General features: G+C 38.8%; 1 protein-coding gene and 1 non-coding gene across 10 annotated transcripts; both read left to right on the forward strand.

Annotated features, from left to right (window-relative positions):
- Nucleotides 1-222: 222 nt before the first annotated feature.
- On the forward strand, nt 223-45,912 carry ZNF624 (zinc finger protein 624). 9 transcript variants are annotated; one of them, XM_027624953.2, is made up of 6 exons: nt 223-298; nt 9,393-9,481; nt 12,181-12,246; nt 27,661-27,787; nt 28,512-28,607; nt 39,154-45,912. In XM_027624953.2, the coding sequence occupies exons 2-6, from the start codon at nt 9,395-9,397 to the stop codon at nt 41,367-41,369; spliced, it is 2,592 nt and encodes an 863-aa protein (XP_027480754.1). In that variant the 5' UTR covers nt 223-298; nt 9,393-9,394; the 3' UTR covers nt 41,370-45,912. The 9 variants fall into 9 exon arrangements, with proteins under 9 accessions (XP_027480754.1, XP_027480755.1, XP_027480752.1 ...); XM_027624954.2 differs by lacking the exon at nt 223-298 and adding an exon at nt 381-735; XM_027624951.2 differs by lacking the exon at nt 223-298 and adding an exon at nt 2,988-3,034.
- A 21,545-nt stretch (nt 45,913-67,457) lies between these two features.
- TRNAW-CCA lies at nt 67,458-67,529 on the forward strand. The gene has a single exon. It is a non-coding gene; the product is annotated as a tRNA-Trp (tRNA).
- Nucleotides 67,530-72,089: the final 4,560 nt, after the last annotated feature.

A 72,089-nucleotide genomic window follows, 5' to 3' on the forward strand; every position in this document is an offset into this window, starting at 1 on the left:
CAGCAAATTCCCTCTTAAATGCAGACAAAAGAGGAGAAGAAAAAGAAGAAGAAGAAGAAGAAGAAGAAGAAGAAGAAGAAGAAGAAGAAGAAGAAGAAGAAGAAGAAGAAGAAGAAGAAGAAGAAGAAGAAGAAGAAGAAGCTCCGCGCTGAGGATTCTGGGCACTGTAGTTCGGGAGCCCCGGTGCGCAGGCGCACTGGCTTGCCTGGAGGCCAGCCCCGCCAAGCCGGCGCCATTGCTGGAAGCGTTCCCGCCCTGCTCTGCGAGTGCCCTCAGTTGTCCTCAGTTCGGCAGCCAGGTACTCGTTGCCCCCGGCGCCAGGCCGCGGTTCCCCGCCGCCCCTCCCTCGGCGCTTGGCTCCTGGCGGCGTCCGGGGCGTGGCCGGTCCCTCCAGAGCCCGGGTCCCTGAGCGGACACGCCCACCCGAGAGGGGACTGCGGCTGGGCCTCCTCCCTGGCTGTTGGCTCGGTCTCCCCCTGGCCTGGCTGGGGGGCCGTCGGTGCCGTGGGCGGCGGGCGCGGCGCTGGGGTCGGGGAGCGCCGGGCGCGGGGCCCCGGCTAGTAGGGCTCGACTGGGGCGGGCCGCCTCCTCCCGGTCCCGCGCCTTTGACGGAGGGAGGAGGGGGACCCCCGATGCGCTCTTAGGGAAAGGCGGCGAGACTGGAGGAAGGAGAGTCTCCCTCCCGGCTTCTGAACCGGCGCGGATGGAACGGTTTCACACCTGGTGACCTGACAGGTGGATGAACTCCTTTCGGTACCCGCGGCAGTTTTTCCAGATAATCACTTTTAAATCACTTGTCTCTCCCTGACGTGATAATGGCATCATTGCTTTGGTTGGGAGATGCTGGACTGGTCCATGGCGCTGAAGTTCTCAAGAAGAACATGGTCCCCTTCATTATTTTAAAATAACAAAGCTGACCTAGGATCCACAGCAAGAGAAATTCCTCAAGTCCTTGGTGCTTCCGCAGTGCTTGGGAAGACAGGGCTTGGGTGAAGTCACAATATCCAGAAAAAAATATCTAGGAAATTACGACTTTGGAGAAGTATTGGCCTAGATAATCTTCTGTGTAATGTCAGAGGTGAAGGTGTAATGTCAAAGGAGAAACTGATCAAGTGATTTTGCCTGTGGACGTATTGCCACAATAGCCAAACCTAAGATAGAACCTGGGGGTGTGGACAGCCACTGTGGAATTTTATCCCTACACCAAACTCCTGTGTATGTAGAGCTCCTCATTGTCTACTTGGAAAGTGTAGAAAAGTAGAAGGAAGTGTAAAACATCACAGGTCCGGCGCTCCGAGGTCACAGGGGAGTTTTGGCTTATTCACTTGCTGTCTTTGTCTTTATGCATTATTTTTACATAACTGAGATCAAGCTGATTATCTTGAATTTTAAGTAGCGTTGGTTATTCTGATTATAAAATTGTAAAAGATGTTTATGGCACAGCTTGGTATTAAACATATTTGGCTAGCATTATCTATACGGCAAAATTGCCAGGGAGGAGTTTATTAATCTTTAGAAATTTAAGAAGAAATGATAACTCAGGTCATTCCCTTTTTTTTTTTTTTAAGAGGTGGGGAGATGGGATGAGAGGGAGAGAGAGAATTTTAAGCAGGCTCTACGCCCAGTGCAGAGCCGGAGGCGGGACTTGGTCTCACGACCCTGAGATCATGACCTGAGCCAAAATTAAGAGTCAGACACTTAACCAACTAAGCCACCCAGGCACCCCAGAACAGTTTCAATTTTTGTCTTAAGTTGTGTTTGAACTTGCCACAAGTGTTGTTTCTAAACTGTGAAATGAAGAGTGATTCAAGAAGTACCAGGCTTGAAGCAGAAACTCAGGCTCTAGAATGATCTTGGTAAAACGTATTTCAATTGGATTTTCCCATGTGAAAAGAAGAGTCTTTAATTTGGGGTTTAGGAGTTAGCTTTAGAACAATATTTCTCAAGGTGTGAACTTGAGGTACTTGTTGACAATGTAGATTTCTGTGTTTCCCACTTAGAGATCCTGATTTAGATCTTGGAAGGAGCCAAAGAATTTCCTTTCTGAAAAGCATGCCTAGGGGGGTGCCTGCATGGCTCAGTCGGTTAAGTGGCTGACCTTTGATTTCCACTCAAGTCATGATCTCAGGGTCATGAGATGGAGCCCGCCTTGGGCTCTGCATTGGGCATGGAGCCTGCTTAAGATTCTCTCCTTCAAGGCGCCTGGGGGGCTCAGTCGGTTAAGCGTCAGCCATGATCTCAGGGTCCTGGGATCGAGCCCAGCCCCACATCAGGCTCTCTGCTCAGTGGGGAGCCTGCTTCTCCCTCTCCCTCTGCTGTTCCCCCTGCTTGTGCTCTCTCTCTATCAAATAAATAAATAAATAAATAAAATCTTTAAAAAAAATTCTCTCCCTCTCCCTCTGCCTCTCCCCCCTCCATCCCCACTACTGCCACTCATATGCCCTCTTTCCCTCTCTAAAAAAATAATAAAATAAAATAAATGAAAATCATGCCTAGTGAGCTTTTTGCATCTCTATTTAAGAGGTGGGAGTTTTTATTTTTCTTTTTTTTTTTAAGATTTTATTTGTTAGAGTACAAGAAGGGGGAGCAGCAGGCACAGGGAGAAGCAGGCTCCCCGCTGAGAAAGGAGCCCAATGTAGGACTTGATCCCAGGACCCTGAGATCATGACCTGAGTGGAAGGCAGACACTTAACCGACTGAGCCACCCAGGCATCCCGGATGTGGGAGTTTTCTAATTATACTTAGGAATTTTCTGGGGTAAGAGTCATTTTCATTAGATTTGCAGAGGAATCCATGACCTAAAACAAGGTAGAGAAATACTGGTGTATGGGAAAAGCACTTTTATGAGTAACTTTTGAGACTTCAGTATAAGAATCCTCTCAGATTATTCATTCTTTTTTTTTTTTTAAGATTTTATTTATTTGACAGAGAGCACAAGCAGAAGGAGAGAGAGGGAGAAGCAGGCTCCCTGCTGAGCAAGGAGCCCGATGTGGGACTCAATCCCAGGACCCTGGGATCATGACCCGGGCCGAAGGTAGCTGCTTAACCAACTGAGCTACCCAGGCGCCCCCAGATTATTCATTCTTTATCCAAGTCTTATCGTCACGCTCCACTGTGTTTTTCCTCCCTCAACTTCTTATTTCTCTTTCACCAAAATCTTTTCATTGGACATAGTGAAGCCCCAGGGTCATGGAACAAACTGCATGTGGGGGTCTTCTGATCAGATGGGGGGCCACCAAATGTGGGGTGACCTGGTCAGGTAGAGGTCGGTGGCGAGGGCAGTAAAATTCACCCAAGGCAGAACAAAGGAGTTTACTAAACACACTATAAGGGAATGGCAGGCGGGACAGCAAGGGAGAGACTGCAAGGAGGCTGTGGTGGGGGGTTGGAGTTAGGGGGGAAGGTGAGGAGGTGTGGGAACATACGGAATTTTCCCTTTTTGGTGCCTGTATCCAGGTGTAAGTAACCCATTGGTCAGCCAGCGATTATGGATATTTTGAGGTGGGTCACCTAATGGGTCTGTTTGTATTCAGCCTGGTGGTCACTGTGGGCCCTTCTACCTCACTTAAGTTTCCATTGTTCAAGTTGGTTGCCCAAAAGCAACCTCTACACTACAGTCTTAAGAGAATCGCATTTTCTTTTCCTTTTTTTAAAAGATTTTATTTATTTGAGAGAGAGAGCATGAGTGGGGAAGGGGGGGAGCAGAGGAAGAAGGGGAGGAGAGAGAATCTGAAGTAGACGCCTCCCTGAGCGCAGAGCCCTGCTCTGGGGCTCGATCTCATGACCCTGAGATCATGACCTGAGCCAAAACCAAGAGTCGGATGCTTAACCTACTGAGCCACCCAGGTGCCCCGACAAGCGCATGTTTTCTTGATTTAACAACTCTACTCTCCCAGGCTTACCCAAGAACTTCACATTTTTCTTTCATGACCATTCATTCTACTAATTAGGAAATTAATTTTTCAGCTTTAACCGAGTCTATGTGGTTTGAACAAGAAAGCCTATTTCTTTCTCATATAAAAGTCTGAGTTGTTAGGTGGCAGGCAGTGATAAGGGTAGGCAGCTCTCATCCATTAGGTCATCTGGAAACCCAGGTTCCAGTCATCTCTTTGCTTCACCACCTCCTGGGGGCATTATCTTTCCTATGGTAGCAGCTGACTCACTCTTATCCTGTTGCATTCCAGGCCTTTGGAAAGGGAAACGAAGAACTGGAGGCCAAACAGCTCCCTTTTAAAGATGTGACATCAGCTCTCTTACTCAAATCCCATTTGCTGTAATTTAGTCACATGGGTACACCTGCCTACATGGTGGCTGGGAAATGTCTCTAGCTGGATGACCTTATGTCCCGCTGAGATTTCAAGCCTTTGTCAATATAGAAGGGGAGACTGGATGTTGGAAAGCAATTAGCAGGCTCTGCTACATTGGCCTACATAAGTTTCCTGCTGCTTGAGTCAGTCTTAGGAAAAAAAAATTTTTTTTTTTGTCTTAGAAAATTTTTAAACAAAAATTGTTCTTTGGGAAATTTTATTTTTATTGGCATACAGTTTTAAGATGATTTATATGTTATAGCCCCTTTCTTTTTTTAATTAATTATTTTTATTAACATATAATGTATTATTTGTTTAAGGGGTACAGGTCTGTGATTTTATCAGTCTTACACAATTCACCACACTCACCATAGCACATACCCTCTCCAGTCTCCATCACCCAGCCACCCTGTTATAGCCCCTTTCTTGTTTCTATTTTTAGTTTATTGGTATATTTTCTTCTTTGGCCAGTGCTATATATATTTCATTATTTAGAGAATCAGCTCCTGCCTATGTCAACTGCTTTGTTATTTACTAGTTTCTTTATTATTTCTCTTTATGGTTTGCTTGTTAATTATTTTTCTTATCTAGTTGAATGTTTAATATTTTTATTCTTTTAAAAAATGTTAGTTACATGTATTTAGGGATATAAATTTTATCTTTTTTAAAGAGTTTTGGCGACCCATGAGTTTTTAATCTACAATTCTCTCATTTTCTAATTCACTGGCAATTAAAGTTCTCTCTGACTTAATAGGTACTCAGGAGGGTCTATTTTAATTCCCTGGTGATTGGGTTTTTGCCCCCTCACTCCAGACTTACATTTGTAATTCTACATCATGGTTAGAGAGTGTCATGTATTCAGTTTTGTTTTTTTTAAGGTTTTATTTTATTTTAGAGAGAGAGCACATGAGAGTGGTGGGAAGGACAGAAGGAGAGGAAGAGAGAGAACCTCAAGCAGACTGCCCACTGAGCACAGAGCCCCACATGGGGCTCAATCCCATGACCCTGAGATCATGACCTGAGCCAAAATCAAGAGTTGGACACTTAACCAATTGAGCCACCCAGGTGCCCTCCCCCTACCCCTGGCATGATGATTTATTTTAGTGTGTGTATGCTTGTTATAGTAAGAGCTTTCTTTCTTTTTTTCATCCACAGAGATACTACTTCATTTTTTAAATGAAATATAATTGACATATAACATTATATTAGTTTCAGGCATACATCATAATGATTATGTATTGCAAAGTGATCATCACAAATCTAGTTAATATCCAGCACCACACACAGTTACAGATTTTTTTCTTGTGATGAGAACTTTTAGGATTTACGCTTATCAACTTAAAAATATAATATGGTGTTATTAATTATAGTCACCATTCTGTACATTACATCTCCAGGACTTATATATTTTATAACTGAAAGTTGATAGCTTTTGACCACCTTTGCCCATCTCGTCCACTGCTCATCCTGCCTCTGGCAACCATCCCTGGAAATCTGTTCTCTGTATCTATGAGTTCAAGTTTGGGGTTGGGGGGTTGTTTTGTTTATTTTTTTAGATTCCACATAACAGTGAGATGATACTTGTCTATATCTGTCTGACTTGTTTCACCTAGCATAATGCCCTCTTGTTCCATCCATGTTTTCACAAATGGCAAGATTTCCTTCTTTTTTATGTCTGAATAATATTCCTGTGTGTCACATTATCTATTCATCTGTCAACAAACACTTCCATTTCTTGGCTATTGTAATTAATGTTACAGTGAGCATATGGGTGTGGATCTCTTTTTGAGTTAGTGTTTTTGTTTCCATCAGATAAATGCCCAGAAGTGGAATTGCTGGAAAATGTAGTACTATTTTTAATTTTTTGAGGAAACTTTGAGGATATTTTAGTATGAGTTCTAGTTTTGTGAAAAATGTTGTTGGCATTTTATAGGGATTGTATTAAATTTGTACATTGCTTTGGATAGTATGGACATTTTAACAATATTGGTTCTTCCGATCCATGAGCACAGAATATCTTTCCATTTAATGTCTTCTGGTCTCAATGTACAGGTCTTTCACCTCCTTGATTAAATTTATCCCTAGGTATTCTATTCTTTTTGATGCAATTGTAAGTGGGATTATTTTCTTAATTTCTCTTTCTTACAGTTCATTATTAGTATATAGAAACACAACTGATTTTTTAAGTTGATTTTTGTATCCTGCAACTTTACTGAATCTGTTTATCCTAACAGTTTTTTGGCAGATTCTTTAGGGGTTTCTACCTATAAAAGTATGTCATCTGCAAATAATAACAGTTGTTTTCCAGTTTGGATGCCTTTTATTTCTTTTTCTTGCCTAATTGCTCTGGCTAGGACTTCCAATATTATGCTGACTATAAATGATGAGAATGGGCATCCTTGTCTTGTTCTGTTCCTGATTTTAGAAAAAAAAGTGTTTTTTTGTTTTTTTTAAGTTCCTTTTTTTTTTTTTTTAAAGATTTCATTTATTTATTTGACAGAGAGAGACAGCGAGAGAAGGAACACAAGCAGGGGGAGTAGGAGAGGGAGAAGCAGGCTTCCCCGTGGAGCAGGGAACCCGATGTGAGGCTCGATCCCAGGACCCTGGGGTCACAACCCGAGCCGAAGGCAGACACTCAATGACTGAGCCACCCAGGCGCCCCTTAGAAAAAAAAGTTTTTATCATTTCACCATTGAGTATGTTAACTGTGGTCTTGTCATATATGGCCTTTGTTGAGAGCTTTTATCGTAAATGGATGATGATTTTGCCAAGTGCTTTTCCTGCATCTATTGAGATGATCATATGATTTTTATTCTTCATTTTGTTTAACGTGATGTATCACCTTGATTGACTTGCAGATGTTGAGTCATTCTTGCATCCCTAGAATAAATCTACTTGATCCACTTGATCGTTGTGTATGATCCTTTTGATGTATTGTTGAATTCAGTATGCTAATATTTTGTTGAGGAATTTTGCATCTATGTTCAACAGGGTTATTGACTTCTGATTTTCTTTTCTTATGGTGTCTTTTTTTTAAAATTTTTTTTTTTAATTTATTTGACAGAGAGAGACACAGCGAGAGAGGGAACACAAGCAGGGGGAGTGGGAGAGGGAGAAGCAGGCTTCCTGCCGAGCAGAGAGCCCAATGCGGGGCTCAATCCCAGGATCCTGGAACCATGACCTGAGCCAAACGCAGATGCTTAATGACTGAGCCACCCAGGCACCCCTTCTTGTGGTGTCTTTGCCTGGTTTTGGTATCGCAATAATGCTGGCCTCATAAAATGAGTTTGGAAGTGTTCCTTCCTCTATGTTTTTTGGAAGAGTTTGAGAAGGTTTGGTATTAATTCTTCTTAAATGTTTGATGGAATGCACCAATGAAACTACCTAGTCCTGGACTTTGTTTTTTGAGAGACTTTTTATTATTGATTCAATCTCCTTACTAGTAATCAGTGTGTCAGATTTTTCTCTTTCTTCATGATTCAGTCTTGGTAGGTTGTATGTTTTAGGAATTTACTCATTTCTTCTAGGTCGGCATGATCTTTTTTAGACCCATATTATCTTACACTTTAATGTGTGCATATGAATCAGCTAGGGATCTTATTAAAAAGCTGATTCTGATTTAATAGGTTCTGAAGTTGGACCTCAAATTTTGCATTTTTCACAAGCTCTCCAGTAATGTTTATGCTGCTGTTCTTCAGTCTACACTTTTGAATACAAAGCTCTTGGATGTGAATTCTTAATGGAGACAAATTGTCTATGTAAGGCAGGGACAGATTCAGCATAATCCTGCATAGATTCTTTTGGGCCCCAAAAGCCCTACTGCATGGTGAGAGCATCAAACTTCCTAGGAAACTGTCATTAAAAAGAATTTCACAAAATCTGGGAAGCTTAATTCTTACTGCACCACTGCTCTTTCATATGTCTTGCAGCAGCATTCTGTGACTATGTACTTATTAAGAGAATGTTTACAGGGGCGCCTGGGTGGCTCAGTCATTAAGCGTCTGCCTTCGGCTCAGGTCATGATCCCAGGGTCCTGGGATCGAGCTCCACATCGGGCTCCCTGCTCCACAGGAAGCCTGCTTCTCTCTCCCCCCTCCCCCTGCTTATGTTTCCTCTCGCTGTCTCTCTCTCTCTGTCAAATAAATAAATAAATAATCTTTTAAAAAAAAAAGAATGTTTACAAACATCAGGCTCTTGTTTTGCAACCACACTCAGCATTAGCAGGGCCATATTCTTTTTTTTTCTTTTCCTGCTTCCTTTTTATTTGGGTTTGCCTGATACAGAATGAGTAGATAAAGATCTATTTGAATATGAGATTTAGAGAAGCATGTCAGGACTTCTTTTTAAATTTGGAGGTTGTGGTCTCTTTTTAAATTTTTTTTAAAGATTTTATTTATTTATTCATAAGAGACACAGAGAGAGAGGCAGAGGGAGAAGCAGGCTCCCCACTAAGCAGGGAGCCTGATGCGGGACTCGATCCAAGGACCCTGGGATAATGACCTGAGCCAAAGGCAGATGCTTAACCATCTGAGCCACCCAGGTGCCCGTGGTGTTCTCTTTATATGAAGGTGAAATCTCTGAAAATGTTAGTAAATTGATCATCACATGAAAGACAAGAAGAAATTCTTAGCATGTTTCATTTTTAGATGAGTAGGTGCTTGTCGCAAAGAACAACTGAATTATTTTCTTTTACATCATATAGCAAGTTGATTTAATGGAAAAGTTGTGGACATTGGAATTAGACCGATTTGGGGTCATGCATGGCCTTGGACAAATAGTATAATTTCTCTAAGCTTCATTTTCCTGATCAGTGGAAGGGGAATATAATTCCCATTGGATTGATTTGAAGTTCAAATTAAAAGCACCTTATACAATGTCTGGCCTGCTAGCCGTGACTACATTTAATGGTATTAAAATGTCAAGATCTCCAGGAGCAAGGATCTTTCTTCCTCACTGATCTTGGGGGTTAATCTTGTGTTCTTTAGGGAAGTCATGCTTACTTGTAATGTCAGGATTCCAACTAGATAAGTCTGAGATTTCCAAGGCAGGTTGGGTGTTCACGGCTTATTTCTTTCTCTTTCTCAGATATGCCATTGCAAGACTCCACTCTTGCCAGAGAGGGGAACCCGGAGGAAGAGATTATGGCTGCTATGGTTTTTTCAGTTGGACCTCTGGTAAGTTGGGGTTTCCTCTGGTCCTGACCTGCTTCTTGGTTTCAGGGCATGTCTGTTTTTCCTGAAGCCCATGACTTGCCTACCTTACCCACACCCCTTCTGGTAACTGAATCAAATTGTTTCACCCATGAAAATTGGGTTCATCATAGTAAAGCTTGTAATCTGTAAAAGGTTCATTATACATATTGAAGCAAATATCAAGAGACCTGATCTTTCAAAAAATACTTTTTGCTGTTTTTGATAGATAGGCAGTCTAGGAAATTTACTTTTGATGTTAAATTTGTATCGTTCCCAGGAAATTTCAGTTATTTATGGGGTAGAAGAATGGAATATTTTAAATTGCAAATTTTTTTTTAAAGATTTTATTTATTTATTTGAGAGAGAGAGAATGAGAGATAGAGAGCACGAGAGGGAAGAGGGTCAGAGGGAGAAGCAGACTCCCTGCCGAGCAGGGAGCCCAATGTGGGACTCGATCCCGGGACTCCAGGATCACGACCTGGGCCGAAGGCAGTCACTCAACCAGCTGAGCCACCCAGGCGCCCTAAATTGCAAATTTTGTTTAGGAAATTTTGGGAAAAATATATATACACACAGACACACCCACACACCCTCTTAATTAAGAGGGACCATTCCCCTCGTGCCCACTCTCAGTGATCTCCTCTTTTCTACCCCTTAAGAAGTGACCAAGCTTGCCATTTGCAACGACGTGGATGGAACTAGAGGGTATTATGCTAAGCAAAATAAGTCAGTCAGAGAAAGACAATTATCATATGATCTCACTGATATGAGGAGTTTGAGAAACAAGACAGACGATCATCGGGGAAGGGAAGGAGAAATGAAACAAAATGAAACCAGAGAAGGAGACAAACCATGAGACTCTTAATCTCAGGAAAGAAACTGAGGGTTGCTGGAGTGGTGGGAGTGGGAGGGATGCGGTGGCTGGGTGATAGACATTGGGGAGGGTATGTGCTATGCTGAGCCCTGTGAATTGTACAAGACTGATGAATCACGAATCTGTACTTCTGAAACAAATAATGCAATATATGTTAATAAAAAAAAAGTGACCAAGCTTAATAGATGACATGGAGAGAAAGAAGATTTTTAAGACACAGTGCTTGGCTGTAGGGAGCTTACAGTCTCATTGCGGTAAGGCATACAAAAGAAATAGTTACATAATTTATTTAGGTGAATGATATTTGCTTAGCCATATGATAAAGAAAATGAGTGCTCTGAAATAAAAGAAATGAGACGTGACTATGGGCCAAATTGGTCCATGAGAAACCTCCTGAGAACAGTTAGACTTAGGGTGGTACCCAGTTACAAGTGGGATTTAAACTGTCATCAAGAATTTGTGAGGGTGGTTCAGGTGAGAAGGGAGTTCAAGGGCAAGGCCCTGTGGCAGAGAACAGAGGGGTACGCTAGTGATTCCAGTTGGAAAGTTACAAAAGACAGGACTGAATTCGATATTTAAGCTGAATCTTTTAATGTTTCCCTGAAGACATGTAAGTATACATATGTATGTGTGTGAGTGTGTGTTTGAGATGGGTGTTAATGTGATAAAAGCTGTATTTTGGCAGTGACTTTCTGAAATAGGAGACCCCAAAGAAAGAGGATACCAACAAATATAATTTGTTCTAGTAATAATATGCAGTAACCTGCAGTAGTGATCTTTTATTCTTTGTAGCTGGGATGTACAATGAAAATAATCCTTAAAACATACCCTTGAAAGATAAATAAGGGGCATCTGGGTGATTCAGTTGGTTGAGTGTCTGACTCTTGATCTCAGCTCAGATCTTGATCTCAGGGTCTTAGGTTTGGGCCCTGTATTAGGCTCCACGTGGAGCCTACTTTAAAAAAAGAGAGAGAGATAAAAGATAAATAAAAACCAAAATGTTGCCCTTGATCAGTAGATCCAAAGTATTTGTCTAGTATTGACATGGTCAAACCCATTCCTAATTACGAGAGGTTGAGGTTCACATTTTCTGGAAGCTGAATATTTGTATTTTTTAGATAAGAACTTGGGAGGGAAGAACTAAGATAACCTTTTTTCTCAATGGACTTTAAACAGTTGTATTCCCCATAGTTTTTAAAATGGCACACACAAAACTTAAAATCGTTAAGTACTAATAGAAAGAAAAGAATAGAAGACCATTTCATCTATAAAATCAGGCCCTCATGGGGATACAGTTTATAAGGTTTGGAAGAAAACAATATAATGAGAAGTCCCTGAAATACTTCCTGAATGACTGAGATATCTGGTCCCCCTGACCCCCACAGCACTAAGGATTTTCTACTGTGGAAAATACATAGTGTTAGTAGGTTTTGAGTACTTTTCTTGAGCAAGATAGATACTTTCTGAAGAAATGCATTTCAACCTTACATGGAAAGCTACATAATTCTCCCTTCTGAAGGCCTCTTATAAATTTATTTTTGTTGTGATAGGTTCTTTGTTGGAAGCCTCCTTTAGAAATTATGCAGTTATATCTTTCTCTGTCTTGTGTTTGTCCTTGTCTTAAACAAGGTCAAAAAAGATCATAATTAGATGTGACTATGGGACATTAATTTCAGCCCTAAATAAAACAATAGAAGATGTTATCCCATATATGCCACATCCACGGTGGACTGATGTTGCTTGTTGAGGCTCTGCTGTAGGTCATAGGCAGCCTATCACTGAAAGATCTTATCCTGTATCCCCTCAGAATCCAGAAGATTCCCAGCCCGATGAAGAACTTCACCTTCAGGCAGAAGAGCCGGAACTGGTAAAGGTAATACTTACATGTATGTAAGGGGAAAGAGAAGGGCCTCTTTTACCGCCCCCTGGTTCTTAATGTTCCTAGTTCATGGCAGGTTGACAGTGAACACCGACTTGCTTGATAGATGTAGTAACCCCAGGACTGGTATCATCAATTTGGGAGATTTCATTTCTCTCAGCGGTGGCAGCCCTAACGTGGCAGATGGTCACATCGTCATTGCTAATTGATAAAGTATCCCGTATCACATCCTCTGATTCTTGCTTTGCATTGTCAGACTCAATACCATTAAAAATACCAAGAATGGGGAGCCTGGGTGACTCAGTTGATTAAGCGTCTGCCTTTGGCTCAGGTCGTGATTCCAGGGTCCTGGGATCAAGCCTCGAATCTGGCTCCCTGCTCAGCCGGGAGTCTGTTTCTCCCTCTCCCTCGGCCCCTTTCCCCTGCTCATGCTCTCTCGCGTGCCCTCTCTCAATAAATAAATAAAATCTTTAAAAAAAAAAAAATACCAAGAACACATCAACTTGAGTGGAAACATTCTTAAGATGTGTTTAAATTAGTTTAGATTTTTTTATTTCACTATTATTTGTTAAGCTTACTTTCTTATTCGTGAGTACAGAATCCACCTGATTTTTCCAAAAAATATCAAAGTCAGAAATTTATGAATTACGTTAAGAAAAATTATCTAAAACTTAGAAATAAGAAATAAGGTAAAATATAAATGTATACCCTTTCAGTGTCATATTAGACATGTCTATCCTGGTATTCTTTTTTCTGCTATCAATAGACAACGGTTTTTGTGTCTTCTTTGAACCAGCTTCGTCAAGCAGCTGATATCTCATTAATGACTTAAGTCAATCTTTGGCATGTGTTGACGATACTTTTAGAATTATGGGGTTTACTTTTTTTTTAATTTTTTGTTGAAGTATAGTTGATGTACAATGTTATGTTAGTTTCAGGTGTATAGCATAGTGATTAGACAACTCTATACATTAGACAGTGCTCACCACGGTAAGTGTAGTTACCATCTGTTACCGTACAAAGTTATTACAGTATTAGTGACTATACTCCCTCTGCTGTACTTTTCTTCTTTGTGACTTATTTATTTTATTTTACTTTTTTAAAAGATTTTATTTATTTATTTGACAGAGAGACACAGCGAGAGAGGGAACACAAGCAGGGGGAGTGGGAGAGGGAGAAGCAGGCTTCCCGCGGAGCAGGGAGCCCAATGCGGGACTCGATCCCAGGACCCTGGGATCATGACCTGAGCCGAACGCAGACGCTTAATGACTGAGCCACCCAGGCGCGCCGTGACTTATTTATAACTGGAAGTTTGTACCTCCTAATCCCCTTCACCTGTTTCACTCATCCTTCTCCCCTCCTAGCAACCACCACTTTGTTCTCTGTATTTAGGAGTTTGTTTCTGTTTTTTGTTTGTTCATTTTTTTATTTGTGTAAGTGAAATCATATGGTATTTGTCTTTGATTTATTTCACTTAGCATAATACCCTCTAGGTCCACCAATGTTACGACAAATGACAAGACTTTTCTCTTTTTTATGGCTGAGTCGTATTTAATTTATGTATATGTGTGTTATATATAACATCCTCTTTATCCATTCATCTATTGGTAGACACTTAGATTGCTTCTAGATCTTAGCTGTTGTAAATAATGCTGCAATAATCATAGAGGTGCATATCTTTTTGAATTAATGTTTTTACTTTCTTTGGGTAAATAGCCAGCAGTGGAATTACTGGATCATATGGTAATTCTATTTTTAATTTTTTGAGGAACCTCCATACTGTTTTCCATAGTGGCTGCACCTGCTTGCTTTCCCACCAACAGTGCCCAAGTGTCCCCTTTTCTCCACACCCTTGCCAATTCTTGTTATTTCTTGTCTTTTTATTTTAGCCATTCTGATGGCTGTATTTTCTCATTGTGGTTTTGATTTGCATTTCTTTGATAATCAGTGATGTTAAGCATCCTTTCATGTATCTGAAAATACATGTCCTTTTTGGAAAAATGTCTGTTCAGGTCCCCTGCCCATTTTTAATTGAATTATTTGGGGGTTTTTTTGAGTTGTATGCATTCTTTTTATATTTTGGATATTAACCCCCTATCAGATATATCGTTTGCAAACACCTTCTCCCATTTTTGTGTTGGTGGTTTCTTTTGCTATGCAAAAGCTTCTAAGTTTGATATAGTCCCAATTATTTACTTTTGCTTTTGTTTCCCTTGCCTGAGGAGACAGATCCAGAAAACTGTTGCTAAGGCCAGTGTCTAAGAGTTTACTGCCTTTGTTTTCTTTTAGTTGTTTTATGGTTTTAGGTCTCACATTTAGGTCTTTAATTCATTGTTACTTTATTTTTGTGTGGGGTATAAGAAAGTGGTCCAGTTTCATTCTTTTGCATGTAGCTGCCAAGCTTTTCCAACACCATTTGTTGAAGAGACTGTCTTTTCCCCATTTATATTCTTGCCTCCTCTCTTGTAGATAATTATGGTTAAAAAAAGATTATGTTGGGGCCCCTGCGTGGCTCAGATGGTTAAGCGTCTGCCTTCAGCTCAAGTCATGATCCCAGGGTCCTGGGATCGAGCCCCACATCAGGCTTCTGGCTCACTGGGGAGCCTGCTTCTCCCTCTGCCTCTGCCTCTCTCCCTGCTCACGCTCTCTCGCTCTGTATCTCTGTGTCTCAAATGAATAAATAAAATCCTTAAAAATAAAAAATAAAGAAAGATTATGTTGAAGTTCAGCTCCTTTTCTTTTAGAATCATGTTTTTAAGTTTTTTAAAATTACACTTTGGAAGTTGTTTTATTCCAAGAATATTTTATGTGAAAGGGGGGCTTTTCTTTTTGCTTCTATGAGAAAATACATTCTGAGACTCTTACACATAATTTTTGTATAGCCTTTTTGAAATTTAATACTGGGCCAATCATTCTTAAAATTGCCCTTTAAGATATAACAGTTCAGACTTAAAAATTTTAAGGTGAAAATATTAATAGTTTCAGACTTTGAATCATGAACTGTAGGAAAATACCATTATTTTTGACATGGTGAATAATGCATGTGGTTTATTTTTGTTCTGACAGGGAGTCCTTGGCAGAAGATTCTGTCTGGCTCTTCCTTAAAGTCTGCATCCTGTTTATAAGTACTGAGCTTAGTTTTAATTTTTTTTTTTTTTTAAGTAGGCTCCATGCCTAGGAGCCCAATGCAGGGCTTAAACTCACGACCCTGAGATCAAGACCTGGGCTGAGATCAAGAGTCAGACACTTAACTGTGCCCCTAGTTTTGTTTAATCTTAATTTGAAAAAAAAATAAAATAAAATAAATAATAATCTTAATTTGAGTAGAACCAATGTTTTAATGATAATTTTTAACATTTCTATCTACAAAAAAGGCAGATATATACTTTTCTTAGGGCTTGTGTTGAAACTGTCGATCAATTTGGGAAGTATTGCTGTGTTAATATTAAGTTTTCTAGTAGGAAGAATATGGAATGTCTTCTTATTTATTTAGGTGTTCTTCAGTTTCTTTCAGTGATGTTTTGTCATTTGTAGTGTATGTGTCTTGCACATCTTTTGTTAAATTCGTTCCTAAGTGTTTTATTCTTTTTGCTATTTTAAGTGGATTTTTTTTCTTAATTTCTTTTTTGGAATGTTCGTTGGTAATGTATAGACATAGTTGACTTATGTATATTGATCTTGTGTCCTGAACCTTGCTGATCTAGTTTATTTGTAGAAGGGTTTTTTTGTTTATTTGTTTGCATGTGCATGTGCATGTGTGTGGATTCTTTAGGGTTTTCTATATGCAAGATAATATCATCTGTAAGTAGAGGTTATGTCATTTCCAAATAGAAATTTACTTTTTCCTTTCGAGTCTGGATACTTTCTATTTCTTTTTCTTCTCTAGTTTTTCTTGCTAAAACTTAAAGTACAGTGTTGAATAGAAGTAAGGAGAGAGGACATCTTTGTGAGATTTGTGATCACAGGGAGAATGCATATGGCCATTCACCATTACATATGATGTTAGATTTGTGTTTTCATAAGATGGTCTTTATCATGTTGATGAAGTTTGCTTCTATTTCTGGCTTGTTGGGTTTTGTCACATAATTTTTTGAGTTTGTAAGATAATTGTGTGGGTTTTGTTCTTTATTCTGTTAATATGGTGTGTTACTTTGGTTGATTTTAAGATAGTAAAGGAACTTTGTATTCCTGGGATAAATTCCTTTTGACTGTGCCTATATTATGTTTTCTTTGTTGTGGGATTCAAACTGAATCAGACTCAATTAATTCTATCTGGCTCTACCTTAAATTTTACATCTGTCTTGTTTTAGTAATACTGGCCTCATAGAATGAGTTGAGAATTGTTTTCTTCAATTTTTTGGAAGAGTTAGTGAAAGATTGGTATTAATCTTCTTGAAATGTTTGGTGGAATTCAGTGAAGCCACTTGAACCTGGGCTTTTATTGTGGGGAGTTTATTTATTACAGATCTATTCATATTTTCTGTGTCATCTTGAGTCAGTTTTGGTAGTTTGTGTCTTTCTAGGAATCTGCCCATTTTATCTAGATTTTCTAATTTGTTGGCATACAGTTGTTCCTAGTGTTCTCTTATAATTCTTTTATTTCTGTAAGGTCAGTAGTAATGTCTCCTTTTTCATTCCTGATTTTAGCAGTTTGAGTCTTCTCTCTTTAGTCAGTCTAGCTAAGGGTTTGTAATTTTTGTAATCTTTTCAAAGAGCCAACTTTTGCCTTTGTTGATTTTCTCTTTTGTTTTTTTATTCTCTATCTCGTTAATCTCCATTTTAATATTCATTATTTTCTTCTGCTTTAAAAAAATTTAGTTCACTCTTCCTTTTCTAGTTCCTTAAGGTATACATTTATTTTGTATTAATTTTTAATTTTAATTCCAAGATAGTTATATACAGTGTTATATTTGTTTCAGGTGTACAATATAGTAATTCAACAATTCTGTACATTACTCAGTGTTTATCATGATAAGTGTACTCTTAATCCCCATCACTGATTTCCCTCATCCCCCCACCCAGCTCCCCCCTGGTAACCATCAGTTTGTTCTCTATAGTTAATAATCTGTTTCTTGGTTTGTCTCTCTCTCTTTTTTTTTTCCTTTGATCATTTGTTTTGTTTCTTAAATTCCACATATGAGTGAAATCATATGGTATTTGTCCTTCTCTGACTGGCTTATTTCGCATAGCATTATACTCTCTAGATCCATCTATGTTGTTGCAAGTGGCAAAGTTTCATTTTTTATGGCTGAATAATATTCCATTGTATGTATGTTTATATATACCACATCTTCTTTATCCATTCATCTATTGATGGACAGTTAAGTTGCTTCCATAATTTGCCTATCATAAATAATGCTGCAATAATCCTAGGGGTGCGTATATCTTTTCGAATTAGTGTTTTCATATTTTTGGGGTAAGTAACCAGAAATACGATTCCTGGATTATGGGGTAGTTCTATTTTTAACTTTTTGAGGAACCTCTATACTGTTTTCCACAGTGGCTGCACCAGGATGCATTCCCACCAACAGTGCACGAGCGTTCCTTTTCTTCACATCTTCACCAACAGTTCTTTTTGGATTTTTGATTTTAGCCGTTCTAACAGGTGCAAGGTGGTATCTCATTGTAGTTTTGATTTGCATTTCCCTAATGATGATTGATGTTGAGCATCTTTTCATGTGTCTGTTGGCCATCTGTCTTCTTTAGAGAAATGTCTGTTCATGTCTTCTGTCCATTTTTTAATTGGATTATTTGTTTTCTGGGTGTTGAGTTTTATCATTTCTTTATATATTTTGGATACTAGCCCTTTGTCAGATATGTTATTTGCAAATATCTTCTCCCATTCAGTAGATTGTCTTTTAGTTGTTGGTTGTTTCCTTCTTTGTGCAGAAGCTTTTTATTTTGATGTCGTCCCAGTAGTTTATTTTTGCTTTTATTTCTCTTGCCTCAGGAGACATATCTAAAAAAACAATGTTGCTATGGCTGATGTCAGAGAAATGACCACCTGTGGGGTCTTCTAGGATTTTTATGGTTTCAGGTCTTTAATCCATTTAGGCCTTTAATCAATTTTGAGTTTATTTTTTCTGTATGGTGTAAGAAAGTCATCCAGTTTCATTCATTTGCAGGTAGCTGTCCAGTTTTCCCAACACACTTTGTTGAGGACACTGTCTTTTTTCCATTGTATATTCTTTCCTCTTTTGTCAAAGATTAGTTGACCATATAATTATGGGTTTATTTCTAGGTTTTCTATTCTATTCTATTGATCTATGTGTCTGTATTTGTGCCAGTACCATACTGTTTTGGTTACTACAGCTTTGTAACATAATTTGAAATCTGGAATTGTGATGCCTTGTTTTGTTTTTCTTTTTCAGATTGTTTTGGCTATTTGGGGTCTTTTGTGGTTCCATACAAATTTTAGGATTATTTGTTCTAGTTCTGGTAAAAATGCTGTTGGTATTTTGATAGGGGTTGCCTTAAATCTGTACGTTGCTTTGGATAGTATAGATGTTTTAACAATGTTTGTTCTTACAACCATGAACATGGAATATCTTTCCATTTCTTTGTGTTGTCTTCAGTTTCTTTCATCAGTGTTTTAGTTTTCAGAGTGCAGGTCTGTACAGTACCTAGTTCCATAAGGTATGAATTTAGATTGTTGATTTTATATTTTTCTCTTTTTTTATATGTAGGCATTCACAGCTATACATTTCCGACTGAGCACTGCTTTCACTGTCTCCCACAAGTTTTGATATAGAGCGATTCATTTTCATTTGTGTCGAAGTATTTTCTAAACTCCCTTGTGATTTCTTCTTTAACTCATTAGTTTTTTAAGAATCTGTTAATTCTTACATATTTTTGAATTTTCTAGTTTTTTTTATTGATTTGTAGTTTCATTTCATTGTAATCAGAAATGATACTTTGTATGATTTCAGTCTTTTAAAATTTTAAGACTTGCTTTGTGGCCTAACATATGGTCAGTCTTGGAGAATATTCCATGTACACTTGAGAAGAATGTATGTTCTGCTATTATTGGGTTGCCTCAGTGTTCTACAGATGTCTGTTCAAGTCATCTGTTTCCTTGTTGACTTCTTCTGCCTTGTACTATCCATTATTGAAAATGGGGCATTGAAGTCTTTTGTTGGATTATCTCTTTGTTTCTTCAATTCTATGATTTTTGTGTCTTGTATTTTGAGATTCCTTTAAGAGAATATATGTTTAAATTTTTTATGTCTTACTAATAAATTAACTAGCTTATCATTACAAAAATATCTTTCTTTGCTTCTAAGAACAATTTTTGTCTATTTTGTCTGATACTAATATTGCTACTTTAGCTCTCTTTTGTGTACTGTTTACATAGTATGTTTTTTCTGTCCTTTTATATTCAACCTATTTGTGTCTTTGAATTTAAAGTGTGTCCTCTGGGGCACCTGGCGGCTCAGTCAGTTAAGTGTCTGCCTTCAGCTCAGGTCATGAGCCCCGCACTGGGCTCCCTGCTCAGTGGAGAGTCTGCTTCTCCCTCTGCTCCTCCTCCTGCTTATGTTCTCTCTCTCAAATAAATAAAATCTCAAAAAAAAAAAATAAAATAAAGTGTGTCTTCTGTAGACCCCATATATTTGTATCATTTTAAGAAAACTCCCTTCTGCTGATCTCTGCCTTTTGATTGGAGTGTTCAGCTTATTACTTTTAATTTAATGACAGCTAAGGTAGAATTTATGTCCTCCTTTTTGCTATTTATCTTCTTTATGTCTTATGGCTTTTTTTTGTTTCCTTCTCCTTTATTGCTTTGTTTTGTGTTAGGTATTTTCTAGCATCCCATTTGATTCCCTTATTTCTTTTTCAGTACTTTTTTGAGTTTTTATCTTAGTTCTTTCCCTGGGGATTACAGTTAACATCTTGACATAAAATGATGTATTTCAGATTAATGCCAATTTAACTTTAATAGTGTATAAATCTTTGCTCCAATATAGATAGCTCCATTCCCTCAATCTCCTGTGTATTCTTATTGTCATACAAATTATACCTTTTAGGGGTACCTGTCTGGCTTAGTTGGTAGAGCATATGACTCTTGATCTCGGGGTTTTGAGTTTGGGCCCCATGTTGTGTGTAGAGATTACATATATATAAAATCTTTTAAAAAAAAATTAGGGGTACCTGAGCGGTGTGGTCAATTAAGCATCTTACTCTTGGTTTTGGCTCAGATAGTGATTTCAGGGTCGTGGGATCAAGACCAGTGTTGAGCTCGATGCTCAGCATGGAGTCTGCTTGAGTTTCTCTCTCCCTCTGCCCCTCCCCCACCACGCTCTCTCTCTAAAATAAATAAATAAATCTTAAATCAAAAACAAGTTATACCTTTTATACATTATGAGCCCATCAACACAGTGTTATGATTATTGTTTTATTCAGTTGTCTTTTAAAATTAGATTTAAAAGGGGGCACCTGGGTGGCTCAGTTGGTTAAGCAGCCAACTCTTGATTTTGACTTAGGTCGTGATCTCAGGGTTGTGAAATCATGTTCTCAGTGGGGAGTCTGCTTGAGATTCTCTCCCTCCTTCTGCCCTTCCCACCTCCACACCCATGCTCTCCCTCAAATAAATAAATAAAAGAAAAAGTTACAAACAAAAATATGTTATTATTGTTATCTGTAGATTTATGTTTACTGGTGTTTATTATTTCTTTATGTGGACTTGTGTTACTGTCTAGTGTCCTTTAATTTTACTTGAAAGATACTGTTTAGAATTTACTGTAGGCCAGATGTTCTTGCAATGAATTCTCTCATTTTTTTGTTTTTTTTTTTAAGATTTTATTTATTTATTTGACAGAGAGAGATACCTGAGAGAGGGAACACAAGCAGGGGGAGTGGGAGAGGGAGAAGCAGGCTTCCTGTGGAACAGGGAACCCAATGGGGGGCTCGATTGCAGGACCCTGGGATCATGACCTGAGCCAAAGGCAGATGCTTAATGACTGAGCCACCCAGGCACCCCTCTCGTTTTTTGTGTATCATTTTTGAAGGATAATTCTGCTGGCTGTAGAATACTTTGTTGACTTTTTTTTCTTCCAGCATTCTGAATATGTCATAACACAGCTTTATACCTTCATTGATTTATGATTAGAAATCAACTGACGTCTTTACTGAGGATCCCTTGTACATAAGGAGTCCCTTCTGTTTTGCTTCTTTCAATATTCTGTCTTTGTCTTTCATCAGTTTGACTATGACATATGTAGGCATGGGTCTCTGATTTTATCCTACTTGGTGTTCACTGAGCTTCTTGTATGTGGACATTAATGTTCATCAGATTTGGGGAGTTTTTTTGACCATTATTTTTTGAAGTTATTTATTTAATTTATTTATTTGAGAGAGAGAGAGCGTGAGTGGGGAGGCAGGGGCAGAGGGAGAGGGAGAAGCAGGTTCCCCACTGAGCAGGAAGTCCAATGCAGGGCTCTATCCCAGGATCCTGGGATCACGATCTGAGCAGAAGGCAGATGCTCAACCGACTGAGCCACCCACGTGCCCCAGCAATTATTTATTTAAATATTTTTTCTGCCACTTTTCCCCCATCTCCTTCATGGACTCCCATCATGCGTATATTGGTATGCTCATTGTCCCACAAGTCTCTGAAGTTCTCTTCACTTTTTTCATTCTTTTTTGCTCTGTTCCACAGTCTAGATAACGTCATTTTATCTATTTTCAAGTTCACCAATTTTTTTTTTTTTTTGCACCTGCTTATTTTAGTCTGTTTGGGCTTCTATAGACAAATACAATAGACTGGGTGGCTTGTAAAGAATGGAAATTTATTTATCACAGTTCTGGAGACTGGATGTCTGAAATCAGGGCCAGCATGGTCAGATGAAGGCTTTCTTCTGGGTCACAGATTTCTCATTGTAATCTCACATGGCAGAAGGAGCTAGGGATCTCTGGAGCCATTTTTATAAGGCATTGCTCCACCCTCATGACTTAAGCATCTCCCAGAGGCCCCACTTCCTAATGTCATCACATTGGGCATTATGATTTCAACATATGAATAGGAGGAAGGAGTGTGAAAACATTCACACTCTACTGCTGCTCAATTTGCTGTTTCCTTTCACTGAATTTTTTTCAGTGAATTTTTTTATTTCAGTTAATGTATTTTTCAACTTACAGAATTTCTATTTAGTGAGATACCATTTTCATAATTTCCTTTAATTCTTTAGATCTACTTTTCTTTAGGTCTTTGAATATACTTATAATACTCATTTAATGTCCTCATTTAGTAAGTACAACTTCTTGGCTTCCTTAAGGACACTTTCCGCTGACTTTTTTTTAACCCTGGCCCATGCTTTCTTGTTTCTTTGTGTATTTTATAACTTTTCTTCAAAACACATGTTTTAAATAAAATGATGCAGCAACTCTAGAAATCAGATTCTTCATTCCCCAGGGTTTTTTGTTGCTGCTGCACTGTTTTGTTTGTTTAGTGACTTTTCTGGACTAATTCAGTAAAGTTTGTATTCTTTGTCATGTGCAATCTCTGAAATCTCTGCTTGGTCAACATAGTAATTAGTTAATGACCGGGCACAGATTTTCTTTTTTTTTTTCTTTAAATGTTTTATTGTTATGTTAATTACCATACATTACATCATTAGTTTTTGATGTAGTGTTCCATGATTCATTGTTTGTGCATAACACCCAGTGCTCCATGCAGAACGTGCCCTCTTGAATACCCATCACCAGGCTAACCCATCCCCCCACCCCCCCTCCCCTCTAGAACCCTCAGTTTGTTTTTCAGAGTCCATCGTCTCTCATGGTTCGTCTCCCCCTCCGATTTCCCACCCTTCATTCTTCCCCTCCTCCTATCTCCTTCTTCTTTTTTTTTTTTTAACATATAATGTATTATTTGTTTCAGAGGTACAGATCTGTGATTCAACAGTCTTGCACACTTCACAGCGCTCACCATAGCACATACCCTCCCCAATGTCTATCACCCAGCCACCCCATCCCTCCCACCCCCCACCACTCCAGCAACCCTCAGTTTGTTTCCTGAGATTAAGAATTCCTCATATCAGTGAGGTCATATGATACATGTCTTTCTCTGATTGACTTATTTCGCTCAGCATAATACCCTCCAGTTCCATCTACGTCATTGCAAATGGCAAGATCTCATTCCTTTTGATGGCTGCATAATATTCCACATCTTCTTTATCCATTCATCTGTCGATGGACATCTTGGCTCTCTCCACAGTTTGGCTATTGTGGACATTGCTGCTATGAACATTGGGGTGCACGTACCCCTTCAGATCCCTACATTTGTATCTTTGGGGTAAATACCCAGTAGTGCAATGGCTGGATCGTATGGTAGCTCCATTTTCAACTGTTTGAGGAACCTCCATACTGTTTTCCAGAGTGGCTGCACCAGCTTGCATTCCCACCAACAGTGTAGGAGGGTTCCCCTTTCTCCGCATCCCCACCAACATCCGTCGTTTCCTGACTTGTTAATTTTAGCCATTCTGACTGGTGTGAAGTCGTGGTATCTCATTGAGGTTTTGATTTGGATTTCCCTGTTGCTGAGCGATGTTGAGCACTTTTTCATGTGTCTGTTGGCCATTTGGTTGTCTTCTTTGGAAAAATGTCTGTTCGTGTCTTCTGCCCATTTCTTGATTGGATTATTTGTTCTTTGGGTGTTGAGTTTGATAAGTTCTTTATAGATTTTAGATACTAGCCCTTTATCTGATATGTCATTTGCAAATATCTTCTCCCATTCTGTCAGTTATCTTTTGGTTTTGTTGACTGTTTCTTTTGCTGTGCAAAAGCTTTTTATCTTGATGAAATCCCAGTAGTTCATTTTTGCCCTTGCTTCCCTTGGGCACAGATTTTCTTAAATGCCTTAAGCCAGCAAGTCTTCTAGCATTTGCCAAAAGGTTTTTGTGTGTGATCGGCATACCTTCTCTTAGTAGTCTTAAGTAGGCAGTTTACAACTCTTGCTTGCACAGACCCTCAAAGTAAGCCAAAGGTGAGAGCTGAGAGCTGAGGGCCTTCTTATGTTTTTCCTGGGGTTTCACTCTTGGTGGGGAAAGAAAATAACCCAAAGTTCATTATAATTTGAGTGACATGTGACGTGATTAACAATAAAGTTTATATACTGTCATTATCTCCCATGTTAGACATATTTTATTATTAACAGAATGAAAAGTTTGCTTCATGGACTTTCAGGTACAAATAAATACAGAAGTTTAAATAGTTGACAAGTATACATATCTGTATGGCAGGAAAACACCCCAGTAGAAATCTGTTTCTTCTGATATAGAGCAAATCTTAGCCAAATATAATCTAACTTGAGACCTTGGTCTGACTAATCAGCGAATCGGGATTTTTAGCTTATTAGATCATAGAGTTAGTGATTATAAGTTTGAATTCTGGAGTCAGAATGCCTGAATTTGAATCTAGACTTTACCTTTTCTGAGAACTTGGGCAAGACATGGAACCTTTTCATGCCTCACTTTTCTTATTAGCACCTTCTTTATTGTGAGGATTCAGTCATTACATAACAAGGCCTTAGATCAGCACCTGACAAATATTATGCACTATATGTATGCAAAAGAAGAGAGAGTGGTTTCCTGAATCCCTTTGTACCTAATGTCTGTGTTCAACAAGTATCAGCCCCTGGATAATCATATTTCATTTGTAATCTTACCCTCTCTCATTAATTATTTTGAAGCACGTACAAGACATATAATTTCATTTACAAATATCTTGTTACATATCAGGGCGACTGGGTGGCTCAGTTGGTTAAGTGACTGCCTTTGGCTCAGGTCATGATCCCGGAGTCCTGGGATCGAGTCCCACATCGAGCTCCCTGCTCAGGGGGAGTCTGCCTCTCCCTTTGACCCTATGCCCTCTTGTGCTCACTCTCTCTAATAAATAAATAAAATCTTTTAATTAAAAAAAATCTTGTTACATATATCTATAACATGTTTTTTAATGTTAAGTATATTACCATGGTTTCAGCTAAAAGTCAGCAGAAAGCCTTAATATCATCAAATGTTGACTTGGTATTTGTTTCCCCAGCTGATTCATATGTTATGATTAGTTAATATTGTCTCAGGTTACTTTTAGGCTAGCGTTTTCCCCCTCCCTCTTTTTTTCTCCTTGTAATAATTCATTGAAGAAACCCACATTATTTGTACTTTCTAGCTGTGTTGCCCAGTATAGTAGCCACTAGCCACATGTAGCTGTTGAGCATCTGAAATGTAACTAGTCCAAACTGAGATGCCCTGTAAATTTAAAATGCACGTCATATCTCAAAGACTTAGTACAAAAGAGAGTGTCTCATTAATAATTTTTACATTGATTGCATGTTGAGATTATAATATTGCATATATATTAGGCTAAATAATATTAAAAATAATTTCACTTGTTTCCTTTTGTTTTTAATGGGGCTACTAGAAAACCTTAAATTACATACGTGACTTGGAATATACCTCTACTGGACAGCACTGATTTAGAATTTCATACAACATGGATTTTATTGATTGTTAAATAAGGGTTATTTAAGATGTTTCTCTTTCCCCTGTATTTCCAGTGTATTGTTCTTTAGATCTAGAGGCTTAATCAGATTCTGATTTGATGCTTTCCAAAATGTTTTTGGCGACAGTATCTCATATATCTGGTGTATACTACCAGAAGGCACATAATGCCTTGTTGAGGCCTCTTTGTTATATTAGCAGCCACTGATGACCCTTTAATTCGTTAGAGGTTGCAAAATGATGATGTTCTAATTTTTTTTGTTCCTTATCATGTATTAACTGGAATCCTTCCATAAAGAGAAATCTCTCCTCATCAACTGTGTGATCACACTTGGTTACTCTACAAGCTATATATATTTTCCACAGGAAAAGGACAAAGGTTAATTATTTCTATTTATTTACCAGTTTCCAGGCATCCTCCAAAAATAATCAATGAGTATTTTTATAGTAGTATTATGAAATCATGAATTTAAATGTGTGTTTTTGAAACCCATTGTATTTATTATCCTCACTGATGTTCAAATTGTCCCATTATTATTAACTAGTGGGAGCCTCTTCAAGTTGTCTCCTGTGTCTTAGATATGATCTTAGTAGTCTTTGATAGCTGCCCTGCCTTTTGGTATCACAGAATGTTCCAGGCCTTGGTTCCTTTTAGTGAAAAGCAATACTTAAAGGCCACAGTCTAGCTTGCATAATGTTACCTTATTAGTTATTGTTTTTATTTTTAGGGCTTTTCCGTCGATGAAGCTAGGAAATTTATTTTTTTCCTTAAAACTAAAATAATTCATGAGTTTATACTGATAATTCCAATTCAAATTTGGATCTATGGAGTTATTGCATAATCTCATCAATATTACATTTATATCTTCTTTCTGTCATGCCAAATTTATTTGTTCTCAGGGCATCAATAATTTGCCACTAATTTGCTTTATCAAACACTACACACACAGCAGTTACAAAATAGCATTTTCATCACTACCACCAACAGTATGATAATTTATTGAAAACACAGTTTTTGTTTTTTGCCATTCTTTTTCTTCTTGGGGTATATTTCACAAAGGATATACAGCAAATTGTTATGTTTTAAAGTCACTTAAAATATTTCATCTTTGATGGATGTTTGTGCTTCAAACTGGTTTCATTTTTCTTTTAATTTTTAGAGATGACTTTTTTAAATTTTAATTTTTTTCATAATACATTTACATGGTTCAAAAGTAAAATCTACAAAACGAGAAATATTCAAAAGAGTCTAGCTTCTAATTTCAGTCCTCTCCACTCTCTCTATTTCCTCCTTCCTCTAACAGGTAACCACTAAAAAAATGTTGTGGCTCATTCTTCATTTTTTTTATAGAAGCACATATATAATTCATATCCTGCCCAAAGAAGTTCTCCAAAGTCCCCATGATTTCTTACTTTTCTTGCTCAAAGACAGGGCTTACAGTATTCTGTATCTACAATCTGAATGATAAACTGTCTTTTATTAAGTCATATTCTGTAGATTTGGAACTGAGGAAGAGCAGATAGTATAGATAAGCCAGGGTTTTGAGGGAGAAAGGATGATTTGGGTAGAAACTACTAGCTGTTATCAAATGTTAAGACCTTCTAGGGAAGGAGGAAACCATACTGTTTGGCTCCAGATAATATAGTAAGACCAATATTTCAAAGTTAGAGAAAGCCAGATTTGAATTAGTCTGAAAAGAAAATCCTGCTTCAAATAAAACTCAGGAAATGGAATGGGCTTCCTCTTGTGGTTTTAAGTTCTTATCAGTGCAGAGATTCACTCATCCTTTAAGGGATGAACTTCAGTGGTCGTTTGGTGATTCTGATTTCTGGAGTATTCCTCCAGATTTATATGTATTATTCTGCCCAGCAGGTCGCATTGTGTAGTCCCTGGGTGATCACAGTGTATTTATTTTAGGATTCCGTGACATTTAAAGATGTGGCTATAGACTTCACATTAGAAGAGTGGAGGTTGATGGACCCTTCACAGAGGAACCTACACAAGGATGTGATGCTAGAGAATTATAGGAATCTTGTCTCCCTGGGTAAGAATAACTTCTGTGTTCCTGTATCTACCCACTTGATCAGGTTTGCTGAAGATATAGAGCCTCTAAAGTACTTAACTGAACTTGGGGTTAGAGTTTAGGCATTAAGATCTCATATTAGGGGGATGTTGTTGGGAGTCATGCTATCCCTTGCTCTTAATTAAGTGGCCCACCCATTGTAGAGTAAGGAATACATATTTCATTGGAATCTTGTAGATTGTTGACAGTAGCCCATATTTAGAACTAAAGTTTTTTCTGATCACTTTTATAAATGGGAGTTATCAGTACCTCCAGAAAGAAAGGAAAAAATGTGTTCATTTTCTTTCTAAACTCAGATTATTCTCATGTTCTATTATCCCAGAAAACCTGGGATCATGGTGTTGAGCTCCTTTGTAATCATCTGTAACACCACCGTACAATAGAATGTTCTGTTGCGCTGGGAATGTTCTGTATCTGTGCTGTCCAATAGGACAGGCACTAGCCACTTGAGGCTACTGAGAACTTGAAATCTGGCTAGTCCAACTGAAGAACTGATTTTTAAATTTTATATAGTTTTAACTAATTTAAATAGCCACATGTGGCTGTTGACAACTCTATTGGGCAGTGCATCTCTAGAACTTCCCATAATAGCCACTCTGCACTGAAGATTAAGAGCTGAGACTGAATTTGGCAATAGTTCTTACTCATAGACACAGTCAAGTCCTATTCATTTTTTTCTGAACAGGGCTCGCAGTTTCCAAACCAGACATGATATCTCATTTGGAGGATGGAAAAGGACCATGTGTTGTAGAGAGAGAAATTGCAAGAACTCCCTATCCAGGTGAGTTAATAAAAACGAGGAGGACTGGATTTGTTTTAAGTTTATAGGTTATGGATGGAGCAGAACATCTGAAATATTTTGGGGAGTATCCTTGCTCAAAACTATCTCAGAAGAAGAGATTCTCTCCCTCCCTTGCTCTCTCTCTCTCTCTCCTTTTCCCTCTCCTGTTGCTTCTCCTTCTCTCTCTAGTCTCTACTTTTGATTCCCAATCCCGTCTTACTTTGCTTTCTTGAGGCTATGATCTTCATACTTAGTCCTTCATTCAAACATGCATGAAGCACCCCTTTCAGTTCTGTCCTCTCCAGTTAACTTTACATTTTTCTCATTTGTTTAACCATTTTCTGACATCTCTTCCTTCATTAATTTTCCTGAAAACGCTTTCCTAAAGGTCACCACTGGTTCCTTTTAAGCCAAACCTATTTACTCATTATTTAACTTTCTTCACTTGCAAGCCTGCTGAGATTTGGGGGGAACCCTCCTCTTTTCCTCCAGATTCTTCGTTCATTGAAAATACAAACAAGGAATCAGTTGAGAATCAAAATACAGTACTTATTTATGTATTTAATTGATATTTATCAGACATCTGTATTCTGTGTACTGGGTTAGGCACTAGGTCTACAGCAATGAGTAAGATGGACCAGGTCCCTGCCATCACAAAGATTAAATTTTGAGAAATTAACAAGTATATAAATAAAAAGAAGCTAAATAATGGTTGTAACAACCTTCATTTATGAGATAAATTGGGGGATATGAAAGAGTAACTGGGATGGAGATGAAGGTGCCTCCTTCAGAGAGTATGGTCAGGGAAGGCTTCTGAGGGGAGGACATTAAAGCTGAGCCCTGAAGATTCAGAAGCAAGCAGCCAAGGGAAGACGAAAGGAGAAGCATTCCAGGCAAAGGACCAGACACAGAAAAGAATGAAATGTGTTCTAGAAATGAAAAGGAGGTTGCTGTGACTGAAGCCTCAGTGAGCAGGAGACTGGTATCGGAGTTAGACAACAGCCTGCCTACTCAGAGCTTTGTAGGTGTTGGTAACTATTTGGATTTTAATCAAAGTGAGTGTGAAGGCAGTGACAGACTTTAATCAAGGATTTTTATGGAAATAATTCTGTGTGTGGAAATTGAACTTGAGGGCATTAAACCAGGTAATGAGGTTGTTACAAGAGTCTAGGCAGAGATGATAACTTTTGTTAAACTGATAGTGGAGATGGAATTAAAAAAATAGATTCTAGTTCACTTGAGAATGTTATCATGATGCCATCCGTAACTCAATATGTTTTACATATATTCTTTTCATGTATCAATATTATAGATTTTTTATTCAAGTATAATTAACATAGTTTTATATGAGATTCAGATGTACAATATAATGATTCAATAATTCTATTCATCACTCAGTGTTCATCAAGATAAGTGTGCTCCTCAAGATGCCCTTCAACAGATGAATGGATAAAGAAGATGTGGTCTGTATATACAATGGAATATTACTCAGCCGTCAGAAAGGATGAATACCCAACTTGTACATCCACATGGATGGGACTGGAGGAGATGATGCTAAGTGAAATAAGTCAAGCAGAGAAAGTCAATTATCACATGGTTTCACTTATTTGTGGAACATAAGGAACAGCATGGAGGACATTAGGAGAAGGAAGGGAAAAATGAAGGGGGGAAATCGGAGGGAGAGACGAACCATGAGAGACTATAGACTCTGAGAAACAAACAGGGTTCTAGAGGAGAGGGGGTGGGAGGATGGGTTAGCCTGGTGATGGGTATTAAGGAGGGCACGTTCTGCGTGGAGCACTGGGTGTTACACACAAACAATGGATCATGGAACACCACATCAAAAACTAATGATGTATTGTATGGTGACTAACATAACATAATAAAATTAAATTAAATTAAAAAAAAAACTAAAAAAGATAAGTGTGCTCCTTAATCCCCTTCACCTATTTCACCCATCCCCCACCCACCTCCCCTCTGGTGACCACCAGTTTGTTCTCTGTATTTAAGAGTTTGGGGTTTTTTTTTTAATTTCTTTTCTTTGTTGTTCATTTGTTTTGTTTCCTACATTACACGCTGACTGACTTATTTCACTTAGCATAATACCCTCTAGGTCCATCCATGTTGTTGCAAATTGCAAGATTTCATTCTTTATTGTGACCACGTAATATTCCATTGTATATCCATACCACATGTCTTTTATCCATTCATCTGTCAGTGGACACTTGGGTGGCGTCCATATCTTGGCTATTGTAAATAATGCTGCAATAAACATAGGGGTATCCATAGCTTTTCAAATTAGTGTTTTTGTTTTATTTGGGTAAATACCCAGTAGTGGAATTACTGGATCATATGATAATTCTGTTTTTAATTTTTTGAGGAACCTCCATACTGTTTTCACAGTGGCTGCACCAATTTACATTCCCACCAACAGTGAATGTGAGGGGTCCTTTTTCTTCACATCCTCACCAACACTTTTTATTTTTTGTGTTTTTTATTTCAGCCTTTCTGACTGGTGGTGAGGTAGTATCTCATTGTGGTTTTAATTTGCATTTCCTAATTAGTAGTGATGTTGAGCATCTTACCATGTCTCCATCAGCCATTCTGTATTTCTTCAGAAAAATATGTTTTCATGTCTTCTGCCCATTTTCAGTTGGATTATTTGTTTTCTGGTGCTGAGTTGTTCACGTTCTTTATATATTTTGGATATTAAGCCCTTATCAGATGTATCATTTGCAGTTATCTTCTCCCATTCAGTAGGTTATCTTTTTGTTTTGTTGGTGATTTCCTTCACTATGCAAAAAGCTTTTTAGTTTGGTGTGTTTAATAGTTTAATTTTACCTTTGATTTCCTTGCCTGAGGAGATATATCTAGAAAAATGTTTCTATGCCCATTGTCCAAGAAATCACTGTGTATGTTCTCTTCTAGGAATTTTATGGTTTCAGCTCTTAGATTTAGGTGTTAAATCCATTTTGAGTTTATTTTTCTGCATGATGTAAGAAAGTGGTCCAGTTTCATTCTTTTGCATATAGCTGTCCAGTTTTCCCAGCACTGTTTGTTGAAGACACGATCTTTTCCCCATTGTGTATTCTTGCCTCCTTTGTTATAAATTAATTGACCATATAAACATGGGTTTATTTCTCAATTCTCTATTCTGTTCTATTCCATTGATCTGTGTCTGGTTTTGTGCCAGTACTATACTGTTTTGACTACTGCCACATTGTAATATCATGAAATCTGAGATTGTGAAACCCCCAGCTTTGTTCTTCTCTCTCTCCCGTTTTTTTTTTTTTTTTTTTTTTTTTTTTGGAAAGGGGGTGGAGATCATGACCTGAGCCAAAATCAAGAGTGTTTAACTGACTGAGCCACCCAGGCGCCCCTGTTCTTCTTTTTAAGATTGCTTTGGCTATTTGGGGTCTTCTTTGGTTCCATGCAAATTTAGGATTATTTGTTCTAATTCTATGAAATATTTTGTTGGTATTTTGATAAGAATTACATTGAATCGGTAGATTGAGTAGTATGGACATTTTAACAATATTGGTTTTTCCAATCCATAAGCATGGAATATCTTTCCATTTGTTTGTGTCATCTTCAGTCCTTTTCATTAATATTGAATGTTGAAAATATTATATATTTTTGAAAGGATGAATGAAAAGTAGACATTAGAGATAGTTTTAGATGACTCTTGAGAGAAGACTCCCCCCTCCCCACCATGAAGAGAGAAAGAGAAATGGAGCAATAGCTACAGGAAAATATGGACTAAAGAACAAAAATCTTTTGTTTTATATTTGAGATGGGAGTTTTTATGGCATATTCGCGTGCTGATAACAATGACGCCGTAGTGGAGAGGGTGAAATTAACATTGCAAGACCAAGATGAGATCAGTAAAGAACTAAAACTAAACTGGGTGAGAAAGGTAAAGGGAATAAACTCAAGAAAGGAAAAGGAGGGATTTACCACCGATAGGCAGAGAGGTCACCTCTTCTGCTATCACACTAGAAAAGTTGAAGAAGGTGGATGCAGATAATAGGTCAACCAGTAATGGGAAGATCAAGACATTCTATTATAATAGCTTTTGAACTGAAAGTAAAATATGAAGCAAGGCCATAAGCTTATAGTAAGGAGAAGAAAGAGTTGTGAGAGAGGGAAAGATATATATATATTTTTAAGATTTTATTTATTTTTTCAACAGAGAGAGTGAGACAGCGAGAGAGGGAACACAAGCAGGGGCAGTGGGTGAGGGAGAGGCAGGCTTCCCGCAGAGCAGGGAGCCCAATGTGGGACTCAATTCCAGGACCCTGGGATCATGACCTGAGCCGAAGGCAGACGCTTAATGACTGAGCCACCCAGGCGCCCAGGAAAGATACATAGATTTCATTGGGGAAGCCATGTTGGCCTGATGCTTTTATTATGGAAGGTGTTTATAGTTTCTATTCCTTCTGTAGTTGTAGGACTATTAATATTCCTTATTTCTTCTTGTTTCAGTTTAGTAAATTGTGTTTATCTGGCAATTGATCCATTTTATCTAAAATTTAAATTTATTGGCATACTATCCTCTCTTTTAAATGTCTGTATGGATCTGAGATGATGTTTCCCTTTTCTTTTTTGATTTTTATTTATTTATTTTTTTTTTTGATGTCTCCCTTTTCATTCCTGACATTGACTTTTTTTTTTTTTGTCTTCTCTCTTTTAGCTGAATCAGTCTTGCCTAGGGTTTATCAATCTTATTTGGCTTTTAAAGAATTTTTTTTTATGTTTGATTTCTGTATCATTACTTTCTTCTCTTTATTTTATTGTTTTTAACCATTCTAACATTTAATTTGCTGATCTTTTTTAACTTCCTGAGTTGGATATTTATATCATTGATTTTCAGCTATACTTTTTTATAATTTATTTAAGGCTATCTAGACTTCATCACACCCCATAAAAGACCAAAAAAAATTTTAACAACAACAAACAAAAAAAACCCCTACATTACACCCTCTTTTTATGTAGCAACTTCATAATTACTGAGTTCAAAGCATTTGGTAATTTCCGTTGTGACATCTTTGTCCCTCAGGTTATTTAGAAGTATTTTTCTTAATTTTGTACCATCTGGGGATTTTCTAGTAATCTTGCTACTTTAATTTTTCCTGTGTTCAGAGATGCTGTATATGATTTCAATCTTTACAAATTTCTTAAAATTTGCTTCACCACATGGACAATTTTGAAAACATTTTGTGTGCACTTGGAAAATGTGTAGCCTATAGGTATTGAGTACAGTTTTAGATATATCAAGTTTTTGTTTTAAGATTTTATTTATTTGAGAGAGAGCACACAAACAGGGGGAGGAGCGGAGGGAGGAGAGAGAGGGGGAAAGAATCTCAAACAGACTCTGCATCAAGTGCGGAGCCCAGTGCAGGGCTCAATCTCACGACCCTGAGATCATGACCTGAACCAAAACCAAGAGTCAGAGGCTTAGCTGACTGAGCCACCCAGGCACCCCAGATATATCAAGTATTTTGTGTTGCTAAAATCTAAGTATTTATTGATTGTCAGCTTATTCTATGAGTTATTAAGAAAGATTTTTTTAATGTTTCCCAGTAAGACTGTAGATTTGTCTGTTTCTTATTTTAGTTACTTTATTTTTTTTAATGTATTTTGAGGCTGTGTTATTAGGTAAATACAAAGTTATAACTGTTATACCTTTCTGTTAAATTGGACCTTTTATTCTTCTGAAGTGTCTTCTTTATCTCCATAATGGTTTTTGCCTTAAAGTCTATTTTGCCTTGTTCTAATACCACTATAGCACCTTTCTTTTGGTTATTGTTTACATAGTACCTCATTTTAATTCTGTTATCTTTTATATATCCTTATATTTTGTTTCTCTTATAAGTAGCATATTGTTGGATTTTTGTTTTAACCAATTGTTAGATTTTTATCTTAACCAGATTTTGTTTGTGACCCAGATGGTACAAAATTACTTCTAAATAACCTGAGGGACAGTCTGTATCTTTTGGAGTATTTAGTTCATATTTACACAATACAATTACATGGTGTTTAAATCTGTCATCCAACTGTGAAAGTATCTTGCCTGTTCCGTATTCTTTTTCCCCATTCATGCCTTTAGATTTATTGTCTCTTATTTTTCTATTTCCCCCTCTAATAACTTGATAATTATGAATTTCTAAAATTATTCGCTTAATGGTTAACGTTGAGATTAAAGCATGCATCATTGATTCAGCATGCTTAGATTTTCTCTCTTCCCAAACAACACAAGTATCTTAGAACAACTTATTTAACCTAATTTATATGTTGTTGAAAGTATGTATTTTAATTCTATTTACATGTCAAATCTCATAAGACTATGTTCTATGCAGTCCGTATTCATTTAGATTTATCTATATTTTTGCCTATACTTTCTCTTCATTTTTTTTCTTCATTTCAAAGCTTCTACCTAGGGTTATTTTTCTTCTGCTTAAAGAATACTCTCTAATATTTAATTTTATTCACACCTGCCAGTATCCTATTCCCTCCATTTTTCTTTTTTTTAAAAAAAAAAAAGAGTTCCTCTTTCATTCTTTTTTTTCCCCAAAGATTTTTATTTATTTATTTGTCAGAGAGAGAGGGGAGCAGGGGGAGCAGTAGAGGGAGAGGGAGAAGCAGGCTTCCCGTGGAGCAGGGAGCCCGATGTGGGACTCGATCCCAGGACCCCGGGATCATGACCTGAGCCGAAGGCAGACACTTAACGACTGAGCCACCCAGGCGCCCCTCCATTTTTCTTTTTATCTAAAAATATTTTTAATCTTCTTTTTGGATAATATTTTTGTTAAGTTTAGACTTCTAGGTTGGCATCACATTCTTTCAGCATTGTGAAAATATCATTCCATTGTTTTCTGTCTTACATCAAATCTGTTGACAAGTCAACCATCTGTTTAATTCAGGAGTCAGCAGACCTTTTCTGTAAAAGGTAAGACAGTAGATATTTTAGGCGTTGTGGAAACATAATAGCTCTGTTGCAACTACTCCATTTAGCAATTGTAAGTACAAAAGCATCCAAAGACAAAATGTTAGCCAAAGAATGTGGTTAAATTTCCAGTAAAACCTTATTTATGGACACTGAAATTTGAAATTCATATGATTTTAATGTGTCACAATATATTATCCTTTTAATATATTTTTCAACCCTTTAAAACTGTATATTCTTATCTCACTGGCCATACAAAAACATGTAGTGGAACAGATTTGGCTATAGTTTGCAACCTGTGATCTGATTGTTTCCCCTTGACAGAAATCTGCCTTTCAGTTTATTTTATATTTCCTTTGTATTTCTCCTACTTGGGATTAATTTGGCTTCTAATATCTGTGGCTTGATATTTTTTATCTGTTTTGGAAAATGTTTTGGTGTTAATGTCTTTGAACTTGATTTCATCTCATTCTGTCTCACTTCTCTTTCCAGTCTGCTGGGACTCTTACATCTGCGATAGACCTCTTCACTCTATCCTATTTGTCTCTGTAATGTTTTTTAAAATAATTTTTTCAAGTTTTTCATCATTCTGTACTTCAGTATGCATATTTTCTACTGACCTATTTTCCATTTTGTTAACATTCTCATGTGTTGTATCTACTGTGCTTTTAGTCTTTGAGTTCTTGTTTTCCAGTTCTAGAATTGGCATTTGATTCTTATTTTATACTTTCCAATTATTTGGTGAAATTATTGGTCTTGTCTTATTTTCTTGAATGTACTAATCAGCATTATTTTAAGACCTCAACTGTCGGGATACCTTTTAGATCTGTTTCTATTATCTGTTTTTCTCTTGAATTTTTCCTTTTTCCTTTTTTTTTTCCCCTCTTTTTTTTTAAAGATTTATTTATTTGAGAGAGAAAGAGAGTTGAGTGAGGGGGTTGGGAGAGGAAGAGAGAAACTTAAGCAGACTCTGAGCTCAGCATGGAGCCCAACACAGGGCTCAATCTCACGACTCTGAGATCATGACCTAAGCTGAAACCAAGAGTGGACACTCACCAACTACACCACCCACGTGCCCCTCTCTTGACTTTTTTCTAATGAGACTTTTGTCTTCTTGTATGCCTATTATTTTTCATTGTCAAGCATTGATATGAGAACTTGAAGTTCTGGATTGTGTAATCTTTTTCCTTAGAGAATTATTTGCCTTGGTGGGCTGCTAGGATAAAGGCTGTAACTGTCCCCAGTTACCTTAATTCAATTAAACGTTTAGGTGAACTGGGTTCTAGGGGTGCCCTCTTTGGTGTCCCTGAATCCAAATCTTTGTCCTTTTTTTTTTTTAAGGTTTTATTTTTAAGTAAACTCTACACCAAATGTGGGGCTCGAACTTACAACCCTGAGATCAAGAGTTGCATAGTCTACCAACTGTGCCAGCCAGGCGACCCTCAAATCTTGGTCTTTTTAAAAAAGATTACACTGTGGGGTGGTGGTCTTAAAACTTGCTTGTATATACAATTTGATATTTTACTCTTTTCAAAAAAAATTTATTTGTGAGAGAGTGAGCAGGCATGCATGCACAGGTAGGAGGAGAGGCAGAGGGAGAGAATCCTCAAGCAGACCCTCCACTGAGTGTGGAGTGCAATGCAGGGCTCAATCTCAGGACCCATGATATCATGACCTGAGCCAAAACCCAGGAGTCAGACACTCACCAACTGAGCCACCCAGATGCCCCAATATTTTACTTTTTTTTTTTTAGGATTTATTTATTTATTTGAGACCGAACACAAGCGGGAGTGGGAGAGGGAGAGAGAATCTCAAGCAAACTCCACACAGCACAGAGCCCAACTCGGGGCTCAATCTCACAACTCTGAGATCACAGCCTGAGCTGAAACTAAGAGCTGGACACTTAACTGACTCCACCAGCCAGGGACCCCAATATTTTACTTTTTAAAACATTTTTATACTTTTTTTTAAGTAGGCTCCATGTGGAGTCCAACATGAGGTTTGAACTCACAACCCTGAGATCAAAACCCAAGCTGAGATCAAGAGTCAGATGTTCAACTGACTGAGCCAGTCAGGCGCTCTGCACTTTTATACTTTTTTTTTTAAGATTTTTTATTTATTTGACAGAGATAGCAAACGCACGCACAAGCAGGAGGAGAGGCAGAGGGAGAGGGAGAAGCAGGCTCCCCACGGAGCAGGGAGCCAGATGTGGGGCTCAATCCCAGGACCCTGGGATCATGACCTGAGCCAAAGGCAGACGCTTAACTGATCCACCCAGGCGCCCCTGCATTTTTATACTTCTTTTAAATTTCTAATTAACTGGGGCACCTGGGAGGCTCAGTTGTTAAGCATCTGCCTTCAGCTCAGGTCATGATCCCAGAGTCCTGGGATTGAGCCCCACATTGGGCTCCCTGCTCAGCAGGAAGCCTGCTTCTCCCTCTCCTGCTCCCCCTGCTTGTGTTCCATCTCTCACTGTGTCTCTGTCAAATAAATAAATAAAATCTTTAAAAATAAATAAATTTCTAATTAACTTTCAGGCAATTATTTCTAAATGTTTAAAAACAAATAGGATCGGGGTGACTGGGTGGCTCAGTCATTAAGCGTCTGCCTTCGGCTCAGGTCATGATCCCAGGGTCCTGGGATCGAGTCCCACATCGGGCTCCCTGCTCAGCGGGAAGTCTGCTTCTCCCTCTCCCACTCCACCTGCTTGTGTTCCCTCTCTCACTGTGTCTCTCTCTGTCAAATAAATAAATAAAATCTTTAAAAAATAAATAAATAAAAACAAGTTGGATCAAAACCTTTTGTGGATAGTGGAATGTTTCATGACTTTAAAATTCAAGGTGTACGTAGTTTTGATCCGGTTTTTTTGACAGACTTTCAGGAATGTTCTTAAGAGATAAAAAGGTTGCAAAACTACCCTTGATGATTATTATTACTATTTGAAACATTAATAACTATAAATATTAATTTTGACTAATTTGCTGTTCAACTACTTTCTGAAAAATCGTAGTGTTTTTTTCCATAAACGTCTGATTAAAAAGTACATACAAAGACTTGAATAAACCACCCTGGGAAATTTGAGAAAGCCCTCATACAAAGAGCTAGCAAGCAAAGAATGAGAACAAACAGGAAGGATGGTTGGGAACAAATGCCCTTATTTGAGAAAAGCCTCATACAAAAAGCTAAGCAAAGAATGAGGACAAATAGAAAGTATGGTTGGGAACTAATGCCTGGTTTGTAGAGTAAATGGGAAGCAAGAAAGTAGTCACAACTTATGAAGAATGATCTGGGGGGGGAAGTTCACTGTAAAGGGAATGAGAAAAGTAGTATTTGAGATCCTTAGATTCTAGGAGGGTTACCATAAATGAATTTTTTTAGTAGGGGAAAAACTGAGTTTACTACTTTGGTTCTTGGCTCAACCAGCCTCCCTCAAACCTACCTCTTTCTTCTTAGAAAACAAGGCCAATTTGCAAGCAGTTAAAACCTCATATTCATTATCAGCTGAGGTTTCCCTTTTATTATCCTGTTTACTGAGATCTTCCTAGCTTAGGAAATAGGAGTCATTTGATTTGATTTGATTTATTTCTTTTTTTCCCCCAGAGTTGGAGACCAAACCTGCAACCAAGAATGTATCAATCGAGGATATTTCTGAAGATGTATCACAAGAGACCATAATATATAAACTCACAGAGAATGGTCTATGGAACTCCAGAATGGGAGGATTATGGAAATGGAATGAAAGGATATTGAGATTGCAAAATAGTCAGGAAAATCATTTGAACCAAAAAATAGTTACTCACAAGAAAATTTCCTCTGGTCAAAGAGGCTTTAGATTTGGATCTATTCTTTTTCCTGAAGCAGGAGTTATCAGAGAAGAACCCCACAGCAAATGCCAAACACATGAAAATTTCACTGAGAATTTAGATTTGATTACAGATACACATATGGGGAAGAAAATTTGCAAGGATACAGAAGGCAGCAAAGCCATAAGGCCTACTTCAGAACTTACGTTAGGGAAAAAATACAATAATAAAGAAAAGCCCTATAAATGTAGTACATGTGAAAAGTCTTTTCGTTATAGGTCACTACTCATTCAACATCAGAGAACTCACACTAAAGAAAAACCTTATGAATGTAATGAATGTGGGAAAATGTTCAGCCAGCCTTCATATCTCAGTCAACATAAAAAAATTCACACTGGAGAAAAACCCTATAAATGTAATGAATGTGGAAAGGCCTTCATTGCTTCTTCATCCCTTATGGTACATCAGAGAATTCATACTAAGGAGAAACCTTATCAATGCAATGTCTGTGGAAAATCTTTTAGCCAGTGTGCTCGCCTTCATCAACACCAGAGAATTCAAACCGGAGAGAAACCCTATAAATGTAGTGAATGTGGGAAAGCTTTCAGTGATAAATCAAAACTTGCAAGACATCAGGAAACTCACAATGGAGAGAAACCCTACAAATGTAATGATTGTGGCAAAGCCTTTAGGAATAAGTCATATCTTAGTGTACATCAGAAGACCCATACTGAAGAGAAACCATATAAATGCAATGAATGTGGGAAATCTTTCAAGAATACCACAATTTTTAATGTCCATCAGAGAATTCATACTGGAGAGAAACCCTTTAGATGTAATGAATGTGGGAAAGCCTACAGAAGTAATTCAAGCCTTATTGTACATATAAGAACTCATACTGGGGAAAAACCCTATGAATGTAATGAATGTGGGAAAGCATTCAATCGTATAGCAAATTTCACAGAACATCAAAGAATTCATACAGGAGAAAAACCTTATAAATGTAATGAATGTGGGAAAGCATTCATTAATTATTCATGCCTTACTGTACACCACAGAATGCATACAGGAGAGAAACCTTATAAATGTAATGAGTGTGGAAAGGCCTTCATGCGTTCTTCATCCCTAATTATACATCAGCGAATTCATACTGAAGAGAAACCTTATCTATGTAATGAATGTGGGGAATCTTTCAGAATAAAATCACACTTAACTGTACATCAGAGGATTCATACTGGAGAGAAACCATATAAATGTAATGAATGTGAGAGGGCATTTACCAAAATGGTAAATCTCAAAGAGCATCAGAAAATTCATACTGGAGTGAAACCTTATAAATGCTATGATTGTGAAAAATCTTTTAGGACTAAGTCGTACCTTATTGTACATCAAAGGACACATACTGGAGAAAAACCATATAAGTGTAATGATTGTGAGAAAGCTTTCACTAATACATCACAACTTACTGTACATCAAAGAAGGCATACTGGTGAAAAACCCTATAAATGTAATGAGTGTGGGAAGGTTTTCACAAGTAACTCAGGCTTTAATACCCATCAGAGAACGCATACTGGAGAGAAACCATTTAAGTGTAATGACTGTGGGAAAGCATTTAGCCAGATGGTACATGTCACAGAACATCAGAAAATCCATAGTGGAGAGAAACCCTATAAATGTGATGTCTGTGGAAAAGCCTTTAGGAGGGGTTCATACCTAACAGTGCATTGGAGAACACATACTGGAGAAAAACCCTATACATGCAAGGAATGTGGAAAAGGTTGCATCACTCTATCACAGCTAACTCTACATCAGAGAATTCATACTGGGGAAAGGCCCTACAAATGTGAAGAATGTGGAAAAGCCTTCAGAACCAACTCAGACTTTACTGTACATCTGAGGATGCATACTGGAGAAAAACCCTATAAATGTAATGAATGTGGAAAAGCCTTTAGGAGTAGCTCAAGCCTTACTGTACATCAAAGAATACATCAAAGAGAAACTCAACTAATATAAAGATTAATAAATCATTCATCCAGATGCCAACTCCACAAGAAGAATCATAAACTGTGTCTTTTATGAATGTGGGAAAACTTCCAGGAGCAATTTATCAGAAAATACACACCTAAGAGATACTTTAGAGGGGGCACCTGGGTGGCTCAGTCGGTTAAGCATCTACCTTCAGCTCAGGTCATGATTCCAGGGTCATGGGTTCAAGCCCCACATCAGGCTCCTTGCTCAGTGGGGAGTCTGCTTCTCCCTCTGCCCCTCCCCCTGCTCTTGCTCTCTCTCAGATAAATAAAACCTTTTAAAAAGAGAGAGAGACTTTAGAAACATAAGAATGTGGTAAAGCATAGAGTCATATTAAATCTTAGAAGTTCTAAGAAAATTCACAATAGAGAAAAATAATGGACAAATGAAAGTATTCATCCAGATTTCATACTTTATTCACTTAACAAATCATCTTCAATGAATTGCCTATATATTTTTTGCCTATTTTTCTATTGGTTTGTCTTTCTTATAAATTTGGAGGTGCTCTTATGTATTTGAAATATTAATCCTTTTTCATGTGTGTTGCAAATTTTTTTAATCTAGTGATCGTCTTTATGCTTTTTTATATAGTAAAAGACTTTAACATTTTAATTGTTCATAGTAAGATATTTATACATTTTCCTTTTTAGATTGTTAATTTACTCTTTTAGTTAAAAGGGTCTCCTTAATCCCTGATTATACATTAGTCTCCTAAATTTGTTTCTAAGATTTTGGTTATTTTTTACATTAAAGTCTTTAATCCATCTGGACTAGATGGCTAGTCATAGAAGAGTAAATGGCCATTAATCTCTGAAAATGTTATGAACCTAAGGAGCACTCAGGGAAATGCAAATTAAGACAACCAGTGAGATGTCACTTCCACTTCGTGGAGCTGGCAAAAATTAAGAGATCTTTTGCTAGTGGGTTTTGGGGAGCCATCTACTTTTACAAAAAGGTTCTATCAGCTTATATTTCCACCAGCAATTCAGCAACATATATTTTAAAAGTTTTTAAATAAAATTTTAAAATAAAAATACTTTGACCTAGCAGTCTCACTTTGGGAATCTGCCCCCACAGAAATAACATCATCAATGCATAAAAATACACACAAATAAAGAGTTCTGTCGAAGTATTGTTTGTAGAGACAAAGTAGAAAACCAAGTGGAGACAAATTGAATGCCCATTGATGGGGGAATGGTGGAATAAATTGTGATATAACCGTTCTGTGGAACAGCATGATAGTAATTTTTAAAATTAGTTATTTCTACATTAGTTGAACTCAAGGTATTCCCACAAATTTTAATAACTAATTGCTTTATTACAGAGCTTTATGTGTACAGGATTTTATTTTTGTTAATGATTACACCCATTTAGGTGTTGAGCATGGAAACAAGTATATATACCAGAAGAATGTATACCAGGCTGTTATTATTGGTTACCTTGAAGGAAGGGAGAAGAGAAGTAGCAGGATAAATGGGGGAAAGGACTGGAATTTTTTTTTTAATTTAAGTGTAGCATGTATGGCTTAAAACTCAATGTAAAACTGTATTTGTGTGAACTTTTGAGAACCATGAATGAAAGGATGGTCTCTGAAAAGTTAATGGTTGTTTTAGAGTCATGGAGTATCCAGTATTTTTTGTTTGTCTGACTTCTGCACTTTTCTGTAATTCATAAGTTTTTATTTTCAATGAGCATGTAATATTATCATAAACAGTAAAAACCTATTTTACTCGTGGAGGTAATTCACTGGACACGTGTTATGTACCAAGAATTACCCTAATACGTTGGCAAGGTAGGGGCAGTCGTGGATCTAAGAGCATGGGAATTGGTTCTGATGCTGCCTAGATTCCAAAGAAGTTACCCAGCACCTCATTCCCTCTACCCTCTTGGTTTCATTTGGAGGAGGTAGTAATTTCAGACAAATAGAAAACATATCCAAGAGTATCTGGAACTTGGCGTCCAGGCTGTAGACTACAGGTCTGCAAGCCTCAAGAGAAGTTCCACCTTCAACATGACACTGAAGAAAATGTCACAATGGTGAAAAGTTCCATGTACAGCCTCACAGAACGTTCCGTGATGGATTAGAGAGAGAGGAAACAGCCAACGATACCCAAGCCCATAAATGAAGTCTTGGAAGTTCTGGAAATACTAAGAGTCCTGGAACAAAAATGAGAACCTAGAGGCTGCAGCCTTGATACCAGAAGACCCTAACAGACCATGGACCTGATATCCAAAAAGGACAAGACATGATGAGCTATGCTTCTGTGGAGGCTGAAGAAAAGAGAATCCAATACCCCTCCCACAATGTTAGAATATGTATCTATTTAATATTGGGAAGGGGATATTGGACAAATGATACGAGCTTCCTCCCATTACAAGTGAATAATTTGACACTTTAAAATGACCATTTCTGATTGAATTTTAATAGTGGAACTTCAAACTGTTACCAAGAAACATACCTCCTTTGGATGTAATATACCAGTTTCTGATTGGAAAGTTTGAGAGTTAAACCTTTAAATATTACCCCTAAAAGACCAGGCTGTTAAAGCGTTGACATAACTTGATGCCTAGTCTGCTGGCTGCTCCTTTCTACCTCCTAATCCTCACCACACATAAAACCCTCTTCCCTGCCTTAGAGCCAAGCATTTCAAGAAGAGGAGCATGGTCAGGTTCAAATGACATAACTGAAGAGTGTCCACAGGGTTAGGGGATGGAGATGACACAGGCCACCTTTACTAGAGCAATTTCAATGGAGAGGAAAGGCGACAAAGCCTGATTCTAGTGTGTGGCAGTATCTCATTATAGGTTTAATTTGTATTTCCTTTGTGGCTAATGATGTTGAATCTCCTTTTAGGTGCTTACTGGCTTTTTGAATATCCTCTTTTGAGAAGTGCCTTTTCAAGGCTTTTGCCCATGTTTTTTAATTGGGAACGCTTTGTTCATTTGTAGGATTCTTTCTATATTCTGGGTGCAAGGTACTTTTTGGATACTTGTGTTACAAACATCATCTCTTCATCTCCAGCTTGCCTTGATGTCCTTTGATGAATAGAAGACTTTAATTTTAGTGAACAACTAATCAGTCTTTTATGATTGGTGTTTTTTGTGCCCAGTGTAAGAAATTTTTTCCTAATCCAAAGTCGTAAAGATATTTTCCTACATTCCCTTCTACACTTTTCACTTTTAGGTCTAAAATCCATCTGAAATTAACTTTTATGTGTGGGGTAGAGGTCAAATTAATATTTTCCATACAAATACACAATTTATTTGACATCATTTAATTGAAAAGGCCACCTTCTCCTTTCCCCCTTGTGTCATAGTGGTATTATGATAAATCAGATGATCATATATGGGGGTCTATTTCTAAATTATCTATTCTGTTCTTTTATTCCATTGAACACCAAATGTTCTTAGGGTAAACAGATTTATAGTAAGTCTTGACGTCTGGTGGTATATGTCTTCTAATTTTGTTCTTGTTCAAAATTGTCACTGCAATTCTAGATCCTTGGCATTTTCATATACATCTTTGAATGATTTATTTTTTCAATTGTTCCACACCGAAAAGTTGAGATTTTAATGGGCATTACATCAAATATATAATTTACAAGAATGGACACTTTAATAATATTGAGACACCCAGTCTATGGGCATGTTATACCTTTTCATTTATACACATCTTTTAATCAGCAATTTTTATATTTTTTCAGTGTAGAAATTTTGAACATTTTTATTTGGTCTTATGTATTCAGTGTTTTAACGTTATAAATGCTATTATCTTAGTTTACAGATTTCTGCCAATTTATATCAAATATATACAGTTGATCCTTGAATAATACAGGTTTGAACTGTGCAGGTCCACTTATACACGGATTTTTTTTCAATAAATATATTGGAAAATTTTTTGAAGATTTGGGACAATTTGAAAAACTCACAGATGGACCATGTAAGCTAGAAATATTGAAAATTTAAGCAAAATATATCATGAATGCACAAAATATATGTGGAAAATAGTCTTTTATCACTACCATAAAATATACACAAATCTATTATGCAAAGTTAAGATTTGTCAAAACTTACACACACAAGCAGACCGTACATGATGCCATTTGCACTTGAGACAAATGTAAACTAAAAGATTCAGCAGTGATAACTGTATAAAATTAACTGTCCCACATCTGTATTTCTGTAATAATTTTGTATCCACCTGCTGGTATTGCCTTAAGCTCAAGTGTTGTATACACTTAAAATGCTGTATGACACTGTCACGGAGCAGTTCATCTCTGATAAATTGTATATTACAGTACAAAGTCCTCTCTCCCAGTTCACGTATTTTTCATCATGTTTAGTGAAATACTGTAAACCCCCAAATAACACCAGGGGACCCATATGAAGTGCCACTAATGATGCTGGAAGTGCTCCCTAAAAGAGAAGTCATGACATTATAAGAAAAAGTTGAGGGCGCCTGGGTGGCTCAGTTGGTTAAGCAACTGCCTTCGGCTCAGGTCATGATCCCGGAGTCCCGGGATTGAGTCCCACATCAGGTTCCCTGCTCAGCAGGGAGTCTGCTTCTCCCTCTGACCCTCTTCCCTCTCGTGCTCACTATCTCTCATTCTCTCTCTCTCAAATAAATAAATAAAATCTTTTTTAAAAAAAAAAAGTTGAATTGCTTGATATGTACCGTAGATCTAAGTCCACAGCTGCAGTTGCCTGCCATTTCAAGATAAATGAATCCAGTATAAGGATCACCGTAAAAAAAAAAAAAAAAAAAAAATTTCATGAATCTGTCACTGCAGCTAAGCCAGCAGGTGTGAAAAGTTTGCACTTTTTGTGAAATACCTTTTTATCATACTGAAAATGCAGCTTTTATGTAGGTGCAGAACTGTTATAAGTAAGACATACTTAGAGACGCATATGATTTGAGAAAAAGCGAAGTCTATATGGCAACTTCAAAAGAAAAAGGAAGATGAAGGATCTAAAGCTGGAAAATTTAATGCCGCAATGGCTGGTTTGATAATTCTAGAGGTTTGGCTTTTTAAATGTCAACAAGAGAAGCAGCTTCTTCTCACCACGAGGCAGCGGATTAGTTCCCAGACACCATTAAGGAAATCATTGAGAAGAAGGAATATCAGTCTGAAAAGGTTTTTAATGCAGACAAAAGTGCCCCATTCTGGAGGGAAAAAAATGCCACAAAAGACATTTATTAGGAAGAGAAGCAAATACCAAGATTTAAGGCATCGAGGGATAGGTTAGCTACCGTTCTGTGCAAATGTAGTTGGGTTTCTGCTCAGGACTGCCCTTATCTGTAAAGCTGCTAACCCCTGCAGCTACCAGGCTTTTGGTTGGACAACAAGAAGGTCTGGACAGCAAGAACTGCCCCCCCCCCTTTTTTAGAAACTTTGTTTCCATTGGTTCCAACAATGCTTTGTCCCTGAAGTCAGGAAATACCTTGCAAGTAGGGAACTGCCTTTTAAAGTTCTTTTGATACTAGACAATGTCCTTGGCCACCCAGAACCTCATGAGTTCAACACTGAATGTGTCAAAGTGGTCTGTTTGCCCCCAAACACATCTCTAATTCAGCCCCTAGACCACGGGTTCATAAGGACCTTGGGAGAGCCCTGATAGAATATCAAAAAGATCTGGAAGGATTACACCACTGAAGATGCCATTGTTGTTATAGAAAAAGCTGTGGAAGCCATCAATCCTGAAACAAATTCCTGCTGGAGAAACTGCATATCAGCTTATCATCACAGGTAAGTAATTCTTCAAAAAATATAACAAGGTTTCCAGTACTGTATTATGACTATGACTGTAATACGGTATGCCATAAACATTTTATAGCAATTTATTCAGTAATATATAGGCTAGGCTACCGTGACACAATCTTATTATACTGCGCTACCACAAAGCAATCATATTGCTGCTTTTTGTTTTTAATGCATGATGTGTAGTGCCTGTAAATAAATGTACATTTTTTGCACATTATCTTTTCATTTTGAGGTCTACTGTTAAATAATACATATAGCACCACAGTGTTTTGTATCATAAGACAATATTGATGTAGGTACTGACAGATGATTCACCTTGTAAACAGATCATGTAAACTTACAGCATCAATAATTATAGTACAGTTCTGTAAATGTATTTTCTTTTCCATATGATTTTATTAATGCTTTCTCTAGTTTATTATAAGAATATAGTATGTAATGCATATAATACATAAAATATGTGTTAATTGACTGTTTAATGTCATCAGCAAGGCTTTTGACCAATAAGAAGCTATTACTAGTTAAGTTCTTGGAGAGTCAAAAGTTATATGTGTGTTTTTTACTGGGGGGCATCAATACCCCTAATATCCACATTGTTCAAGGGCCAACTGTATAAATGATACACATATCTTATATATTACAGTATATTATGTATATTATAGTATACTATTATATATAACATATAATGGATATATATCATACCCAAAGGAATGATCAAACTTCATAATACAAACTAACCTATCCAGTGGCCTTGATAAATTCACTTGTTAATTTTAATTGCTTATTTTATTGGACTTTGTATACAAAATGTCATCTGCAATAAAGTTTTTTTACTTCATCCTTTCCTATTTTTATACCATTTTTTCTTGCTTTTTTGCACTGGCAGTTACCGTTAGAAAATGATTGTGGACATCCTTGCCTGTTTCCCAGAATTTAAAAGAAAACCCTAAATATTTTACCATTAACTGTGATATGAGGTGTAAATTTGTTTGTAGGTAATCTCTATCAGATTAAGAAAGTTTTCCTCAAATCCTAGTTTGCTGAGACTTGTCATCATGAACAGGTATTGAATTACACCAAATACATATTTTGCATCTGTTGAGATTACCATATGGCTATTCTCATTCTGTTAATGTGATTGAATTATATGGATTGATTTTTTTCATTTAGAAAATTGTGATAAAAATGCACATAACATAAAATTTACCCTCTCAACCATTTTTAAGTGTGCAGTTCAGTGAAATTAAGTACATTGATATTGTCATGCAACCATCACCACCATCCATATCCAAAACTCTTTTCATCTTTCTAAGCTGAAACTCAATACCCATTAAACAATAACTTCCCAACCCTCCTCCCCTCAGCCCCTGGAAACTATGATTCTATTTTCTTTATTTGTGAATTTGACTACATTAGGTACCTCATATAAATATTTGTTCTTTTGTGACTGGCTTATTTTATGTAGCATATGTTCCCCAAATTCGTCCAAAGGATTGGTTTTTGAAAGTTAAGGCCATCTTCCACGATTCCATTTGGCCCTTGTATATTATCTTTCTAATATATTATTTACTTACATTTTAAAATTTTTATATAGGACTTTATGTCTATGTCCATGTTGTTTTGTATGTTTCCTTTCTTGTGGTAGCTTTTTCAGGGATTATTATCAAAATAATGAGGGTCTTATAAAATTAATTGAGATTCACATCCCTTTTTTGTCCCCCAGAAGAGTTTGTGTAAAACTGTGCATTATTGGTATTGGTATTATTTTTCCATAAGTGTTTCACATAAAAATCACCAGTAAAACTATCTGAGTCAGGAGTTTTCTGTGTAGAAAAATTTTAAATTATAGATTCAATTACTTTGATAGACATAGGACTATTGATATTTTCTATCTCTTATGTCAGTTTTGGTAAGTATATTTTCATTTATCTGTATCATTTCATTGAAATATCTAATTATTACCTTTAAATAATTTGTATACGTTTGTTGTATTTTTAGTATCTGGAGAATCTATAGCAATATTCTCTTTTCTGTCTTGGTATTGTAACTTGTGTAGTCTCTTGTTTTCTTGATTAGGCATTCTAGGGATTTAACACTTGATTAGTCTTTTCAAAAGGACACCTCTTGACTACTGTATAGCTAATTTCTTTTTCACTGGTTCATGCTCTTTTATAATAACAGCAACCTAATTTAAATGAGCAAAATTTTTAAACAAATATTTCACAAAAGAGTAATAAATGACCATTAGACACACAAAAGACTCTATCTACTTTATTTGAATTTCATCCACTGGGTTTTGTTTCTAGCTTCTTGAAATTAAATCTTAGATAACTGATTTTTTTCAACCTTTCTTTTTGGCTAGTATTTTCATTTAACAGTCTAAATTTCTCATAAGAACCCATCTCACTGCATCCAGGGGAGGTTTTTATTACCTTTACTGAGACATAATTTACATATAAGTTGCACTAAATTTAACCTTACATTTTTGATCAGTTTGGGTAAATATACACTCTTAATATAACTACCACTTAAATCAAAAAGTATACCATTTTCATCACCCCAAAAATGTCCTGTATCCCTTCCCAGACAATTCTCCCCACCTCTGACTCCAAGAAACTATTAATCTGCTTTCTGTCACTATATAATGAGAATTATCTTTTCTAGAATTTTATACCAGTGGAATTACATTGTATATACTGTTCTGTGCCTACCTTCTTTTGCTCAGCTTAAATTTTGGGATTTATTTATGTTGTGTATTATGTTGCATCCCATTGTATTAATATATCACTATTTATTTAGGTACCCATTGATGAACACTTGGATTGTTTCCACTTTGAGACTATTATGAATAAACCTGCTATGAACATCCATGCATGTCTTTGTGTTTTCCATACATATTTCCATTTCCAACATATTTCCATTTTTATTATATAAATACCTAGGTTTGGAATTGCTGGGTCATATGGTAAATATAAGTATATCTTTATAAGAAACTGCCAAGGTGTTTTCCCAAGTACTTGGTAGCATTTTGCAAGCCACCAACAATGTATGTGTGTTTCAGTTACCCCTAGTCTTGCCAACTTGTGGCATTGTCATTCTTTACTGAGTTTAATGTGTATAGTAATACTTCATGGTGGTTTTAGTTTGCATTTTTCTGATGATTAATTGTGTTGAACATCTTTCATGTGTTTAATGGTCATATATCTCTCTTGTGAAGTAGCTGTTTAAATTTTTTGCCAATTTTGGGGCACCTGGGTGGCTCAGTCATTAAGCGTCTGCCTCCGGCTCAGGTCATGATCCCAGGGTCCTGGGATCAAGCCCCGCATCAGGCTCCCTGCTCCGTGGGAAGCCTGCTTCTCCCTCTCCCACTCCCCCTGCTTGTGTTCCCTCTCTTGCTGTGTCTCTTTCTGTCAAATAAATAAAATCTTAAAAAAAATTTTTTTCCCATTTTTTTGAATGGGGAGGAGGAGAGGCAGAAGGAGAGGGAGAGAGAATCCCAAGCAGGCTGCACGCCTAGTGCAGAGCCGGATGCCAGGCTCAATCTCACAACCCTGAGATCATGACCTGAGCTGAAATCAAAAGTTGGTTGCTCAACTGACTGAGCCACCCAGGTGCCCCCAACTTTTTGCCCATTTAAATTAGGTTGTTGTTATAATAATAATGTTGTTATAATTATTATCATTATCATTACTATATAGTCTAGATACAAGTCCTGTGTCAGATGTATGTGTCGTGAATATTTTCTCCCAGTCTTCAGCTTCCCTTTTCATTTTTCTTAGGGGTGTCTTTTGAAGATCAGATATTTTTTATTTTGAAGGATATTAGCTTAATATTTCTTTTTTATGGGTCATGTTTCTTGAGTCCTACATAAGAAATATTCACTTGCCCTATGGTCCTTAGGATTTTTCTCCTATATTTTCTTCTAGAAGTTGTATGACTTAGATTTTATATACCAGCCTATGATTGATTTTGAGTTAATTTTTCTGTGTACAGATTTTGCTATATTGTATTTTTATTATCCTTCAGTTAAAAATATTTTATTTTATAAGCTTTAGTATAATTTCTGCCTTTACAATTGGGTTATTTATAAGTTTTTTGTTTAATTTTAAAGAATCTGTGGATTATTTGTTTATTTATTTTAGATTTCTAGTTTAATTCCACTGTGACTAAAGAACACACTGCATTATTTCAATCATTAGAAATTTGCTGATAATTTATGGCCCAGCCTGTGATCTATTTTGGTAAATGCTCCATGATCTCGTGAAAATTGTGTGGAGATAAGAATTTTTCACTTGAAATTCCTGCAGTTAGATAGAATGTTCTATAAATATAAATTAGATCAAGGTGGTTAGTAGTGTTCTTCAACTCTGTATTCTGACTTTTTCTGTTTGTTCTATCAGCTACTAAGAATGTTGTCTTCAGGGGCACCTGGGTGGCTCAGTTGTTAAAAGTCTGCCTTCAGCTCAGGTCATGGTCCCAGCATCCTGGGATCAAGCCCTGAATCAGGCTCCCTGCTTGGCAGGAAGCTTGCTTCTCCCTCTCCCAATCCCCCTGCTTGTGTTCCCTCTCTTGCTGTCTCTCTGTGAAATAAATAAATAAAATCTTAAAAAAAAAAAAAAGACAGAATGTTGTCTTCAGATCTCTAACTATGATTGTGGACTCATCTCTTGTTTTATTTCTATCAATGTTTGACTTATATATTTTGAAGTTGTATTATTCAGTACATATAAACTTAGCATTGTTATATCTTCTTGTTGAGTTGACCCTTGTATTATATATCCTTCTCTACCTCTAATAATTTTTTTGATATAAATTCTACTTTTTCTGATATTAATATAGTGAAAACAATTTTGTTTTGGTAAGTGTTTTCATGGTATGGTAGGGAGAATTTTAAAATGGTCCCCAGATGCCCAGCCCCTCATATACAAGCAGTTCCTAGTTATTCAGTTAAACACCAATCTACGTGATTTTGTGAAAGGATTTTGCAAATGTAATTAAGGTTCCAAAAATAAGGAAATTACCCTAAGTGGGCCTGGCCTAATCAGGTGAGATCTTAAAAAGCATAAGGCTCTTCCTGGTGAAAGAGTTTTGACGTATGGGAATTTGATGTGAGTGATATTCTTCATTGCTGGCTTTAAAGATAGAGGGGCTATGTTACAAGAAATGTGGTCATTCTTTAGGAACTGAGAGCATTTTGTGGCTGGCAGCTAGCACAAGAACAGATACCTCAGTCCTATAACTTCAAGGAACTGAATTTTGCTAACAAGTTGAGTGAGTATGGAAATTGATTCTTCCCCAGTCTCCATGCAACCCTCAACTCAGTTGACTCCTTGATTTCAAACTTTGAAACCTGAGCCAAGAATCTATCATACCATGCTTGAACTTCTTATCTACAGAACAGTAAACTAATAAGTAGTTGTTGTTTTAAGCTGTTGTTTGCATTAATGTGTTATGTAGCAGTAGAAAACAAATCCACATGATATAGCTCTTTTTCATTCTTTTACTTTCAACTTATCTGTGTCCATAAATTTAAAATGTGTCTCTTATACACAGTACATATTTGGGTCTTATTTTTATCTAGTCTGACAATCTTTGTATTTAAGTGTTTAATCCATTTATATTTATTGTAATTACTAACATATTTAGATGTATCTGTCATTTTGTTATTTATTTTTTATTTGCTTTATCTGTTACTTATATTTTTCTTTTCTTGCTTTTCTTTGGACTAATCAAATACATTTCATTATCTCATTTTCACCCTATTCAATTTAACTGTAAATTTATTTATTATTTTGGTGGCTACCCTAGAGCAGTGTTTCTTATAACTATTTTCATAGTAATTCTAAGACATTATTTACCTTTATTACTCTCATTTTTCTCATGAGTTTAGATCGGTGTTTTTCCAAAACTGCATGACATGATATTACAAATAACTTAATGCAAAAAGAGATCTGAGAATTTGGTTATCCTCTATTAAGCCGTTGTTATTGACTGAATTGTGTGCCCCCAAAATTTGTATGTTGAAGTCCTAACACCTTTTTGAGGTAGGGCCTTTAAAGAGGTGATAAGTTAAAATGAGGTTGTTAAGGAGGGCCCTAATCACATCTCACAGGTGTTCTTATAAGAAGAGGATATTTGGATTCACAGAGAGACACCAGGGATGCACATATATAGAGGGACAGCTGTGCAAAGAGGCAACAAGAGACTGGCTATCAGCAAGACAAGGAGAAAGGCATCAGGAGGAATCAGCCCTGCAGACATCTTGATCCTGGACTTCTTACCTCCAGAACTGGGAGAAAATAGATATCTCTTGTTAAAATCACCTCTGGTATTTTGTTATAGCAGTTCTAGCAAACTAATACAGTCAGGCATTAAAAAGATTTGCAAAAATGTAAAACCATACCACTCTGCACTAATTTTTTGTTTTGAGAATATTATTTTTATTAAAATATTATTTTTTCAATATCATGTCATTGTTTATTGCCAATTTTAATGCATTAATATTTTTATTTTTCCAGTTTTAATTTCAAATATGGTACATAGCAATAGATATAACCTGCATAAATAAAAGCTCTTTGGGAAAAAAAAAAAAAAAAAAGCTCTTTGGTTTCCTCAATAATTTTTAAAATTGTAAGAGTGTCCTGAGACTGAAATGTTTGAAAATCATTGCCCTTAAAATTCCCTATGAATCTTTGACCCAACAGAGCACTCTTGAAATTAATATTTTAACATTTCAAAACAATGAAAAAACTAAGTTTATAGTTTGAGGCCCTACCTCAAAAAGGTGTTAGGACTTCAACATACAAATTTGGGGGCACACAATTCAGTCAATAACAACGGCTTAATAGAGGATAACCAAATTCTCAGATCTCTTTTTGCATTAAGTTATTTGTAATATCATGTCATTCTATTTTCTCCTTGACATTTGTTCCATCGTTACATATTTTATTTCTACATATGTTTTAAATTCCAAAAGATATTATTACTATTTTTGTGTTAGCAATGTTTATTGATATTTACTCACATATTTACCTAGTTTTCTTCATTATTTCCTGAACTTCCTTGTTCCAAGGAGGATCATTTCCCCTCTGTCTGGTTAATTCCTTTTGACATGTATTATAATTTCCCAGTGGGTTTGAGTTATTTTTATTTTGCATTAATTTAGAGAGGATGTTTTCCCTTGGATTAGGATTCTAGGCTGGCATTTTGTTTTTTTTCTTTCATCACCTAAAATAAAATGACATTGCTGTCGTCTGGCTCCTGCAGTTCTTAATAAAAGTCAATTATACATTCTTGTTTTTATCTTTCTATGGCTGCTTTTAAGATTTTTATCTTTGCCCTTGGTTTTTATAAGTTTTTATAAAAACATTTTTATTTTATTTTATTTTATTTTATTTTAAGTAAACTCTACACCCAATGTGGGACTGAAACTCATGACCCCAAGATCAAGAGTTGCGTGCTCTACTGACTGAGCCAGCCAGGTGCCCCCCATTTTTATAAGTTTTAAAGTATATGCCTAGGTGTGAAGGTCTTTTTGGTTTATGTTTAAATCCCACTTACAGTTTGTAGAGCTTCTTGAGACTGCTATAATGTCTTTCATCAGTATGAGGAAATTCTCAGCCAGTGTTTCCTTAAAAATTGCTTCTGCCTCATTTTCTCTCTCCCTCATTCTAGGATTCCAATTATATATAAATTAGAACTTTCACATTTTCCAGATGCCTTTTAAGGTTTTCTGTATTTCTCTGTGTGCATCAAACTGGATACTTTCCACTGACTTGCCTTTTCATTAACTAATATCTATTCTGCTATTTTTATTTTGTTTTTATTTTTTAAATTTTATTTTATTTAAATTCAATTGACATATAGTGTATCATTAGTTTCAGAGGTAGAGTTCAGTGATTCATCAGTTGCATATAACACCCAGTGCTCATTACATCATGTGCCCTCCTTAATGTCCATCACCCACCCAGTTACCCCATCCCCCCACCCCCCTCTAATCCAGCAACCCTCAGTTTGTTTACTAGTTAAAAGTCTCTTATGGTTTGTCTCCCTCTCGGATTTCATCTTATTTTTTTTTCTCTCCCTTCCCATATCATCCTCTGTTTTTCTTCTTAAATTCCACATATGAGTGAAATCATATGATAATTGTCTTTCACTGATTGACTTATTTCGCTTAGCATAATACCTTCTAGTTCCATCCACATGATCACAAATGGTAAGAGTTCAATTTTTTGATGGCTGAGTAATATTCCATTGTATTATTCTGCTGTTTTTAATCTTCCATTAAACCCATCTCTCTTTTTTTTTTAAGATTTTATTTATTTATTTGACAGAGAGAGACACAGCGAGAGAGGGAACACAAGCAGGGGGAGTGAGAGAGGGAGAAGCAGGCTTCCCACGGAGCAGGGAACCCGATGCGGGGCTCGATCGCAGGACCCTGGGATCATGACCCGAGCCGAAGGCAGACGCTTAATGACATGAGCCACCCAGGCGCCCCTAAACCCGTCTCTTAAATTCTTAATTTTAGTCAGATATTTTTGTTTCTGGAATTTTTTTCTGTCTTTAGATGGATTCTAGGTATCTGCTGAAATTCTCTATTCTTTTCTCAAATTTCTTAAATCTATTGAAAATGTTTACTTTAAAATCCCTGACTATTGGGGCGCTCAGCAGCAAGTTATCTATATTGGAACCCTTCTATTCTGGATAGTGTATGCAGCAATGCATATGACAGGAATCCACCCATACTGTAGGTATATGTTTGCCTCTCCTGTTTGCAAGGCCTCAGACAAAACCACTGACTAATTTAGGGTTTATAGAATGCTTGATTCACTGGCATTGGGTCCCATATAACATCACATCAAACCAAGGAACCTGCTTTATAGCAGAGGAGGCAAAGGAATGTGCATATCGTCACGGGAATCCACTGATCTTACCACACACCCCATCTCCCAAAAGCTGCCAGGGTGGTAAGAGTGATGGAGATGGAATGGCTGTTAAAGACACACCTGAAGTGCCAGCCTGAGGCAAGGATGGGACAGTGTCTTCAGAGTTCAGTGTATATTTTAAATCCACTACCTGCTTATGGTTGTGTTTCCATAGATAGAATACATAGACCGGGAACCAAGGAGTAGAAGCAGGAGAGACTTTGCTTACCATCACTCCCAGTGACTCAGTTGAGGAATATATGTTTCAACTTCTCAACCCTGGGTGCTGTAGGCTTGGAAGGCTTGTTCCCCAAGGCAGAACAGTGTGTTCAGAAAACACATCAATCTTGAGCTCTAAACTACAGCTACTACCAAGAGACCAGCCAGCAAGAAGAGTCACCATTATGGCAGGGATATTTGATCCTGACCCTTAGGAAAAGGTAATAGGACCAGTGCAGGGGGAGGGGAGGCTATGAAGAAATCCTGGAGTTGCTTCTCCAAAAACCTACATGAACAACTAAATCCAAGTTGTGAAAGGTGAGGGCTTCTGGGACACCTGGGTGGCCCAGTCGGTTAAGCATCTGCTTTTCGCTCAGGTCATGATCCCAGGGTCCTAGGATCGGGCCCTGGGTCAGGCTCCCTGCTGGGAGAGCCTGCTTCTCCCTCTCCTCCCTGCTCATGCTCTCTCTCGCTATCTCTGTCTCTCTCAAATAAATAATAAAGTCTTAAAAAAAAAAGAAAGAAAGAGAGGTGAAGGCTGTAGTGGATGCTGCCTGGGGCCACCCAGTCCCCGCTTCAGAACTGAAGAATTTCTTTTCCAGGGGCTGGGAGTGTTACCAGTATGCAGCACTCAGCTTAAGAGGGCCCCTTCCCCCCAAAAAGCACAGCCCATTCCTGGGACAGCCCACACCTGAGGGCTGGCTAACATTTTGAAGCAAAGAACTAGCTCTTCTACCCAATCCTGGGGCAGTTGTGAAGGGCCACCTCAGCCTCAGGGCATGTCGCAGAGTCAGCTGACACCCTAACTGAAATGGCATGGCAGCCTAACTTCTCTGCCTACCCAGTCCTGCTTCCTTCTCTTCTGCACATGTGAGCCTCCACGCAAATGTCCATCTCAGAGTTGGCTTCCTGGGGAACCCAACCTGGGGTCATCTCCTTCCCTGCCTTTCATCTTTATTTTGAAAATCTAGACTCTAATTATGGAACAAGAGTGGCTAAGATTTCTAATTTTTCACTATTACAAACACATTTTTGATAACCCTACAGGGAAATCTTTCCAAACATCCTTGTCTCCTTGGGGTCATAAAAAGCAAATTTTCTGTGGCAAAGTGCACGTGTTGATAAGGCCTTTTAATACACATGCCATATGCCTTCCAGAAGCTTTGGACTCTCACCAGCTGTGAATGAGAGTGCTTCCTGCCCATGGATGTTGGCCAACATAGGGCAAGCACACCCTTTTTAATAATTGCGAATTCAACATTACCTTCTCTAAGTTTGGGGATTTTGTATCCCGTAGAAATTGGGAAGGAACCTTATTCTTTCCATAGGGAAATATCAAAATAACTGAGGTAAGCAGGATTCAAATTCTTGAGGAAACTCTCAACTCCTGTCATCCCATCTGCACCAGGAGTTTCTCCTAATCTGATCATATAAGCAGAACTCCACACTGTCACTTTAGGTGATATTATTGCCAGAGAAAATCTTCATGTTCCATATCCCCACGCAGTAGGTATCTCAGGAAAAACCCATACATATCTAGAAATTTGAGAATAGAATTGGTGTGACAATATCACTCTTCTTTTCCTCAGATGGGAAACTGGACTCTGGACTTGTGTTTTCTGAGGGAAAAGTTGCCTCCCCCAACGTGGCTTTTCTGCGAGGCCAATGTCCATTGCTTTACAAGGTTGAAAGTTAGGGTGAATCCAGGCCACAGACTTGTGGTCCTTTATCCCTTTCTTATTCTCTGGGAGCTCTCTATCCAGTGAGGATAAGTGACCAGTAAAGCCAGGGTCAGCACAGAGCAAAAGCAATGAGAAAATGATACGTCTCTAACCACTCTGTCCAAGTTGATAGGAGCTTGCTCCTGGGAGGGTCCCCCCAGAACATTCCTGGAATTCCCACTGTACTGGAGCTCTGTTTCTTTTTTTTTTTTTTTAAAGATTTAATTTATTTATTTGAGAGAGAGAGAATGAGAGATAGAGAGCACGAGAGGGAAGAGGGTCAGAGGGAGAAGCAGACTCCCCGCTGAGCAGGGAGCCCGATGCGGGACTCGATTCCGGGACTCCAGGATCATGACCTGAGCCGAAGGCAGTCGCTTAACCAACTGAGCCACCTAGGCGCCCCTGGAGCTCTGTTTCTGAAGTGGATGGTGACGGTAAGATCACCACTTTCATATCCACAGGAGCCCTTCGGAGAAGAAAGACACCTTCATGAATCAAAGGATTCTAATCTAACGGCAGGATTTCAGAGACAAGGGTTTTTGATGTAAGAAATACTTGAGGGAAGAGGTTTCTTCCTCTAAACCTCTTAAATTTCCTTCTTGGGCCATCATCTACCACACCCCTGGACATGATCAACTTGTACAATAAGGTCAGCATGGATGGCATGTTCAGCATGGATGGCATGTTCTTCCTGCTGAAGTCACAAGACTGGAAAGAGCTGGGTCAGTCCCAAGAGAAATCCAGTAGCTTTTCTGTATTACTACAGCACGACAAAATGACAAGGGCCTTTGGTGATATAAATAAGAACACAGGAGGCATAGACCAATTGACTGGCAGACTCTCAGAAGATGCAACTGGCGGGGCGCCTGGGTGGCTCAGTTGGTTAAGCGACTGCCTTTGGCTCAGGTCATGATCCTGGAGTCCCGGGATCGAGTCCCGCATCGGGCTCCCTGCTCGGCAGGGGGTCTGCTTCTCCCTCTGACCCTCTTCCCTCTCACGCTCTCTGTCTCTCATTCTCTCTCTCTCAAATAAATAAATAAAATCTTTAAAAAAAAAAAAAAAGAAGATGCAACTGGCCACATGATCTTTCCTACATCATGGGAATTAGGTAGTGTCCCAGATCCAACTGACTCGGAGTTACAAAGATTTTATGACTCCAGATATAACTTCCCATATCCTCTCACCAATTACACTCCCCCATCAGCAGCGCCATAATAAACCACATTCACACAATATGGCTCCTTCTCTCCCTTTCCCATCTGTGTATAACCTTATTAGCAGGAATGTGGTATTGAGTCCAAGGTGATAGGCAGGCTTATTTAACAGAGGCTTTAGGACTCCCTGAGCTGGTACAGAAGACACAAAGGGACCCCCCCACACACACACATTGTGCACATATATGATCATTTGAGGCTCTCCATTAACACCCTCAGAATGAGCTCAATAGAAGAGACTCTGGTCTACCTGCCCTGCTCCCTAGAACTGCATTTCTAACCAGGCCCTGTGCTCAGCTAGATTTTCTCTCTGAGGACAAGAATCAATCTTCTGACTCTTTTTTTCTTCTTCTTTCCCCCCCCCCATCCCAGCCACCCATTCTTTTTTTTCTTTTGGCAACAGAATGGTCACTCTACAGCTCCACACACAAGGGATGGCAAATAAGAAAACAATCTGGGAGCAAGTGAGACCACATTCATGTCTGACAAGACAGAAGCCTCAGGGTCATGGGATCAAGCCGCACATCAGACTCAGCACTCGGTATGGAGCCTTCTTTTCCCTCTCCCTCTGCTCCACCCCTGGATCATGCTCTCTCTCTCTCAAATAAATTAAAAAAAAAAAAAATATATATATATATATATATATATATAATCAGGGGCACCTGGATGGCTCTGTCGTTAAGCATCTGCCTTTGGCTCAGGTCATGATCCCAGGGTCCTGGGATCGAGCCCCGCATCGGGCTCCCTGCTCCGCGGGAAGCCTGCTTCTCCCTCTCCCACTCGCCCTGCTTGTGTTCCCTCTCTCGCTGTGTCTCTGTCAAATAAATCAATAAAATCTTTTAAAAAAAATCAAATGATCATATAAGTGGGGTGTGTTACTGTTCCATGGGTGTATTCTGTTCCATTGATCTATTTGCCAATCCTTATGACAGTATTAATTGTTTTGATTCTACAAATTCTCCATCAACAGGAGAATTGGTAACCTGTAGTATATTCATACAATAAAACACTACTCAGCAATAAAAAGGAACAAACTACTAACATGGATGAAAACATACTGTGTGAAAGAAACCTTACCAAAAAAAGGACACATACTGTATGATTTCATTTGTTTGAAATTCTAGAACAGGCAAAAATAATCTCTGGTGGGGGGCACCTGGGTAGCTCAGGCTTAAGCATCCGACTCTTGATTTCAACTCAAGTCATGATCTTGGGGTCTTGAGATCAAGGCCTGCATCAGGCTCCCCACTCAGCAGGGAGTCTGTTTCTTTTCCTCTCCCTCTGCTCCTTCCCTGCTGGCATACATGCACATGCTTTCTCTCTAAAATAAATAAATCTTTAAAAAAAATAATCTATGGTGGGAAAAAAATAACAATAGTCATTCTACCTAGGATTGGGTTTGGGAATTGACTGGAAAGAACCATGAGGGAACGTTCTAGAGTAATGCAATGCTCTATAGCTTGATAGGGCTTGGGCTGCACAAGGATATACATTTGGTAAAATTCAACCAATATACACTTCAGATTTGTGAATTTTATGTTATAAATTTAACCTAAAAGGGAAAAAAAGTTTAAAATGTTAAGCTCTAGGGCGCCTGGGTGGCTCAGTTGGTTAAGCGACTGCCTTCGGCTCAGGTCATGATCCTGGAGTCCAGGGATCGAGTCCCACATCGGGCTCCCTGCTCGGCAGGGAGTCTGCTTCTCCCTCTGACCCTCTTCTCTCTCGTGCTCTCTATCTCTCATTCTCTCTCTCTCTCTCAAATAAATAAATAAAATCTTTTAAAAGTAATAATAAAATAAAATAAAATGTTAAGCTCTAGGTAACTTATTTTGCCAGCAAAAGATGGGTTTATTCAGGAAGAGCTAAGAATTGCAACCCAAGACCCTCTTTTATAGAGGAAAGTGGGAGAGTTGGGAAGGGCTGTTATAAATTAAAAGTCCACTGGAGTAAACTGGGAATCCAAAGTATAGGGACTTCTCATTGGCTGATCTGTGACTGTATCTCATTGGCTGGGTTGTTGCCAAGAGGTGGAGCAGGGAGAAATCTTCCTTCCTCCTGGTCTCCCCCCTCCCATTTCATTCTAAATGAGGTTTCCTTTTCTTAATTTTCACAGTGTATATACTGAAATACTTAGGAGCAAGTGTACTGATGTCTGCAATTTACTTTGAAGTCCATCAAAAACTAAGATGGACAGATGGATAAATGAGTAAGTATGTGATAAAGTGAGTATAGCAAAATGTTAATAGTAGAATTTAGGCATGTATAAAGGAGTCCAATGCAAATATTTCAACTTGGATGTGTGTTAGAAATTTTTCCTAATAAGATATTGGAAGAAGTAAAGCTATGGGTTTTTGGTGCTAGCAACATGGAGTAGCTGGTATCAACTACACCCATACAAAATATAATAAGGCACTAGACAACAATTAATTCAGGGCTGTGATTTCTCCCCCCCCCCTTTTTTTTTGCTTTATTGAGGTATAGTTGACAACGTTGTAAGATATTTATTTATTTATTTATTTATTTATTTATTTATTTATTTATATTTTAGAGAAAGAGCAGACATGAGTGGGGGAAGGGGCAGAGAGAGAGGGAGGGAACGAATCTTAAACAGACTCCATGCTCAGCACAGAGCCCAATTCAGGGCTTGGTCTCACGACCCAAAAATCATGACCCAAGCTGAAATCAAGAGTTGAAGGCTTGACTGACTGAGCCACCCAAGCGTCCCTAAAATTGTAAGATATTTAAAGTGTATAATGTATACATCATGAAAAGATTGTTCGAGTTAATGAACACATCCATCACTTCACATATTTAACTTTTTTTTTTTTTTGGTGAGAACATTTAGGTTCTACCCTCTTAGCAAATTATACAGTACAGTGTTATTTCAACTATAGTCACCATGTTATACATGAGATCCTCAATCTTATTCGTCTTAGAACCGAAAGTTTGTATCCTCTTACCACCGTCTTCCTATTTCCTCCACCCATCCAACCCCCACAACCACTTTGGGCTGTGATCCTTGGTAAAAGGAAAGCATAGGAGTTGAGCCCACATCTTTCCTGGCTTTCACACTGGTAACATTTCTGGAACCAGTGGAGAAAGTTGGAGCCCAAAAGGGAACAGCATCTCACTGGGGAGGGACAGCAAAGACCAAAGTTTAGGAATTGTGATTTGGATTTAAGAAGCACAGTGACAGAGATGGGAGAACTAGAGAGAGACCACTTTGGAAATATGCATGGAAAATTGCCCTTGGGTCCATGGCAACTCCTGCACTGCATGTGTAAGAGACTAGACTCCAAGAGGCCTGGTGGAGAGTAGTTGTTGGGAGCCTGAGAAGTGGGTGGACACACATGAGGAAACATGATGCAATTTGGGCCCAACCAAAATGAATAGACTTTGGTGAACACTCAGGGCATTGAGACCCCAGAAAGTCCACACTCAATGAGTAAGGACCACGCTATTAGAATAAGGGCCATGCCCAAGTGATAAAGACAAAACTAAAATAGACATAGCTTAATAAAAACTAAAACCAACCTCTGGCCAGATTTAGAGGATCCACTGGTAATTGAATTGCCTGCCAGAATAAGTCTTTAGAGGAAGATAACATTTAAAGCATCTACAATTTATCTTTATCACCCACATTGCCTAGGAAAAAAAATTAATCAAAGTGCAGAAAAGAGAAAAAATAGGTGAGTGATAATAAAGGAAGAGAATAGCAATAAATCCAGGAATGATCCACATAGTGGAGTTGGCAGTCAAGAGCTTCAAAATTGTTATGATTCATATGTTTTTAAAAAATAGAAGAAAAAAGGTGACAATTTATTTAAAATGTGAGATAGAGTATCTCAAAACGTAGTCTACAGAAATCAAGTGGAATCAAGTACAATATTTGAAATTATTGGATAATGTTAGCTCCAGAGTTAGCATAGCAGAAAACAGAATATACTAAACTTGAAAACAGGTAAGTAGGTGGGGTGCCATAGTAGCTCAGTCAGTTAAGCATCTGACTCTTGATTTTGGCTCGGGTCATGATCTCAGGGTCCTGGGATGGGCTCTGTGCTCAGCAGGGAGTCTGAGGACTCTCTCCCTCTGCCCCTCCCCCTGCTCACATACACATGTGCTCTCTAAAATAAATAAATCTTTAAAAACACACACACACAAGTAAGTAGAAAATGTCCAAACTGAATAACAGAGAAAAATAAGAATGGAAAAAGCTAAAAAATACGTTTTTTTGAAAGATAACCCACAAATTCAACAAGTTCAGCCATTCCTCCAAGAGGTTAAATATAAAGATCAATATAGTTGGCCCATTATGGTCTGCTGAAAATAAAAAGTAGAAAGACACTTTATATTATCAACTAGAAACTAAGGAAGGTAGAAGAGAAATAAATATCTTTTTTTTTTTAGATTTTTTGAAATTTATTTATCTGACAGAGAGATGGAGAGCACACGTAGGCAGAGCGGAAGGCAGAGGGAGAGGGAGAAGCAGACTCCCCGCTGAGCAGGGAGCCCAACTTGGGGCCTGATTCCAGATGGGATCAGGGCCTGAGCCAAAGGCAGACAGTCAACCGACGGAGCAAGCCAGGTGCCCTTCTTATTGTTGTTTTAAAATAAAGCACCTGGAATTCAAGGAAATCTCTGCCAAAACAGTAGCTAAAAACAAGCTAAAGAGCAGAGACACTTCAGTAACTACACACAAGAAGGAACACAGCCTTTACCAAAAATAGTTTGGAAAAGTCACTGAACAAACCAACTACTAAAACCTTCAACAATTAAAAAACAGCAAACCCTGTGAAGGGGGAGAATCTGATTTCCACTTGATTTGAAAAAATCTCTACCTGGCTTTTTGTTAGATGTTAATTCTACCAAATTGATAAACAAACCACAGTTTATCCATACAGTGAAATATTATTTGGCAACAAAAAGGAATGAAGTATTGATACATGCTGTGACATGGATGAACTTTGAAAATATTATGTAAAAACTGCAGGGAAGTAGTTGAATAAACTAGGCTCACATTCCCAGCATGAAGTACTACGTAGCCGTGGAAAAAGAATTGAGGAAGATCTCAATAGACTGATATGGAGTGATTTCCAGGATAAGCTAGTGAGTTTAAAAAAAGGCAACACAGAGCGCAAAATAATTATAGTATGCCATCCTTTACATAAGGAGATGTAAGAAAATAGACATCTCTCAGGCGCCTGGGTGGCTCAGTTGGTTAAGCAACTGCCTTCGGCTCAGGTCATGATCCTGGAGTCCCGGGATCGAGTCCCGCATTCCGCTCCTTGCTCAGTAGGGAGTCTGCTTTTCCCTCCCCCTCTGCCGCTCCCTCTGGCTCATGCTCTCTCCCTCTGTCAGCAGGGAGCCTGACATGGGGCTCCATCCAGGAACCCTGGGATCATGACCTGAGCTGAAGGCAGATGCTTAACCAACTGAACCACCCAGGTGCCCTTCATATAGCCTTTTACATAGCTCTGACACTTTAGAACTACGACAATATTTTACATATGCAAAAAAAAAATTGTTTAAGTAATGAAAAACAATCGGGGTGTGTATGCATGTGTGAACCAGAAACGGAATACAAAAGAAACAGCCTAGGGCGCCTGGGTGGCTCAGTTGGTTAAGCGACTGCCTTCGGCTCAGGTCATGATCCTGGAGTCCCGGGATCGAGTCCCACATCGGGCTCCCTGCTCGGTGGGGAGTCTGCTTCTCCCTCTGACCCTCTTCCCTCTTGTGCTCTCTATCTCTCATTCTCTCTCTCTAATAAATAAATAAAATCTTTAAAAAAAAAAAAAAGAAACAGCCTAACTGTATTACAAATAACATAACCAAGAGTGAAGGCTCAGAGAAGACATCTAAACTAAAATATTTTTGGAGAACAATATTCTGACTATAAAGCCAAAGCAAAAAGAAATGTATACATATACTGTAATCCTCTTGATGAATCTTTTCTTACAGGTGTATAGATTAGTAATTCTGAAACACACATACATACACACATAGGAACACACATGTATATACACATGCATACATATACATATATATTTATAGCAAGTACATATATTATACCTATTGAGAGCTGGGTTTTTCAGTGTCGGAGAGAGAAGTCACAGATAAGGAAAACGGAAATGACACCACATTGCAATGAGCACACCTAACACCCGGATTGTGATTTCAAACACCAGTCTCCACTAACAAGAACCAGGACTCCTTGGAGAAATGGTTGATTCCAGGACCCACGTAGGAACAATACAGGATGAACCTGGCACATCTTGGGCCAGAAAGTAAGGAAGTGCTCAAAAGAAGAGGGTAGCATGTCGAAAAAACTCATGCGCTAACCTGAAGGAGCTCATGATAGCCAAACCTGGAACAATTCTGGAAACAATATAAGAAATGACATTCTATGGATTAAATGCATAGAATTAAAAAATACTCAGGAGAGGGGCACCTGGGTTGCTCAGTCGGTTAAGCATCAGACTCTTGATTTCGGCTCAGTTCATGATCTTGGGGGTCTTGGGATCCAGACCCGTGACACAGGCTCCAAGCTCAGCGCGGTGTCTGCTAGAGATACTCTCTCTCCCCCTCTCTCTACCTTCCCCACGCTCGTGCTCTCTCTCTCTAAAATAATCTTAAAAAAAAAAAAAGAAAAGAAAAAGAAACGATATTCTATGGATTAAATCCACAAAATTTAAAAATACCCGAGTCTGTATGGATGCACATGAGTAACTGAATATGTAATATATAAATAAATGGAAAGGAAGAGACAGCTCTTTGTTATAGGATTATGATGATAAACGTAGAAGGAAAAAGGAAATCACCATGAGGCAAACACCACAGTAATAGTTGTTGCAGGTAAGGTGGATGCCAAAATTAGTAGGTGCAAGTTTGAGGAGAAATAGGATGTTTGCATGGTTTCAAAGCATTTACCCCCAAATATTTATTAACTACAAAGCAGGAAACAGCATTACATCGGAGAAACAGCAGAAACCATGTTAACTAAATGATCTCAGTTAACAGAAGACACGCTGACAACACGAACCTCCAAGCGTGACGTACTGGGAAGGTCACAACATCATTTCTTTGGGGTTGGGGCCACGCTGTGAAGGAAAAAGGGAGGGATAAGGAACCACCCGCACATGAAAAGTGACTTTTACAAAAGCAAACTATAGTGTTCACGGATGCACGTTTGAGTGATAAAACTATAAAGAAAAGCAGTGGGGGGCGCCTGGGTGGCTCAGTCTGTTGAGCGATCCTCTCTCTTGATCTCAGCTCAGGTGTTGATTTCAGAGCCGCGAGTTCAAGCCCCGCATTGGGCTACACGCTGGGCGGAGCCTACTTTAAAAAAAAAAAAAAAAGGAGGAAAAGAAAAGCAGGGAAGTGATTACCGTAAAGGTGGAGAGTGGCTGCTGCTGCGGGGAGGGGGGCGACTGTGGACCCGCGGAGGCTTTGGGGGCGAGTGGTGGGCAGGTTCTGTTTCTTGACCTGGCTGGCGGTGGCCAGGGTGTTCCCTTGGCTCATTAAGCAATACCTGTGTTTTGTGCAGTTTTCTGAAACCGTGTTGTTCTTAACAGTCCCCAAGCTTTAGTTGGACACTTGTGAATACCCGGGAAGAAGAAAATGTGGAAATACATCAAAATGCAATCAAAGAACTCACTGATTTCAAGTTTTATTACACTCTTCTATAATATCCAAATTTTCAGAAATGAGTTTTAGTTTTATAACTGGGGGTGGGTCGAGGGGGAGGGGCTCACGATCATTCTATTTTTGTACTAAGTTCCAAAGTCACTTGGGTTTTTTTTTTTCCTTTACTCCGGTCCGTGGGGACGAGCCTCCTCCCAACCCTCACTTCCTGGCGCTGAGCCGCTTGCGGGTTTCGCGGCCGCTCCCTCCCAGCTGCCGGCCTCCCGGGGACCGGGTCCCTGCCGGGTCCCCATCGCCGGCGGCCCCCGGAGATAGCAGCCTGGGCGGCTCCAGGGCCCCCGGGGCCGCCGCGCCGGGCCTGGAGCCCAACCGTCCCCCGCGGAGGCCGAGCGCCGCGTCCGGCAGGTGGTGGCGGCGGCGGCGCCTGGGCACCGGCCCTGCGGCGAGGAGCCCCGGCCCTCGCGGGGGGCAGCCGTCCGCCCTGTGGCTCCCTCGGAAAGCGCAGGAGTGACGCAGGGACGCGCCGGGGTGGGGGGGGAGGGGGGTGTAGGATGGAAGAGCCTTAAAAGATCAAAAGTCGTTCTTGTCCGGTGACCTCGTGGCGCAATGGTAGCGCGTCTGACTCCAGATCAGAAGGTTGCGTGTTCAAGTCACGTCGGGGTCACGGCTACCCGTTTTCCAATTTCGGGCTCCCGACTCCCGTGCCCCAGAGAAGCCAAAGAAAAAAAGCCCATCAGGGGACTGGCGGTGTCGTTTTCCTAGCCGGGGGCGCTGATTTGGGCAACACCAGAAGGCCCTTCCTGGAGCTTGGGCACCTCGGTGGGGACTCCCCTCCCGACAGGGGACCCTGCCCATCTCCCGGTACCGCTCGCCCACCCCATCCCAGTCACAAAACTTGCCACCAGAAGAGCAATTTTTTTTTAAAGACCAACCACACAATAGAAAACAGGTACAGAAAACAAATGTACATTGTTTTGAAACATATGAAAAGAAACAACTCTCATAATTAAAACAATGCGGATTACAACGTCAATGAGCTGTTTTTCACCTATGAGATTGGTTAGCCTATGATCCAAAATCTGATAGGAAATTGCATTGCTCACAGCCTTAAAGCCATGAAGAACAGGACATAAGCCCAGGAATGGAGGAAACTGAAAGAGTTCTAAAAGAGTATTTATCACTCGGCCATTTTAGAAAAGCAAGAAAACTCTTGCTTCTGTTCTTTTTGTTCTAGACTTTTTCCAGGAATGTCATTTACCCTCCCATATGGTGGATAATTACCACCAAATGGACGGATAATTAGGCTTCTCTGTACTCTGCATCTATAATCTCTCAAATTGCTTCCTGTGCTCTCCCATTTTCCCTGAATTTGGGGATATCTTTGTCCATCATCTGGGATTCCATTTTCTACAATTTCAGTCCTGCTCCTTGAATAGAGGGCATTGTACGGCCCCTGGGTGGTTCAGTTAAGCATCCGCCTTTGGCTCAAGTCATGATCTCAGAGTCCTGGGATGGAGCCCCTCATCAGGCTCCCTGCTGAGCAGGGAGTCAGCTTCTTCCTTTCCCTCTGCTGCTCCCCCTGCTTGTGTTCTCTTGCTCACGCTCTCTCTCTCAAATAAATAAATAAAACTCTTTAAATAGAGGGCATCATGATCCTGCCACTTGTCATTTTGAGTTCCTGCTGTATTCTCCTCTCTTTTAAAGTCAGCTGCTTGCTCCATAAAGCTTTTCACGCCTCATTTCAAAGAGGTGAGATCTTAAGGGACGCCTCATATTATTTTTCTGAAAAAAAAAAAATCTGAACCCTTTCATCCTTTTCAGTGGTATGTTTTTCTTCTGCGGGAATGATTCTCTTTTCCTGGCTCTGCAGAATTTAAAACAAAACAAAAGCAAAAGCAAAGGAAACTTGCTTTTACCTCTTTCTCCTCTGAAATCAGACTCAGTGAGTCAGCTTCATCCTGCTCTCACGAGTCACTGGTGGGCAAATCCTGTTTCAGATTGATTACCTGGAGGACAGGTTGGGGGCATAGCTCTCAACCCCATTTCCAGAGTTTAGAAGCAGTGACATCTTTCTCTCCCTTTCCTGTGTTGTTCCCTTGCTGTTGTGAACTAGTGAACAACCATGAAACCAAGTGCTAAACACTAGAGATCCCACATTTCAGTGTGAGTTTCAACTTGAATGTCTGAAATGGATCTTACCTGAATGGCTAGGACAGAAAACACCTTTCTATTCACTTAAATCTCCTATAATTAACATTTTATTTATTTTTTTAAAGATTTTATTTATTTATTTATTTGAGAGAGAGAATGAGAGAGAGAGAAAGCACATGAGACAGGGGGCGGGTCAGAGGGAGAAGCAGACTCCCTGCCGAGCAGGGAGCCCGATGCGGGACTCGATCCCAGGACTCGATCCCAGGACTCGATCCGGGGCCTCGATCCCGGGACTCGATCCCGGGACTCCAGGATCATGACCTGAGCCGAAGGCAGTCGCTTAACCAACTGAGCCACCCAGGTGCCCTCTAATTAACATTTTAATGTGATGTCAAACAAACACTTGGGAATCCCTTAGATTCTTCCACCTTTCAAGAATTTTACATTCAGTATGGTGATTAACATAACATAATTTTTAAAAAAGCCTAAAAAATTTTAAAAATTAAAAAAACTCAAAAAATAAATAAATAAAATAAAAAATAAATTAAAAAAAGAATTTTACATTCAAAGAATCTATAGTGTAGGTATTACAGCCTAAGAATTAGTTCCGTGCAAACTTTATTAGTTTTAAAATTTTAATAATGTCCTTCGAGTTTCTTATGTGAATTAATAAAATTCTCTTTTCGTGTATTTATAAACCAGATTTTAAAAGCTCTACTTGTGGGATGCCTGGGTGGCTCAGTTGGTTAAGCATCTGCCTTTGGCTCAGGTCATGATCTCAGGGTCCTGGGATCGAGTCCTACCTTGGGATCCCTGCTCAGTGAAGAGCCTGCTTCTCCCTCTCCCTCTGCTGCACCGCCCCCCCCCCCCCGCTTGTGCTTGCTCTCTCCCTGTCGAATAAATAAAACCTTAAAAAAATAAAAAAATAAGTAAAAGGAAAGTAAACATTAAAAATGGCAGCGCCTTGCACACACAGCATTTGATACATTTTGTGGCCCCGTTGTCCCTCCCAGTGAGGGTGCTTCCTTAGCTCCAGCCAGCCTGAGCCTCAGGAGCTGCTTCTCTAGCCCAAGAGATGTTCTCGGGACAGAACCTGAGCCAACTGCTTTTTATCTCCAAGGAATTTGGTTTGGAAACAAATGGAACCCAGTGTTTGCTTTGGAGGGCATTCTAAGCCAGCACGAGTGTGAGATGAAATCGTAAAGTGACTCTGTTTCTTATCATTCCTTAAAATACCTACCGTTTGCTAGTTCTTCTCAGGGAGGACGGAGCGAAAGGGGGCGGGGGAGGGGAGAGAGGGAGGGACAGTTCCCGCGACTATTTGGGTCACGGTGATTACAGCGTCCACCCTGTGCAGTAGTTCAAGTCTCTGAACATGGTTTCCCGCGAGGGCTTTTCTTTCCTCCTGCTCCTGTATTTCTATCTCTCTGCCCATGGCTCGCTCGCTGTCTCTGATCCCTTCAGAGTCAGGGCAAGGGAGTAGGAGAAACAAGGGTAGGGAAAGTCTACGTGATAGGTTGTGTCATCAGCAGGGACCCTATTCTTGCGGACTCCTGGAATTTTGAGAGACCCCCCCCTTAGTGCTGAGGATCCCTCTCCTGCATTTTACTTAGCCCCCACTGAATGTATTTTTATTTCAGCTGGTTGCTCTTTGTTGAATTAACATCTAGGATTGTCCTCTAGGAGATCTGGTCAAGCCCTCCAGGCAGCCCTGTGGACAGCTTCTCAATGACCCCACGCACACAGATCGTGTCTAGACCATGGGAAGAACTCCTGCATCCCTTGCCCCCCAAAACGCCCCCGCAATGGTATGCGGGCGCCTTCTTTCTACTTGACCATCTCTTGCCCCTTAGGTTTCTTAAAGCAAAAATATGCATCAAGCCACTGAGACTCCTAACTCCTGTGGACAAGTATCAAGCTGTCCGGGTGGTCTGCTAAATCCTCTCTCACTAGTTCTGGACTACGGGGCAAGCCTCCTCCAGCCCTTTCCTTTGTGAAGCTCTCCCCAAAAGTGCAGAAGCCATGTTCTTCTCAGAACCCTCTGATATTCTCAGAATGGGTGAGGACCTTAATCAGCTAACAGTTTCTCAGCCACTACTTTATTTTTTATTTATTTTTTATTTTTTTAAAGGTTTTATTTATTTATTTATTTATTTGAGAGAGAGAGAGAGAGAGAGCAAGAGCACATGAAAGAAGGGAGGGTCAGAGGGAGAAGCCGACTCCCTGCCGAGCAGGGAGCCCGATGCGGGACTCAATCCCGGGACTCCGGGATCATGACCTGAGCCGAAGGCAGTCGCTTAACCAACTGAATCACCCAGGCGCCCCATTATTTTTTATTTATTGTTATTATTATTGCCACTTCTGTGGTGGCTTGCTTCACAACTCCCTTTAGCTAGCTGTTACCTCTTGTTGGATCCTTAGCACAAACTTCCATTCCAGAAGCAGTGAAAGGGAAAGATTGAGGTGGAGGCAGGGATAGCTCTCTTCTCTGCACAGCAGTGGGGTTCCCCCAAAGGGTCCAGGCCTGGCGAGCAACTCCAGGATGGCTCTAAGAGGGTCAGAACTTGTCCGCCATCCAGCACAGCAGGAGACCCTCCGTGACCCTGGACCTTGCCTCCCAGACCCAAACTCTGGTAGATGGGGTTGAGGACACCTCCTTTTCGGGTGCTCAGTGCTGAGACATCCGGGTTCTCTCCACCCTTGAAAGAAGTATAGCCTCTGCTGGTCCAGTCTTCAATCCAGACCTGGGCCACACAGGCCCAATTACCCACAGTGATCCTCTGCTGCCCCAGCCCTTCTGACCACAGGGCCTTTGAACCAGAATTTCCTCGGGAGGTCCATCTTCCCTGAGGAGGTCCAGAGAGAGCCAGTGGCTCAGTGAGAGACTCTCAGGGTGAGAAATGGAGGCAAGCCCCAGTCCACGTCCTAGAACAGATCAGGCAGGAAGGGCATCTTCACCAACCTCAGACCTTTCTACGAGTTGTGAGAGAGGCCTGGGCCTAAGGGAGCACCTCCCATTTTCTAGGGACTCAACCCTTCCCAGAGGCCTCAAGAAAATTCCTAACTTCCTCGC

The sequence above is a fragment of the Zalophus californianus genome, chromosome 16 (genome assembly GCF_009762305.2).
Source record: "Zalophus californianus isolate mZalCal1 chromosome 16, mZalCal1.pri.v2, whole genome shotgun sequence".
NCBI classification, from domain to species: domain Eukaryota; kingdom Metazoa; phylum Chordata; class Mammalia; order Carnivora; family Otariidae; genus Zalophus; species Zalophus californianus.

What these genes read in the sequence shown, in the direction of transcription:
- ZNF624 (XM_027624951.2), top strand. An exon ending in AAGAGCCGGAACTGGTAAAG is followed by an intron (nt 12,247 to 27,660) that starts GTAATACTTACA and finishes TATTTATTTTAG; the next exon opens with GATTCCGTGACATTTAAAGA. An exon ending in TAGGAATCTTGTCTCCCTGG is followed by an intron (nt 27,788 to 28,511) that starts GTAAGAATAACT and finishes TTTTCTGAACAG; the next exon opens with GGCTCGCAGTTTCCAAACCA.